The 71,541-nt window shown below is 44.8% G+C and overlaps 4 protein-coding genes and 1 pseudogene across 6 annotated transcripts in view; 3 read left to right on the top strand and 2 right to left on the bottom strand.

Annotated features, from left to right (window-relative positions):
• Positions 1-10,355, bottom strand: part of gtf3c6 (general transcription factor IIIC, polypeptide 6, alpha) — a 12,924-nt gene extending 2,569 nt beyond the window's left edge. For all 3 annotated transcript variants that reach the window (XM_014124939.2, XM_014124937.2, XM_014124938.2), the window contains exon 1: positions 10,224-10,355. In XM_014124939.2, the coding sequence (XP_013980414.1) occupies positions 10,224-10,247 (24 nt within the window). In that variant the 5' untranslated portion in view covers positions 10,248-10,355. The remainder of the gene's footprint in view (positions 1-10,223) is intronic.
• Positions 10,356-20,449: 10,094 nt separating this feature from the next.
• On the top strand, positions 20,450-35,631 carry LOC106561217 (uncharacterized). The gene is made up of 7 exons (XM_082957243.1): positions 20,450-20,776; positions 21,659-23,480; positions 23,732-24,327; positions 24,493-24,724; positions 25,724-25,971; positions 26,890-31,464; positions 31,558-35,631. Exons 2-7 carry the CDS (start codon positions 21,695-21,697, stop codon positions 32,410-32,412), a joined length of 8,292 nt encoding a protein of 2,763 aa, XP_082813369.1. The 5' UTR covers positions 20,450-20,776; positions 21,659-21,694; the 3' UTR covers positions 32,413-35,631.
• Positions 35,632-48,436: 12,805 nt separating this feature from the next.
• LOC145858557 (uncharacterized) lies at positions 48,437-50,101 on the top strand (annotated as a pseudogene).
• Positions 50,102-50,720: 619 nt separating this feature from the next.
• On the bottom strand, positions 50,721-53,749 carry LOC106561216 (glycine cleavage system H protein, mitochondrial). The gene is made up of 5 exons (XM_014124931.3): positions 53,550-53,749; positions 53,268-53,347; positions 52,877-52,940; positions 52,614-52,745; positions 50,721-51,731 (listed from the first exon to the last, which is right to left on the bottom strand). Exons 1-5 carry the CDS (start codon positions 53,698-53,700, stop codon positions 51,634-51,636), a joined length of 525 nt encoding a protein of 174 aa, XP_013980406.2. The 5' UTR covers positions 53,701-53,749; the 3' UTR covers positions 50,721-51,633.
• Positions 53,750-54,401: 652 nt separating this feature from the next.
• On the top strand, positions 54,402-67,778 carry LOC106561215 (inosine-5'-monophosphate dehydrogenase 1a). Its single transcript, XM_014124928.3, has 16 exons — positions 54,402-55,461; positions 61,209-61,307; positions 62,150-62,198; positions 62,961-63,062; positions 63,311-63,385; positions 63,576-63,782; positions 63,931-64,018; positions 64,119-64,318; positions 64,422-64,512; positions 64,729-64,824; positions 64,975-65,118; positions 65,256-65,400; positions 65,530-65,673; positions 65,782-65,865; positions 66,371-66,387; positions 66,612-67,778. The coding sequence occupies exons 1-16, from the start codon at positions 55,214-55,216 to the stop codon at positions 66,710-66,712; spliced, it is 1,890 nt and encodes a 629-aa protein (XP_013980403.1). The 5' UTR covers positions 54,402-55,213; the 3' UTR covers positions 66,713-67,778.
• The last annotated feature ends 3,763 nt before the right edge of the window (positions 67,779-71,541 follow it).

The following is a 71,541-nucleotide window of genomic DNA, read 5'->3' as shown; positions in this document are numbered from 1 at the left end:
GGTTCTGGAAAGAGCCAAGATCTTGAGGGGAACATACATCTTCCTCAACGAGAACTATCCTGAAGCTGTCTGCCAGAAGAGAAAATAACTTATCACGAGCCATGAAAGCTGCCAGAGTGTGTGGGGAGATTGCTTACATCTGTTATGACAGGCAATTTGTCCACCCTCCCTCCCAAAAGCTGTTGGAAAAGCATTCCAGGTGAAGCTGTTTGAGAAAATGCCAAGAGTGTGCAAAGCTGTCATCAAGGCAAATGGTGGCAATTTGAAGAATCTCAAATATATTTTGATTTGTTTTAAAACTTTTTGGGTTACTACATGATTCCATATATGTTATTTCATAGTTTCGAAATCTTCACTATTATTCTACAATGTAGAATATAGTAAAAATAAAATAAAAACCCTGGAATGATTAGGTGTTCAAACCTTTGACTGTTACTGTGTGTATATACACAGTTGAAGTCGGAAGTTTAAATGTATTTGGCTAAAGTGTATGTAAACTCAGTTTTTCACAATTCCTGACATTTAATCCTAGTAAAAATTCCCTGTCCTAGGGCAGTTAAAATAAAGTAGTGATCCTAAGAATGTGAAATGTCAGAATAATAGTAGAGAGAAGGATTTATTTCAGCTTTTATTTCTTTCATCACATTCCCAGTGGGTCAGAAGTTTACATTTTCTCAATTCGTATTTGGTAGCATTGCCTTTAAATTGTTTAACTTGGGTCAAACGTTTCAGGTAGCCTTCTACAAGCTTCCCACAATAAGTTGGGAACATTTTGGCCCATTCCTCCTGACAAAGCTGGTGTAACGGAGTCAGGTTTGTAGGCCTCCTTGCATGCACATGCTTTTTCAGTTCTGCCACATATTTTCTATAAGATTTAGGTCAGGGCTTTGTGATGGCCCCTCCAATACCTTGAACTTTGTTGTCCTTAAGCCATTTTGCCACAACTTTAGAAGTATGCTTGGGGTCATTGGCCATTTGGAAGACCCATTTGCAACCAAGCTTTAACTTCCTGACTGATGTCTTGATGTTGCTTCAATATATCCACATCTTGTTCCATCCTCATGATGCCATCCATTTTGTGAAGTGCACCAGTCCCTCCTGCAGCAAAGCAACCCCCACAACATGATGCTGCCACCCCGGTGCTTCATGGTTGGGATGGTGTTCTTCAGCTAGCAAGCCTCCCCCTTTTTACTCCAAACATAACGATGGTCATTATGACCAAACAGTTCTATTTTTGTTTCATCAGACCAGAGGACATATCTCCAAAAAGAACAATCTTAGTCCCCATGTGCAGTTGCAAACCGTAGTCAGTGGCTTCTTCCTTGCTGAGTGGCCTTTCAGGTTCTGTCGATATAGGACTCGTTTTACTGTGGATATAGATACTGTTGTACCTGTTTCCTCCAGCATCTTCACAAGGTCCTTTGCTCTTGTTCTGGGATTGATTTGCTCTTTTAGCACCAAAGTACGTTAATCTCTAAGAGACAGAACGCGTCTCCTTCCTGAGCGGTATGACGGCTGCGTGGTCCCATGGTGTTTATACTTGCGTACTATTGTTTGTACAGATGAACGTGGTACCTTCAGGCGTTTGGAAATTGCTCCCAAGGATGAACCAGACTTGTGGAGGTCGACAATTGTTTTTCTGAGGTCTTGGCTGATTTCTTTTGATTTTCCCATGATGTCAAGCAAAGAGTCACCGAGTTTGAAGGTAGGCCTTGAAATACATCCACAGGTACACCTCCAATTGACTCAAATGATGTCAATTAGCCTATCAGAAGCTTCTAAAGTCATGTCACAATTTTCTGGAATTTTCCAAGCTGTTTGAAGGCAGTCAACTTAGTGTATGTAAACTTCTGACCCACTGGAATTGTGATACAGTGAATTATAAGTGAAATAATCTATCTGTAAACAATTGTTGGAAAAATTACTTGTGTCATGCACAAAGTAGATGTCCTAACCGACTTGCCAAAACTATAGTTTGTTAACAAGAAATGTGTGGAGTTGTTGAAAAACGGGTTTTAATGACTCCAACCTAAGTGTATGTAAACTTCCAACTTCAACTGTGTGTAATATATATAGACACACAGTGCCTTCGGAAAGTATTCAGACCCCTTGACTTTCTACACATTTTGTTAGGTTACAGCCTTCTTATTATTATTAAAAAACCTCAATCTACACACAATACCCCATAATTACAGAGCAAAAACAGTTTTTTTAGAACAGAAATATCACATTTCCATAAGTATTTAGACCCTTACTCAGTACACTTTTGGCAGCAATTACAGCCTTGACTCTTCTTGGGTATGACGCAACAAGCTTGGCACACTTTTATTTGGGGAGTTTCTCCCATTCTTCTCTGCAGATCCTCTCAAGCTTTGTCAGGTTGGATGGGGAGCATTGCTGCACAGCTATTTTCAGGTCTCTCCAGAGATGTTCGATCGGGTTCAAGTCCGGGCTCTGGCTGGGCCACTGAAAGACACTCAGAGACTTGTCCCGAAGCCACTCCTGCGTTGTCTTAGCTGTGTGCTTAGGGTTGTTGTCCTGTTGGAAAGTGATCCTTTGCACCAGTCTGAGGTCCTGAGCGCTCTGGAGCAGGTTTTCATCAAGGATGTCTCTGTACTTTGCTCCGTTCATCTTTCCCTCGATCCTGACTAGTCTCCCAGTCCCTGCCACAGGGGGAAAAAAACACTGCATGATGCTGCCACCACCATGCTTCACCGTAGGGATGGTGCCATGTTTCCTCCAGACTTGGTGCTCGGCATTCAGGCCAAAGAGTAATCTTGGTTTCATCAGATCAGAGAACCTTGTTTCTCATGGTCTGAGAGTCTTTAGGTGTCTTTCGGCAAACTCCAAGCGGGCTGTGATGTGCCTTTTACTGAGGAGTGGCTTCCGTCTGGCCACTCTACCATAAAGGCGTGATTGGTGGAGTGCTGCAGAGATGGTTGTCCTTCTGGAAGGTTCTCCCATCTCCACAGAGGAACTCTAGTGCTCTGTCAGAGTGATCTTCTGGTTCTTGGTCACCTCCGTGACCAAGGCCCTTCTCCCCCAATTGCTCAGTTTGGCCAGCTCTATGAAGAGTTTTGGTGGTTCCAAACTTCCTCCATTTAAGAATGATGGAGGCCATTGTGTTCTTGGGGACATTCAATGCTGCAAAAATTATTTGGTACCCCTCCCCAGATCTGTGCATTGACACAATCCTGTCTCGGAGCCCTACGGACAATTCCTTCAACCTCATGGTTTGGTTTTTGCTCTGACATGCACTGTCAACTGTGGGACCTTATATAGACAGATGTGTTCCTTTCCAAATCATGTCCAATCAATTAAATTTACCACAGGTGGACTCCAATCAAGTTGTATAAACATCTCAAGGATGATCAACGGAAACAGGACTTACCTGAGCTCAATTTCGAGTTCCATAGCAAAGGGTCTGAATACTTACGTAAATAAAGTATCTGTTTTTTGTTTTCCAAAAACCTATTTTCACTTTGTCATTATTGGGTATTGTGTGTTGATTTCTGAGGATTTTTATTTATTTAATCAATCTTAGAATAAGGCTGTAACGTAACAAAATGTGACAAAAGTCAAGGGCTCTGAATACTTTACGAAGGCACTGAGATATACACACACAGAGCCATATCCCAGTAATGCTTAGAGAAGATCTTATGTCAAGTGTTATTGAAGTGTTGCGCCTGCAGGTTCACCTGCCTCATCTAAAACCTATTATTTTGTGGTATTGCTATAGGCTAAGTGCTAAGAGTCAGTATCTAAATAGTATGTGTGCAATGCTTGATAGTGTATGTGACGTAAACAGAGAGGCCTACTTTCTTGGGGACCTGAATATTGACTGGTTTTCATCAAGCTGTCCACTCAAGAGGAAGCTTCTCACTGTAACCAGTGCCTGTAATCTGGTTCAGGTTATTAATCAACCTACCAGGGTGTTTACAAACACTACAGGAACAAGGTCATCCACGTGTATTGATCACATTTTTACTAATACTGTAGAACTTTGTTCTAGCTGTATCCTTACCCATTGGATGCAGTGATCACAATATAATGGCTGTATCTAGAAGAACCATTGTTCCAAAATCTGGGCCTAAAATTAGAGGCTGACCGATTAATCGGAATGGCCGATTAATTAGGGCCGATTTCAAGTTTTCATAACAATCGGTAATCGGCTCGTATTTCTGTGTGTTATTATGTTATAATTAAGTCAATGATTTGATATTTGATAGAGAAGTCTGAGCGGTGGTAGGCAGCAGCAGGCTCATAAGCATTCATTCAAACAGCACTTTAGTGCGTTTGCCAGCAGCTCTTCGCTGTGCTTCAAGCATTGAGCTGTTTATGACTTCAAGCCTACCAACTCCCGAGATTAGGCTGGTGTAACAGATGTGAAATGGCTAGCTAGTTAGCGAGGTGTGCGCTAATAGCGTTTCAATCGGTAACGTCACTTGCTGAGACCTTGAAGTAGTTGTTCCCCTTGCTCTGCAAGGGCCGCGGCTTTTGTGGAGCGATAGGTAACGATGCTTCGAGGGTGGCTGTTGTCGATGTGTTCCTGGTTCGAGCCCAGGGACGGAAGCTATACTGTTACACTGGCAATACTAAAGTGCCTATAAGAACATCCAATAGTCAAAGGTATATGAAATACAAATCGTATAGAGAGAAATAGTCCTATAATTCCTATAATAACTACAACCTAAAACTTCTTACCTGGGAATATTGAAGACTCATGTTAAAAGGAACCACCAGCTTTCATATGTTCTCATGTTCTGAGCAAGGAACTTAAACGTTAGCTTTTTACATGGCACATATTGCACTTTTACTTTCTTCTCCAACACTTTGTTTTTGCATTATTTAAACCAAATTGAACATGTTTCATTATTTATTTGAAGCTAAATAGATTTTTATCGATGTATTATATTAAGTTAAAATAAAAGTGTTCATTCAGTATTGTTGTAAATGTCATAATTACAACAAAATAATTACAATATATATACACACACATTTATTTTTTTTTAAATATAAAAAAACATATATAATTATAATTTTTTATATTTTTATTGTTTTGTAAAATCGGCCGATTAATTGGTATCGGCATTTTTTAGTCCTCCAATAATCGGTATCGGCATTGAAAAATCATAAAATCGGTCAACCTCTACCTAAAATAGTATATAAAAGAACACAAAAGATTTTGCTGTGACTCTAATGTGGATGACATAAAGAATGTGTTGGTCTGATGTGATTATTAAGGAGCATCTAGACACTGCACTTGATGAATTTATGAAATTGCTTCTTCAAATTATTGATAAACATGCACCTTGTCAGAAACTGACTATTACAACTGTTAAGGCTCAATGGATTGATGAGGAATTTAAAAACTGTATGGTTGAAAGAGATGGGGTAAAAGGAGTGGCTAATAAGTCTGGCTGCACATCTGACTGGCTGACTTATTGCAAATTGAGAAATATGACTAAACTTAACAAAAATAAACTATATTATGAAACCAAGATCAATGATATAAAACTTGAGTACTTTAAATTATGGACAGAAAGACATTCAACTGCATCATTCATAGATTCAGATGAATTATCACAAAACCATTTGATGTTGGCAATTATTCTTATAATTACTTAATTGGCAAAGTGGGTAAACTTAAGCAGGAAATGGCAACAACGAACAGTGAGCCATCGTATTCATGAATAAAACAAATTATGAAAGAAAAGCATTTTAAGTTAGAATTTTGTAAAGTTAGTTTGGGAGAGGTGTAAAAATTGTTATTGATCAATAATGACAAACCTGGCATTGACAATTTAGATGGAAGGCTACTGAGGATGGTAGCTGAGTCTATAAACACTCCTATCCGTCATATATTTCATCGGAGTCTAGAGGAAGGTGTTTGTCCTCAGGCCTGGAGGGAAGCCAAAGTCATTCTGCGTGGTGCATTTCTCTAGACCCTCTACTCTTTTCTATTTTTACCGATGACCTGCCACTGGCATTAAACAAAGCCTGTGTGTCCATGTATGCTGATGATTCATCCATATACGCATCAGCAACCACAGCTAAAGAAGTCACTGAAACCCTTAACAGGAGTTGCAGTCAGTTTTGGAATGGGTGGCCAGTAATAAACTGGTCCTGAACATCTCTAAAACTAAGCGCATTGTATTTGGTACAAATCATTCCTTAAGTTCTAGACCTCAGCTGAATCTGGTATTGAATGGTGTGGCTGTTGAACAAGTTGAGGAGACTAAATTACTTGGCGTTACCTTAGATTGTAAACTGTCATAGTCAAAACATATACAGTGCCTTTCAAAAGTATTCACCCCCCATTGTGTTTTTCCTATTTTGTTGCATTACAACCTGTAATTTAAATAGATTTTTATTTGGATTTCATGTAATGGACATACACAAAATAGTCCAAATTGGTGAAGTTAAATGTTTCTAAAAAAGTATAAAAAATAAAATAAAAATGAAAAGTGGTGTATATGTATTCACCCCCTTTGCGATGAAGACCCTAAATAAGATCTGGTGCAACCAATTACCTTCAGAAGTCACATAATTAGTAAAAAATAAATCTGCCTGTGTGGATCTAAGTGTCACATGATCAGTCACATGATCTCAGTATATACAGTGAGGAGAACAAGTATTTGATACACTGCCGATTTTGCAGGTTTTCCTACTTACAAAGCATGTAGAGGTCTGTAATTTTTTATCATAGGTACACTTCAACTGTGAGAGACGGAATCTAAAGGAGGAGATGAATATTTATGCAAATGAATATTTATATCATTTAAAATGTAGATGTTTCTTGCATTGGATATATTTACCATATCATAGAGACAGAAACATAAACCTTTTACCTTATCACAAGTAGACATAATTGCAAATGATTAAATCCTTCCAAAATAAATAAAATAAAAATTTAAATGAGTTGACGCTTCACATGGGATTTCACTGAACAACAAAAGAAAGGGAACATTGAATGATCCCCAATGATCCATCGCATCTCCCAAAAACATTTAACATAAATCTGTAAAATGATAGTCTAGAAATTAAAGCTTTGGTTGTCTTCCTCTCAGGCTTCCATGCCTTCTCCCTGGACCTCCCCAATGTCCACCTCTAGAACGTCAGACTCTGAGGCCTCATCTTCACTGTCACTTTCCAACCTTGTTGAGGATGGCTTGATGTCAGGCTCAAAAAGCCTCAAATTTGCCAGGATGGCCACAGATTTTTCAACCCTTGTATTGGTCAGCCTGTTACGTACTTTGGTGTGTGTGTTCCCAAACAAGGACCAGTTGCGCTCTGAGGCGGCTGATGTTGGTAGGATTTGGAGGATGATGGAGGCAACAGGGAAAGAGCCTCAGTCCCTTCCACCAGGTGGCTGATGAGATATGTTGGCACAACTGCCATATTGCATCTCCATCCCAAAGCCCTTGCTTGGAAGTGTACTTCACCAGACTGCCAAGAACCTTGCCCTCATCCAGGCCAAGGTGGCGAGACACTGTAGTGATGACACCATAGGCCTTGTTGATCTCTGCACCAGACAGGATGCTCTTGCCAGCATACTTGGGGTCCAACATATACGCTGCGGCGTGTATGGGCTTCAGGCAGAAGTCTTCACGCTTTTTGATGTATTTCAGAACTGCAGTTTCCTCTGCTTGGAGCAACAGTGAAGTGGGCAGGGCAGTACGGATTTATTCACTTACATTTGCAAGCAGAGTCTGAACATCAGACAGGATGGCATTGTCTCCCTCAATCCGTGCAATGGCTACTGCTATAGGTTTCAGTAGTTTTGGGCTGCTTACCTCTCTCTCCAAAAATACATCATCCAGGAGGATCCTCTTGATGGGGCTGTCCATATCGGCAGACTGTGATATGGCAATATTTTGGAGAGACTCCTTCCCCTCTAGGAGACTGTCAAACATGATGACAACACCACCCCAACGGGTGTTGCCGGACAGCTTCAATGTGGTGGTCTTATTCTTCTCACTTTGCTTGATGAGGTAGATTGCTGCTATAACTTGATGACCCTTCACATGCCTAACCATTTCCTTGGCTCTCTTGTATGATGTCCTTGATGAGCAGATTCAATGCATGAGCAGCACAGGCAATGGGTTTGATGTGAGGGTAGGAGTCCTCCACTTTAGACCAAGCAGCCTTCATGTTCACAGCATTGTCCGTCACCAGTGCAAATACCTTCTGTGGTCCAAGTCATTGATGACTGCCTTCAGCTCATCTGCAATGTAGAGACCAGTGTGTCTGTCCCTTGTCTGTGCTCTTGTAGAATACTGGTTGAAGGGTGGAGATGATGTAGTTAATTATTCCTTGCCCACGAACATTCAACCACCCATCAGAGATGATTGCAATCCAGTCTGCTTTCTCTATGATTTGCTTGACCTTCCCTTGAACTCGGCATCCAGCAAATGAGTAGATAAAGCATGTCTGGTTGGAGGGGTGTATGCAGGGACAAGAACATTCTGAAATCTCTTCCAATACACATTGCCAGTGAGCATCAGAGGTGAACCAGTTGCATATACAACTCGAGCAAGACATTCATCAGCATTTCTCTGACTAAGTTCCTCCATTGAGTCAAAAAAACTTCTGATTCCAGGAGGACCATGAGCTGTTGCTATCGATTAGGTGTCTGATTCATCATTTTCACCTTGGATAGAAGTAGGGGGACTTTTGTCAGAGGTTGCTTGTTGTGAGCGCTGAGGGAACTTTATGCACTTGGCCAGATGATTTTGCACTCATTAGTGTGCAAGATCTTGAGAATCAGCTGTACATGTGATGGAAGACTGCAATGTGCATGCAGAGGGTTACAATTCCATTGAATTGGGGATAGTTAAACCTAAATATGCCACAAGACCTAGAATTGCCTTATGTGTATCCCACAAAAAAGGTTCTCTGTTATAAGCTAACCTTTTTGATGAATTTAAGCAAAATTCCCAGGCTTAACTTCCTATGGAAAACTTCCCGGAAAGTTTCTGACCCTTTGCAACCCTAGCTCTGACACACACACTTACCAGACCAGACATGCCATCAGGGGTCTTTTCATAGTCCCCAAATCCAGAACAAATTCAAGAAAGCGTACAGTATTATATAGAGTCATTATTGCATGGAACTCCCTTCCATCTCATATTTCTCTAATGAACAGCAAACCTTGTTTCAAAAAACAGAAAGCAACACTTCACACTTCTCCCCAATTTAACCTAGATATTTTGTTTGTATGCATTGACATGTAGGTTATGCATGCCACTTTTAAATGTATGTAGTTCTATCTTTGGACTGTTCTTGTCTATTAATGTTCTGTATTATGTCATGTTTCATGTTTTGTGTGGACCCCAGGAAGAGTAGCTGCTGCTTTCACAACAGCTAATGGGGAACCTAATAAAATACCAAAATATGTTGCATCACCACCCCCAACTGTACTATAGTATAAATCCATTATACCTTCTGATACAAAATGGGGAAAGGACAAATTTAATAAAAATAATAAAAACCCTTCCAACTAACCCTACACTCATTAAAAACCAACTACCCCATTCCATTTTCTGTGATTTACATTTCATTCTGCAGTACAGTTAATAACTATTGCTATGAATGCTAAGAAGCCAACCTTACTAAAGCATAGATCACTCATTGGCCTATCCCTATGTGCTGGCACACTACTACTCACATGGATCCCTCACCCTTAAACCATCCTCCTCTACTTTCTTCACTGCCTCAGCATACAACACTTTCTGCACTGCTCTGACTGACCACCTCAACCTGCCTCACTCGCACGGGACACTTCCGATCCCCTGCAACATGGGAACCCCTACAGATGCGGCGTGCAAGAAAAAACATTAGGCATTTGTGGGAAGTAGTGAACAAGTGTACACTTCAGGAGGTAGGATAGATTATTGAGAGGCACTCACATGTACCCACGTGAACAGGAAGTGTTGGCTCACAGGTTGAAGGAGAGAGCATATGGTTCTTACCTTCTCACTAGATCAGCTTGTAATACACCTCTCTGCACATTTGTTCGGTAAATCAAATGGATCGCTAATTTTTATTTTATATTCGGCATTAAATGGGAACATCACCCAACCAAAGATTTCCGTCTGGAATGCCAATTCTATGTAGTGCTTCGCAAACTGCTCTCATTCTGTGCCAGTGGCGTTTCATAGGGAATCAGAGACGAATAAGCAAAGTCACTAGCTGTTACGACAACTACTCTTTGGTCTTACCTCCTCCTCCCATTCGTCTTCCATATTCACGATTCTTGATAAGAAACTGCCTTGAATAATAAACAAAAACCCACACCGCTGTAAAACAGGAAATAATAACTAAGTACTTCCGGGTCACGGAGTTTTGGACTCCTTCAGAATACAAGTTCTTTCCTGTTTAATGAATAATTACGTCGAAAATGATGAAAAATGTGCAAAAATATCGATATATGTTATACTAGTTATCATACAAAGAACAATCAAAAGTATTTCTATAGGATGTCTTTTTTTAATCTTAAAAAAAAGAGTCAACAATGTTTTTTGTGTCTATACTCCTATAATTTATTGCACCGGTTCAACATTATCTGTACTTGTGTCGCAGTAAAAGGTGGGTCCATTCTACAGGAGCACTTTTGTATTTCCAAATGCACAGAGTTTACATCAAGTGGAGCTTCGCTGCTCATTTGGCGGCCATTATAGTGGCTAATCAGCTTAAATCCAATAGTTTTTCCATATTGGACATACATATTGCACCATACACTATTTTCTGTACGTTGTGTCGCTGTAAAAGGGAGGTCCATTCTACTCAGGAGCACTTCAGCTTTCCAGAGTTTACACCCACAGCAGTGGCACTGCTCATTTTGCAGCCACATTTCATACACAATATTCTGTACATTACATTTATATTAGCAAAAGTTTGAATTCCATAGATTTATGCCAGTTTTCAATGTAAGACTAGTAATTCTATAAATTGAATTATGTTTATTTCAAATTGTTTGTGCTTTTGTACTTGTCTAATGACTCACCTTTTTATGGGTGTTTCCCAGCAGTTTGTGATTTGTTAGTATTTTGTATCAGGGTTGGCTTCATGTTCAAGCCCCATTCTACCACACCTGATTCTACTAATCAGTTTATTAGTAGAAACACTATAGCAGAACTCACAGGTGGCCGGTGGTACCTTAATTGGGGAGGACGGGCTCTTAGTAATGGCTGGAACGGAATAATGGGAATGGTATCAAACCATTGACTCTATTCCAACTATTATTATGAGCTGTCCTCCCTTCAGCAGCCTCCTGTGGTAGAACTGTGCTTGAACAAAGGCATGCACACCATGTGGGTCCTTAAGAGCAGGTTGGACCTCAGATTTTACTGAGTTACAGTTCATATAAGAAAATCATCAATTTAAATAAATTAGGCCCTAATCTATGGATTTCACATGACTGAGAATACAGATATGCATCCGTTAGTCACAGATACTTAAAAAAAGAAAAAGGTGGTGCGTGGATCAGAAAAACAGTCAGTATCTGGTATGACCACCATTTGCCTCACGCAACGAGACACATCTCTTTCACCGAGAGTTGATCAGGCTGTTGATTGAGGCCCGTGGAATGTTATCCCATTCCTCTTCAATGGCTGTACGAAGTTTCTGGATATTGGCAGGAACTGGAACACACTATCATACACGTCGATCCAGAGCATCCCAAACAACGGGTGACATGTCTGGTGAGTATGCAGGCAATGGAAGAACTGGGCCATTTTCAGCTTCTAGGAATTGTGTACAGTTCCTTGGGATATGGGGCTGTGCATTATCATACTGTAACATGAGGTGACGGCGGCGGATGAATGGCACAATGATGGGCCTCAGGATCTCCTCACAGTATCTCTGTGCATTCAAAATGCCATCGATAAAATGCAATTGTGTTCGTTGTCTGTAGCTTATGCCTGCCCATACCATAACCCCCCGTCAGAAACGTTGACATTAGCAAACTGCTCTGCCATCTGCCTGGTATAAAGTTGAAACTGGGATTAAACTGGGTCCACACTCCGTTAAGAGCACACTTCTCCAGCTTGCCAGTGGCCATCGAAGGTGAGCATTTGCCCACTGAAGTTAGATATGACGCCGAACTGCAGTCAGGTAAAGACCCTGGTGAGGACGAAGAGCACACAGATGATCTTCCCTGAGACGGTCTCTGACAGTTTGTGCAGAAATTCTTCAGTTGTGCAAACCCACAGTTTCTTCAGCTCTCCTGGTGGCTGGTTTCAGATTAACCCGCAGGTGAAGAAGCTGGACATGGAGGTCCTGGGCTGGGGTGGTTACACGTGGTCTGCGGTTGTGAGGCTGGTTGGAGGTACTGCCAAATTCTCTAAAACACCATTGGAGGCGGCTGATGGTAGAGGAATTAACATAAAATTCTCTGGCAACAGCTCTGGTGGACATTCCTGCTCTGAAGCAAGCTTCCAGAAAATTGGAACAGAAATGGCGCTACACCAAACTGGAAGTCTTCCGACTAGCTTGGAAAGACAGTACCGTGCAGTATCGAAGAGCCCTCACTGCTGCTTAATCATCCTATTTTTCCAACTTAATTGAGGAAAATAAGAACAATCCAACATTTAGTTTTGATACTGTTGCAAGCTAACTAAAAAGCAGCATTCCCCAAGAGCGGATTGCTTTCACTTCAGCAGTGATAAATTCATGAACTTCTTTGAGGAAAAGATCATGATCATTAGAACTCAAATTACAGACTCCCCTTTAAATCTGTGTATTCCTCCAAAGCTCAGTTGTCCTGAGTCTGCATAACTCTGCCAGGACTTAGGATCAAGGGAGACACTCAAGTTTTTTTAGTACTATATCTCTTGACACATTGATGAAAATAATCATGGCCTCTAAACCTTCAAGCTGCATACTGGACCCTATTTCAACAAACTACTGAAAGAGCTGCTTCCTGTGCTTGGCCCTCCTATGTTGAACATAATAAATGGCTCTCAATCCACCGGATGTGTACCAAACTCACTAAAAGTGGCAGTAATAACGCCTCTCTTGAAAAAGCCAAACCTTGACCCAGAAAATATTAAAAACTATCGGCCTATATCGAGTCTCCCATTCCTCTAAAAAAAAAATTGAAAAAGCTCATTGCCTTCCTGAAGACAATGTATACAAAACGCTTCAGTCTGGTTTTAGACCCCATCATAGCACTGAGACTGTACTTGTGAAGGTGGTAAATTACCTTATAATGGCATCAGACCGAGGCTCTGCATCTGTCCTCATGCTCCTAGACCTTAGTGCTACTTTTGATACCATCGATCACCACATTCTTTTGGAGAAATTGGTCTACACGGACACGTTCTGTCTTGGTTTAGATTTTATCTGTCGGAAAGATATCCGTTTGTCTCTGTGGATGGCTTGTCCTCTGACAAATCAACTGAATATTTCAGTGTTCCTCAAGGCTCCGTTTTAGGACCACTATTGTTTTCACTATATATTTAACCTTTTGGTGATGTCATTCGGAAACATAATGTTAACTTTCACTGCTATGCAGATGACACACAGCTGTACATTTCGATGGAACATGGTGAAGCCCCAAAATTGCCCTCCCTGGAAGCCTGTGTTTCAGACATAAGGAAGTGGATGGTGGCAAATGTTCAACTTTTAAACTTGGACAAAACAGAGATACTTGTTCTTCTGTTGAATCTGACAATTAATCTTGATGGTTGTATAGTCTTCTCAAATAATACTGTGAAGGACCTCGTCGTTACTCTGGACCCTGATCTCTCTTTTGACAAACATATCAAGACTGTTTCAAGGACAGCTTTTTTCTATCTACGTATCATTGCAAAAATCTGAAACTTTCTGTCCAAATATGATGCAGAAAAATTAATCCATGCTTTTGTTACTTCTAGGTTAGACTATTGCAATGCTCTACTTTCCGGCTACCCGGATAAAGCACTAAATAAACTTCAGTTAGTGCTAAACACGGCTGCTAGAATCCTGACTAGAACCCAAAACATTTGATCATATTACTCCAGTGCTAGCCTCTCTACACTGGCTTCCTGGCAAGGGCTGATTTCAAGGTTTTACTGCTAACCTACAAAGCATTACATGGGCTTGCTCCTACCTATCTTTCTGATTTGGTCCTGCCGTACATACCTACACGTCCGCTACGGTCACAAGACGCAGGCCTCCTTACTATCCCTAGAATTTCTAAGCAAACAGCTGGAGGCAGGGCTTTCTCCTATAGAGCTCCATTTTTATGAAATGGTCTGCCTATCCATGTGAGAGTTGCAGACTCGGTCTCAACTTTTAAGTCTTTATTGAAGACTCATCTCTTCAGTAGGTCCTATGATTGAGTGTAGTCTGGCCCAGGAGTGTGAAAGTGAACGGAAAGGCACTGGAGCAACAAACTGCCCTTGCTGTCTCTGCCTGGCCGGTTCCCCTCTCTCCACTAGGATTCTCTGCCTCTAACCCTATTACAGGGTCTGAGTCACTGGCTTACTGGTGCTCATCCATGCCGTTCCTAGGAGGGGTGTGTCCCTTGAGTGGGTTGAGTCACTGACGTGATCTTCCTGTCTGGGTTGGTGCCCCCCCTTGGGTTGTGCTGTGGCGGAGATCTTTGTGGGCTATACTCGGCCTTGTCTCAGGATGGTAAGTTGGTGGTTGAAGATATCTCTCTAGTGGTGTGGGAGCTGTGCTTTGGCAAAGTGGATGGGGTTATATCCTGCCTGTTTGGCCCTGTCCGGGGGTATATTCAGACGGGGCCACAGTGTCTCCCGACCCCTCCTGTCTCAGCTTCCAGTATTTATGCTGCAGTAGTTTGTGTCGGGGGTTAGGGTCAGTCTGTTATATGTGGAGTATTTCTCCTGTCTTATCCGGTGTCCTGTGTGAATTTAAGTATGTTCTCTCTAATTCTCTCTTTCTTTCTCGCTTTCTTTCTCTCTCTCGGAAGACCTGAGCCCTAGGACCATGCCTCAGGACTACCTGGCATGATGACTCCTTGCTGTCCCCAGTCCACCTGGCCGTGCTGCTGCTCCAGTTTCAACTGTTCTGCCTGCGGCTATGGAACCCTGACCTGTTCACCGGACGTGCTATCTGTCCCAGACCTGCTGTTTTCAACTCTCTAGAGACAGCAGGAGCAGTAGAGATACTTTGAATGATCGGCTATGAAAAGCCAACTGACATTTACTCCTGAGGTGCTGACCTGTTGCACCCTCGACAACCACTGTGATTATTATTTGACCCTGCTGGTCATCTATGAACATTTGAACATCTTGACCATGTTCTGTTATAATCTCCACCTGGCACAGCCAGAAGAGGACTGGCCACCCCTCATAGCCTGGTTCCTCTCTAGGTTTCTTCCTAGGTTCTGGCCTTTCTATGGAGTTTTTCCTAGCCACCGTGCTTCTACACCTGCATTGCTTGCTGTTTGGGGTTTTAGGCTGGGTTTCTGTACAGCACTTTGTGACATCAGCTGACGTAAGAATGGCTTTATAAATACATTTGACTGAAATTTGATTGATTAACTTGACAAAGGATAAAATGTTCACTAACAGGGATGTAAACAACTTGTCTACAACTTTTTTGAGACAATGTGCATTTGGTTTTTAATTTGTATATTTTATTTTAGCTCATGAAACATGGGACCAGCACTTTACATGTTGCATTTATATTTTTGTTCAGAGTATTTCCACCACCACCAAGCTATGGCAAATTGTAATTACATTACTATTTGAATTACATGTAGTTCACTAATCCCCAACACTGACGTCTAGGCTAAATTTCACAAGTTTGAACATTACAGTACGGCAGAGTTCAGTACAGTAGAGCACAGTAGAACAAAGAGTATAGTACAATATGGTACAGTATGATATGGGACAGAACAGAGTTTTATTCAGTAGAGTCCATACAGTATGGTACTGTAGTTTAATTCATTAGAGTAGAGTACAGTAAAGTAGAGTACAGTATAGTTTAATTCAGTAGAGTACAGTACAATAGAGTACACTGTACTTCGGTTCCTAAGTGGAGCAGCGCTCTAAGGCACTGCATCTCACTGCAAGAGGCGTCACTACATACCCTGGTTCGATTCCAGGCTGTATCACAACCCGGCCGTGACTGGGAGTCCCATAGGGCGGTGCACAATTGGCCCAGCGTCGTCCGGGTTTGCCGGGGCAGGCCGTCATTGTAAATAAGAATTTGTTCTTAACTGACATGTCTAGTTAAATAAAGGTTAAATAAAAAGGTGTTTTTAATTTAAATACACTACAGTAAAGTATAGTTTAATTTAGTAGAGTACAATACACTAGAGTTGAATTCAGTAGAGCACAGTAGAGTACAGTAGAGTACAGTACAGCTTAATCCAGTAGAGTTGAGTACAGTTTAGTTCAGTAGAGTTGAGTATATTAGAGTAAACTAAGGTACAATACAGTACACTATACTTTACTTGTCTTTACTGTACTCTAGTGTGCTCTACTGTATCGTACTGTACTCTACTGTATTATACTGTACTTTTCTTTAGTGTACTGTGTACTGTAATGTACTTTGCTATGCTCTACTGTACTGTATGCACTGTGCTGTGCTGTCCAAACTTGTAGATGTCTATGATTGTGGGCTGGGTGGTAGCCTAGCAGTTAGGAGGTTGGGCCAGTAACCAAAAGGTCAGTCGCTCTGGATAAGACTGTCTGCTAAATGACTAAAATGTCAAATGTAATTGGTTCAGATTTGGTCCGGACCGGACCAAATCTGAACCAATTATAGACGTCTATATTTGGTCTGTCCGGACTGGACGTCTGTGAATGTCTATGATTGGTTCAGATTTAAATGAACAAGGTGGTCCTTTCTGTAAGTATTGCCTTGTTTAATAAATCTATCTGGTTACAGTTATCAAGCAGGACCAACAGTTCAAGTAGGCTATTCCTTTAGTCTCCCCTTTTCCCCAACTGCTCTATTCTTCTCCTTCAATAACTTTCTGTTTTGTTGTAGCAAAAAACAGAAACAGGCTATAATGCTTACCATGTTTTTTTCTCACTGAGATGGGTTCTTCAGTATGAGAATGTTTCTGTAGGCTGTAGCTTCTTTGTATTGGTTTCTCAAAGGAGAAAAGGGAGGAAGGAAAGGTGGGTAAGCCAGGGCAGGAACATTATATGGGAATTTGATAGCTAGATTAGCTACGGTTGCCTGGTAGGTTGTTGCTCTGCCTTTCCCCTCTCAAACAGGAAGACATTTATGATAGATGCATGTGCAACTTTGTGGAACAGCCTGTTTTAAAACCTGGACGAAAATAGATTAAAGGTGGATTATCAAGTGACCCAGTGTGGAGTAAAAACAAACAGAGAGCCTCTACTGTGATCCAACAGTTGAACATCAGATGAGGAATGAAATATCTTTGCTGATACATTTAGATACTTTAGCCAACAGGGAAGGTCTATATTATCCACATGACCATCAGACAATGTTTTGTCTGTGCAGCTCCCTGTAACAGTTTCTCTCCACCAGAGAGCACTGTTGTTTAGTGAATGGTGAGGTATGTTGCCCACGCAAATCTTACTACCAACTACCTTTTTACTTGCCCTCTCACTACATTGCTCTTTTTCAATTTCTCTCTTTCTTTCCTTCTCGCTTTCGCTCTCTCTCTGCCTGTCTGTTTGTCTCTCTCTCACTGTGCACCATCTTTGCTGGACCTGAGTGGGGTTGCCAGGTTGACCAGACAGGATGTTACCATAGCAATGGCTCGTTTAGGTAGGATACCATTGGATACCATGGGTTGGAGAGAAGAGAGGGGTGTTGGATGAGTCTCCCTTCCCAATGTATTCCCCCTCTCCTCCCCCTGCTGTACCCACAGACATAGACATGTTATATAGGGTCTGGAGAAGGTGGGGGTTGGAGGTTTGGGTTCATGGGAAGAGGCTGGAGGTGCTGGGGGTCTTGTTATGCCCAGGGGGCAGGACGGGGAGGGAGCGTACCAGTGGTTACTGACCCATTAGCAGGAACAGGGTAAATCTTGCCTGGGGGGCATGGGAGGGGGGACTGGCACCAGGCCAGGAGTGTGTGTATAATGTTGGGTTGGTTGCACTGATGGTTGTTTTATTGATCGAGACTGCACACGTGTGTTTAGCTTCTGACCGTCCACTAGATTGTCTCTGTGTGAATATATAATGGCTGCGTCTGACTCACTCAAAGGATTAGACACGCGCATATTCCCCTGAGAGATCTCTCCACGCGCTGCGCCTGACATAAAATCGTACATAAACACAATGGTAAATTCTGTTTTATTTTTAATTCCTCTGTATAATATATTATTATAAATATTATCTAAATTTGATGAATCTATGTTTTAATAATGTAACAGTAGACTTTAATAAGACCAGAATGCGTTCACATACATGCAGAAGAGTGTCATCAAATGTTGATCATAATATAATGTAGGCCTACAGAAATACACCATCATTTACATTCAAAAGTTGATTAATATAAACGTAAATAAACAACACATTTTCAGATAAGTAACCTATTGTTACGAGTATTTACAATGGCGAACTCATAAACCGTTCCAGCATATCTGGGATGCTCTTTAGGGGTTCTTTAGATCCACTTTCTGCTATGCAAAAATAATCCGATTTATTCAGCATATTGAATTTATATCAAAAACAGCAACAACATCAACTAATACATGTGATAATAGGTCAATAAAAAGTATTTAATTATGCATACATTTTTTAGGTTTATTCTTGAAATGCTATAGGTCATATTGCCTTATAGCCTTTCACCGGATATAAGCAACAACAGTGGTGCAGAGGACAATTTCAATATTTGAATCCCAGTACAACATGCCTTTAAATTCTGTGTCAGAAAAGGTTAAGCTACAGCAGTTTTTATTGAAGATTTTAAATTGGTTTGCAATGAGTAAGTTATAGCCTACTTTACGTTTTCGTTTAATTAAAAATGAAAAATAGAACATTCATAGCAAAGCGTCTTGAAATACACCCCACACACACACGCACGCACGCACACACACACACACACACACACACACACACACACACACGAGGTCATGATGTTGAATAATACATTATGTGTGGAATGGATATAATATAGCAACATGAGACCTGGTTAAGAAGCAGACAAAAAAAGTATTTTCTTTGTGCTATATTTCATTTTTTATTTATTTTTTACAATTTTCTATAATTCTGGAGTGCATACGGAATATAGAAGCAAAGGTGGTGTAATCTTCTAGAGAATTATCTATGCAGATGCTTCTCGTATCATCGTATCACATAGTAAGTAAGCTTACTTTAATACTGTAATGCATTATTTCACAATAACCATCTCTATGTTTAATGCACGATATACAGGGTTTTAGGAAGAGATGCACTGGAAGTGAAAAAGTCCCAACATAGGCCTATGTTAATTAGGCCTATTATTTACACAGATAATACGCATTTCTCTAAAATATAATCATTACAAATCAGTACAAATTAAAATGTTCATGAATCCTGTATTGCAATTGCATATTCTATCAGATATGTAATTATAGCATGTGATTTATTAAAATAATAATTCTGAAATAATTATTATATATAATTAATTGTATTAGGCTGTATTATAATATATTATCCTATATTATATTAGCCTGGATTATTATGAACAATTATAATAAGCCTATCATAACAATAATTCAGATTCTGTTAAACAATTATTTGTTCAAGTTTTTAAGGATGAAAACAAATAAACATTTGAATTATACAATCACGGTAGGTTTATGGAATATTGTCGTGAAGACGCAGGGTTTTTGTACGTTGAGTCTGTTGAGCCTCGAGAGACCGACAGATTGTGAAATCCACAATTACATTATCATGACAATAGAAAGAGAGAAAAAGAGGAAAGAGAGAGAGCTTATGTAAGAAAAAGCTGAACGGATCATAAATACATGTGTAGGCCTTAGCCATTTATGACCAAAAATAGAAGACATTTTACAATTCGTTGTTTCTCCTTTTAGTCATAATATGGCTAGTGTTGGCCTATTTCTCTGAAGCGCGGCAGATATAGCCTAACGCTGATAAAATGTATTATTTAATATTATTTAATAATGTAGCAGTAGTATAGTTTTGTGTGGATTGAAATAATAAATACTTGGCAAATAATGTGTTATATTTCAAGCATGCGACTGATGGTAGGCCTATGATACAAGGTGTATGGGATATAAGCGATATATATATTTGTCATACATCTACATATACAGCTACATGTCACTTTAACCTTTTGTGACAAAATTATTATTCCAATTATTCCAACCCTTTCTTACAATATCAACATTACAATGATAATTCTATTACTTCACTATTTTCTCCGACTATCTGTATCCTCTTTAGTCTTCTACATAGTCCCTCTTCGGTCCCTCTCCCCCTCTCTCCCCTCCCTTTCTCCTCCGCCGCATCCCATTGATGCTGCCTGCGCAATGTTGCACATGCGCAGTGGGGTAGCCTCAGCCATCTGCAGGAAACCAATTAGCAGGAATAAAGAGCTAAGTGTTTTTCTCTCCTCTATGTTCAGACCTCACTCTACCTCTCCCCCTCTCACACCCCTCCGTCCCTCTGTTTACTGTAGATATAGCTTTAAGAAGACGATTTTAGGAACACAGAGAGGAGGACTGTGTTATGCTGCTCTCTTTGCGGCTGTCCTCTCCTGCACGCTCTCTGGTCCAAAGGGAATATGTGGATGTTCAGTAGACCCGCTATTTGACTGGATTACTACAGATACAGATACAGTCCAAGGAGTCCAGAGACGCCGCCGCCACAGCCGCACAGATGTGAGTCTGCGTTTGTTTCTAACTGTCCGTGATATCCCTCAAACTACTGGGGGATATCGCGGATATTGGCTGTGCTGTTGAATGGAAAGAAGAGCTTTGTGCCGTTATAGGCTGTTGCGGTTTTTATCTCTTGAGTAGGCTAAACAAAGACAGAAGTACGCTACAGTAATATAAACATCGTCATAGTCACCATTCCAGTTAAATAATGTCGGTGTCAGCTGGTGTAGCCTATACTGGTTAACATCAGCCGTTGCAGGCTACTGCCAGCGATAGTTCCTCGGTTTGTGAGTTTTTCCCGCGCTGACAATGCACACAAACGTAATCATCTACGTTTCCTGTCGGTTCAATATTTTCAGCTCAGTTGGGGAGGTAGGCCCTATTTTTTTTTATCAGGGTAGGATATCATTCTCTCTCTAAAGCGCGACTCATTCAGTCGAATTCCCGTTAACCAGTATGCCCCCACCTCTCTGTCTCTCTCTCTCACACACACACACACACACACACACACACACACACACACACACACACACACACACACACACACACACACACACACACACACACACACACACACACACCTTTCCCTAAGTAATGGTTTCCCATACTAGATAGACATATAGTAGGGAATAATTGTGTAAATCATTTTAGATTTGTTATCGATAGACTAGGCTATTGATCTGTGTAAATGAAAACCTTTAGAGTCAATGCCAGTGGAGTAGCTATAGTAGAGGTAGAAGTTCACCTGACAAAGACTATTGTTTATTGTGTTGCAGTAATTAACACTCAGTACTATGTACATGTATTTCTTCCTTTAAATTATTTTCTCTCTCTCTCTCTCTCTCTCTCTCTCCCTCCTCCCCCCCCCCCCCATCTCTCTCTCAGGTGGGGTAGTGATGCGTGGCTGCTGTAGGAGCCATTATGGACAGCGGTGAGGGAGGGAGAGGAAGGGATGGAGGGAGAGAGGGAGGAGAACCTGACATCAGCACCAAGCCGTTATCTCATCCTCTCCTGACCCCGGAAGTGATTCCTTGTAAGGGGTCGCCCTCTCGTACCTCAGCCCCGGCCCCTGCCAAAGAGCCTTCCAACCTGACTCAGACAGAGCAGGGGGGAGCAGAGGGGACCGCAGGCAGAGAGGAGACCCCAGAAGGGGAGGGGGGTATATACTCACAGAATAATGGTGTGACACTGAAAGAAGAGCAAGAGAAGGAAGAGAAGCTAAATGAGAAGGAGAAAGAAAGATTGTTACTAGTGGATGACAGAGAGGAAACGGGAAGAAAAAACCTTGCACCAGCCTTCAGCAGCAAAGACAGAGGAGAAGAGGAAAAAGAGAAGGAAGAGGAAGAGGAGGAGAGGGAAGAGGCCATCTCAAACCAAAGCCAAACCAAATCCAAATGTAGTCTATTACCTCGACAGAGCCAGCACAGCTCTGCTTCCAGCACTGTTATGGCCAGTGGCACATTGAACAGCAACATCCACATTACTCCTTCCAATTCTCCAAAGCACTCTACCTCTCCTTCTACCTGTCCAAAGCTCTCATTATCACCTTCCAATTCTCCAAAGCACTCTACCTCTCCTTCCAATTCTCCAAAGCGCTCCAGCTTTTTCCCCTCCTCTCCTTATCGTCAGAACGAGACAGAGGTGAGAGACACAGGAGAAGTGCAGGGCAATAGTCCTAGTTTTCCTCTGAGCTTTAAACCCCAGCAGTCTGCTCTGTCTGAGTCCACCAGCACACCCGCTAAGGATGATGGTAGAGCAGACGCCACTCACACTTCCCTTATTGCCAATGGAGACACCGCCAAAGTTCCCAAACCAAACAACAACCCAGAAGTGAGAGATGGAGATAGAGAGATGGAAATAGAAAGAAATGATGATGAGGGAAATGGAGAGAAAGAAAGAGAGGGAGATGAGAACATAGAGACTGTATCTAAGTACCTCCACTCCTCTCCCTCCTCTTCCTCCTCACCCTCTTCTCCCATCTCACTGAACAGTCACATGGCATTGATGCACTCCCGGAACTCCTGCAAGACGCTTAAATGCCCCAAATGTAACTGGCATTACAAGTCCCAGCAGACACTGCAAGTCCACCTCAGAGAAAAACACCCAGAGTCTGGGGGCTCATGTGTCTGTGGGGGCTTGGGGGAGAATTGTGTTTGTGGAGGGTCAAGGGGTGTGTGTCTGTACTGTAGCACAGGGAAGGCCCATCCTCGTCTGTCCCGGGGGGAGAGTTATGTCTGTGGGTACAAGCCCTACCGCTGTGGTGTGTGTGATTACGCCACGTCCTCTAAAGGAAACCTCAGCATACACATGCAGTCAGACAAACACCTCAGCAACGTACAGGCAGCGGGACAAACACAACATGTGCACAGCACACACACACACTCCACACACAGCGGGGGCTCCTCTGTCAGAGACACAGCAGGCGATCAGGTGTACGGACACACACACCCCGAAGTCACGCAGCCCCCGGAAAACACACCGGCCTACCCCAGCCATCCCTCCTCCCAGGGTAAGAGGTGGCGGTGTGAGGTGTGTGATTATGAGACCAGCATTGCGCGGAACCTGCGCATACACACCACCAGCGAGAAACACACACAAAATGTGTTGCGCCTGAAACACACACACAACGTGCTGCAGCTGCAGAGAAGCTACTACCTGGCCCACTGCAGGAGTCTGCCTCCTCAACTCACACTGCTACACAGCATAGGTGAGAGACCACACACACACTGACACATACTTAATTACTGTAGGTAGATACTTGATTATATCCATGCTTATATGTATGTTTTGTCACGGCCTGTCTGTGTGTGTGTCTGTGTGTCTGTGTGTCTGTGTGTCTGTGTGTGTGTGTGTGTGTGTGTGTGTGTGTGTGTGTGTGTGTGTGTGTGTGTGTGTGTGTGTGTGTGTGTGTGTGTGTGTGTGTGTGTGTGTGTGTGTGTGTGTGTGTGTGTGTTCTAGGTGGGGAGCAGTCTTTGGATATGCATCAACTAACAGCAGAGGAGCCAGTTGCCCCAGAATCAACCCTGACCCCCTCCCCCTCTCCTCCTCCCTCCTCCTCACCATCCCCTTCTCCATCCCCCTCTCCCCTGTCTCTCTCCCCCTCTCCCCCTCCTCCCCTGTCTCTCTCCTCCTCGTCTCCACTCTACCGTGGTGTGTTCCGGTGCCTGGTGTGTTTCAGTTTCTCCTCTGACAGTTTGGAGTCTCTTGGGTCTCACCTGAGTGCCCCCCGCTCCCTGCCCCAGTCTGAGTGGCGCTGTCTGGTGGCCGGAGGCTGCTACTGCAGGCTGTGTGGCTACAGCACCCCCCTCACAGCTAACTTCACCCTGCACTGCCAGACAGACAGACACAGGGCCCGCTACCAGCTGGCTGCCCACCTCTGGGAGAGAGGGGAAAAGGGGGAGGCTGTGGACTGGGAGGAAGTTGGGAAGTTGGTTGCTACAGGCAACCTGGTCCAGCTGAAGTGTAACGTGTGTGACTTCCAGACCAGCAGCTTGGAGAAACTGAGAATACACAGTGTCAACTCCCAACACCAGGACAGCCTCAGAGTCTACAGGGTCAGTACAAACACAATATTTGCTGTTCTTGGGCTTTACAATTGTTTCTAAATATTTGGCATATAGACAGCAAATAAAACACAGAGACCAGATTTATTTTGTACATATTTCTTTCTATCACACCTTGTATAACTCCAACTTCCCCCCCTCTCTCTCTCTCTCTAGTTCTTAGAGCAGTATGACAGTGCAGTAGCTGGAGGCTCCTTGTCGTTCCACTGTGTCTTGTGTAATTACTCCTCCCGCTCTAAACTCCACCTACTGAGACACACCCACTCCACGGGTCATCATAAGAGGGAGGAGCTTCACCGCTTGCAGATTGTGAAAAGGAGGAGCCTGAATAAAGGAGAGGAGCTAGCTGCCATCTTCAGCATCAGGAAGTGTACCAGTCCTGAGATGGGTAAGAAATTCAGCTCGTCTTTTCCCATTCCCTTCTCTCTGAAGTGTGCACTTGTTCATTCCTCCTGAGGAATTTAAAAGTATGGGATTATTGTAGACATTGGCAAGAGGGAATTTCAACCATATTTTGTACATCAGTCCAGAACAAATGTATAAATAGGATAGAGAAAATGAACTGCAGGCCTAGGATAAGTCAACGGCGAGAAGAAATTAGAAGAAAGGTGATGGAGCAAGGTGAAGAGAGAGTGATTGAGAGAAAAGGAATGATTGATTATGGTCAGGGGTCAATTGGGTTAATTGATTTGTCGATGCACATGCTCGTTACATCCCCTATCACCCCGACAACGCTAACAAGCACCTACCGACTCACTGCTATTGAACTGTAGGGTGGCAGGTAGCCTAGCGGTTAAGCGCTTTGGACCAGTAACCGAAAAGTTGCTGGTTGGAATTCCAGAACTGACTAGGTGAACAGAAATCTGACGTTGTGCCCTTGTGCAAGGCATTTAACCCTAATTGCTCCTGTAAGTCACTCTAGATAAGAGCATCTGTTAAATGACTAAAATGTCTGTAATATTCCAGAATAGAACTTTAAGGGCCAGTTACCCAGACACTGTCAATAGAGATTCTCCATTGAGCATGCATTTTAGTCCATGACTAGGCTTAGTGAGGGTCAGAAACTAGACTTCCGAGTACCGTTCTAATGACTCCACCTGTACTTTGTTCTATCTCTGTCCGGTCTAAATCTGGTCTAACTCTGTCTGCTACTCTGTATTAAACAGTCAATAGCAGGTATTTGGTCTGAATGAACTGGTCTGAATCTCAGGAGGCTCTTTAATAGAAAATCAATAATGGATCAATCTGTGTGTGTGTGTGTGTGTGTGTGTGTGTGTGTGTGTGTGTGTGTGTGTGTGTGTGTGTGTGTGTGTGTGTGTGTGTGTGTGTGTGTGTGTGTGTGTGTGTGGTGTGGGGGGGGGGATTAACATATGTGTTATTTTTCTAGATGAAAGCAGTGAGGAGGGGGAGAGGAGAGATTCCTTATCCCCAGCCAAGCGATCATTCTCTTGGCTGGAGGAGACACAGAGCCCCCTCTCTCCCAAACGCCCCAGAACAGACAAGCACACCACTGACCAACAGACTACTGCCAAGTGCCCACTGTGCCAGGACACACTGGTACACACACACCTGAGACGTCACCTCACACTCACTCATAGTGTGGCCCAGGACTGTGTGGACAAGCTCATGAGCACTGTAAGTGTGTGTGTTCTAGCTACCTTTCATAAGCAGAAGTACAATCAAGCTGAAGGAGTTTGCTTTTAGTGTCTCTAGCAAACAAAGAGTGCTCATCTCTCCACATCACCAACCTCCATTACTTTACCCAGGATGCTAAGTGCTCTTTGTCTCCCTCTCTGACTTCACTTGACTGCCTTCTTCCTTTTAGTCTTCCTGTTTTTCCCCTCATCCCTCTCTCACCCCTCCTCTCATCTCTCTTACCCTCTCCTCTCTCCCTTTTTTCTCTCACTCCCTTTTCATACCTCTCATTCTTCTCTCCACCCGTCCTCTCTCTCTTCATCTTTTTCTCTGCACCCCTTGTTCTCTCTCGTCCCCCCTCTCCACCCCCTCTTTCTCCATCTTTCTCTCTGCGCCTCCTCTTTCTCTCTCTCGCCCCCTCTCAACCCCCCCCCTCGCTTTCTCTCTCCATCTCTCTGCTACCACAGCCCCCATTTTCCACCCCTCTCCCGCTCTCTCTGATAGTAGTGTAGGTTCATTAATTCAGTCTGGGGTGATGATGGCCATTATGTTCCTCGCTTTCCAATTACTCTCTCAAGATTAAGCCTGACCTTCACTCTCTCACTGCTGCACCCGCATATGTGTATGCTCTCTTCTGTCTCTGCCATGCCATGTGTGTGTGTCTTCTTTCTGTGTGTGGTTGATTTAAAACACTCTTGATTCTATTTCCCTCCATCTCGTATTATTATTCATTGATTTAGAAGTAAAGTGTGTAATGGGAGAATGAGGTGATGTAGACAATAAAGGAGCATCACAATTATTATTCCATCTGCACTATCAAACAGGAAAGACACTGTTTTGACTGACTATAAAGGCAATCAGTCATCTGGATAGGTTCAGACTGACATTGAAAACCTTTGTTGTTGGATTCTTTTCCAGGTGGCAGTGGAGCTGCCAGAGATTCTACAGAAAGAGACACTGCAGAGGGATTCCCATTCAAACGACTCCAACACAAACGAATATCAAACAAACGATTCCAACACAATGGACTTTTACGCAAAGGAGTCCCTCAGAAATGAGTCTCAATCAAACGACTCCCATATAAATGAAGAAGAAGTGATACCAGCCAAAGATGTCCCTGCTCTGCCCACCCGTCCTTGTGAGGACCAGCATCTAGCAGAGGACAACACCTCTCACCTCCCAGAGTCCCCCAGCTCATCCCCTCCCCCCCCCACTCCTCCCTCTCCCTCCCTCAGCCACCTCCCTTCATCTGCCTTACCCCCCTCTCCTCTCAGCGATGCCCCTCCCTCCTCTGATCGTCATGGTTACAGGTTCCGCTGTGGCAGGTGCAGTCTAGCATTCCGGACACAGGAGAAGCTGAAGCTGCACTGGCAGTACCATGCCATGAGGGCGGCGACAGAGTGCCACCTCTGCCCCAGACGCTGCCGCAGCCAAGAGGCCCTGCAGAGACACCTGCTCAACACACACCTACAGGACCTACACCTACAGGGTACACACCCTGACCAGAGTGGAGCACACGTCCAACGACCAACCAGCCTGGAGGGGGAGGAAGAGGAGGGGGAGAGTATGGAGGAGGAAGATGAGGAGGAGGGAAATGAAGGAGAGGAGGATGAAAAGGATGACCCAGATGAGGAGGAGAGGCCCAGTCCAGGGGTTAGTAATAGTGACAAGGGTTCAGGGCAGCAGGGGGAGGAGACAGGGTCAGAATCCAGCCCCCTCATCAAGGGCTCAAAACCGACTCTGGAGCGGTTCCTGGACCCGGCTCGGCCCTACAAGTGTTCAGTCTGCTGTGAGTCCTTCACTCAGAGAACCATCCTGCTGGTCCACTATAACTCTGTGTCCCACCTCCACCGAGCCAAAGCCAGACGGGCCCTGCATGACTGCAGCCCCAGTTATGCTGACACCCCCCAGGGCCTGGAACCAAGCCCCTACCGGTGCAGCCTGGCCTCTGACCCCAGGCCCTACCGCTGCAGAATGTGTGGGGTGGCCTACAGCCAGAGCTCCACCCTGGACATCCACCTCCGTTCTGTACTGCACCAGACACGAGCCCGTGCAGCTCGGACCCAGCTACCACTGAACCCCCACACTCACCAAACTCTAGCTCCAGCCTCAGCCTCAACCCAGCCTCCCCACACCCCAGTCCCATCCTTGGTCCAAACCCAGACCCCTGCCTCCAGCCCTTCGCCTGGAGGAGAAGAGGCATCTACCAGGGGAACCCCCCCAGCAGTCACCAGACCAGCCCCTGCCTCCCCAAGTCCCTGTTCCTCCCTGAGTGAAGCCCAGCTGAGTGTGGGTGTCTCCGGCCAGGTTAAGGGTCAACAGGCTAAGAGGAGGAGAGTAGAGGACCTGACCGCTTCCGCAGGACAGCAGGACCTGACGTTACTCCAACAGCAATTAGCCCAGGCCCAGATACAGCAACACACAGCCCTCCTCCAGCCCCAGATCTTTAGTCCAACACTGCTCCCACACCTCCCCTTACTGCAACATAACCTCCTAAAGCAGCACCTCCCTTCAGCAGCAGAGATTCTCCAACACGGGAACCTCTTCCCTCCCCTCCCCTTATCGCCAGACAGCCTATTCTCTCTACAGCAGCAGCTGCTACTGTCCTTCTACCTTTCTGGAGGGCTGCTACTCAACCCCAACACAACCCTTATGAACCAGACCAGCTCAGCTGTCTCCCCTCAGACCACCTCAGCTGTCTCCCCTCAGACCACCTCAGCTGTCTCCCCTCAGACCACCTCAGCTGTCTCCCCTCAGACCAGCTCAGCTGTCTCCCCTCAGACCACCTCAACTGTCTCCCCTCAGACCACCTCGGACCAACGCCCCCAGATAGAGAGGCTTGGACCTCCCTCTCCACAGCCAGAGACGAATAGAATCCAGTTTCCAGCCCATGCTCCGAAATGTGAAACCCAGGCTGAGACCGCTGACAGTGACTCCCCCCTCCACCAGACAGAGAAAGAATACAACCCATCCTCCCCTCCTGATGGAGATGGAGAGAAGAACGGAGAGATGCAGGAGAGTGAGAAGAAGGAGAGAGCAGAGAAGGCCCTCAGAGTTCTGTTGGAAAGATACGGCTGGGAACTGGCCCTACAAAGCACTCAGAGCAGACAGAGACAGCAGAACAGAGAGATGGAGGGATGCCTGGAGGAGGAGGAGAAGCAGTGTGGAGAATGTGGGAAGCTGTTCTCTGACTCTCTGATCCTGAAGAGCCACCAGGAGTTTGTTCACCGCCAGATGATCCCTCCTGTAGTGTTGGAGATGTTCTCCAGACAGTACAGGCTGCAGTACGACCGCCTCTACCCCCTCAGACCCTTCACACCGGGGGACACTGAGACAACTATTGTTGCACCCCTAACCCCAGCTTCAGCACCTGCACTTGCACCTTTACCCTCAGCACCAGCCTCAGATTCAACCCTCGACCAAGCCCAATTCCTCTCCATCTCCCAAACCTCAGTCCCAGCCCTTACCCCAGCTGCAACCCTAACAGCCATAGACCCAGCTGTGCCCCCACCACCAGCATCCGTATCTGTAACCCTGTCCCCAGACCAAGCCCCAGTTAATTTCCTCTCCCCAGTCCAAGCCAGAGCCTCACCAACACCCTCTCCTCCTCCACCCCCCCGCCAACCACAACCACTTTCAGAGCAGGACGGTACCACAACGACAACCACCCCTTGCCCTGACCCCTCTCAAACTATCATACACAAGCCCAAACTCTCCATACCCCCTCTCCCCTTACCCCAACTCCCCCTCCCCCGTCTTCCTTTATCCAACCTCTCCTCTCTTCCCTTCCCCATAGACCCCTCTCTCCTCCCCCTTGGTCTAATGCAGCCCATAGCCCTCCAGTCAATGCTTCAGTACCAGTCCCTGTTATCATCCTGCCACCAACCACCCTTATCCCTATACACCAACACCCATTCTGTTCCTAGCCCAGCCCTGCCCCCATACACTACCACCCACTCTGCTCCTAGCCCAGCTCTACCCACATACACTACCACCCACTCTGCTCCTAGCCCAGCCCTGCCCCCATACACTACCACCCACTCTGCTCCTAGCCCAGCTCTACCCCCATACACTACCACCCACTCTGCTCCTAGCCCAGCTCTACCCACATACACTACCACCCACTCTGCTCCTAGCCCAGCCCTGCCCCCATACACTACCACCCACTCTGCTCCTAGCCCAGCTCTACCCCCATACACTACCACCCACTCTGCTCCTAGCCCAGCTCTACCCCCATACACTACCACCCACTCTGCTCCTAGCCCAGCTCTACCCCCATACACTACCACCCACTCTGCTCCTAGCCCAGCCCTGCCCCCATACACTACCACCCACTCTGCTCCTAGCCCAGCTCTGCCCCCATACACTACCACCCACTCTGCTCCTAGCCCAGCTCTACCCCCATACACTACCACCCACTCTGCTCCTAGCCCAGCTCTACCCCCATACACTACCACCCACTCTGCTCCTAGCCCAGCTCTACCCCCATACACTACTACCCACTCTGCTCCTAGCCCAGCCCTACCCCCATACACTACCACCCACTCTGCTCCTAGCCCAGCCCTACCCCCATACACTACCACCCACTCTGCTCCTAGCCCAGCTCTGCCCCCATACACTACCACCCACTCTGCTCCTAGCCCAGCCCTACCCCCATACACTACCACCCACTCTGCTCCTAGCCCAGCCCTACCCCCATACACTACTACCCACTCTGCTCCTAGCCCAGCCCTACCCCCATACACTACCACCCACTCTGCTCCTAGCCCAGCTCTGCCCCCATACACTACCACCCACTCTGCTCCTAGCCCAGCTCTACCCCCATACACTACCACCCACTCTGCTCCTAGCCCAGCTCTACCCCCATACACTACCACCCACTCTGCTCCTAGCCCAGCTCTACCCCCATACACTACTACCCACTCTGCTCCTAGCCCAGCCCTACCCCCATACACTACCACCCACTCTGCTCCTAGCCCAGCCCTACCCCCATACACTACCACCCACTCTGCTCCTAGCCCAGCCTTGCCCCCATACACTACCACCCACTCTGCTCCTAGCCCAGCTCTACCCCCATACACTACCACCCACTCTGCTCCTAGCCCAGCCCTGCCCCCATACACTACCACCCACTCTGCTCCTAGCCCAGCCCTGCCCCCATACACTACCACCCACTCTGCTCCTAGCCCAGCTCTGCCCCCATACACTACCACCCACTCTGCTCCTAGCCCAGCCCTGCCCTCTCTGAAGCGTAGGCTGGAGGAAGGGACAGAGGTTAGGCCTATGAGTGATGTGATGGCCGGTGATGGAGAGGAAGGGGGAGAGAGGGAGGGAGAGGGGGATGAGCAGAGGCGGGATAGGCGCCAGAGGACCACCATCAGTGCGGAGCAGCTAGAGGTTCTGTACCAGCGCTACAGTCTGAACTCCAACCCAACCCGCTCTGTACTGGAGGGCATCACCAGGGACACAGGCCTGAAGAAACGTGTGGTGCAGGTACTTTATCATTCTCATAGTAACATTTCTATAATTCTGTAATGCTGAATCATCTTTTGTGTAATAATGCTGTGGTTGTCTGTCCTTCCTCAGGTATGGTTCCAGAACACTAGGGCTCGTCAGAGGAAGGGCCAGCTCCAGACCCTGGGGAGAGGAGGTTTAGGTGTGGGTCTGGGTGACAACCACAGGCGCTGTCCATTCTGTAGGGCTTTGTTCAAGGCTCAAAGTGCCCTGGATGCCCATGTTAGGGCCCGCCACTGGTCCCAGACTGACAGACCTGCCTATGGTCTGTCTCATCAGATAGGTTCCGCTGATGACTTCAGCTTTTCTCACAACCATGGATCCTACAGAGACAGGGAGGGTCCCCCACTGCCCCTCCAGCATTCTCCCTCTCTCTCCCACCATCCTTCTCTCCCTTCCCCCCTCCATCCCTCCCCGAACCCCTTTCATCCCTCCCCAAGCCCCGGGGCCATCCCCACTGAGAGAAAATACATTTCTGGGAAAACAGATTTGACCTTTGACCTGAACGAACCCGACATGGAAGAGGAGGAAGAGGAAGAAGGTCTGTCAGTAAAAATATTCCCTTCGTCTGACCAGGCTCATGTGGGTAACCATAGCAATCTGTTGTCTCTGGGATACAAATATGGGATGGCAAGCTTCAACGTTCAAGACTGTGACCAGAACTCCAGTCCAAGTCTGTCTGAGAGTGTGGATAGGCATGGACCGAGACAGCAGCAGCAGCAGAGGCAGCGTACACAGATGACCCCCCAGCAGGTGATCAAGCTCAGAGCCTGTTACAGGGAGCACCCCACCCCCAGTCCCCTGCAGTGTGAGGGCCTGGGACGGCAGCTGGGGCTCCCACGCAGGGTGGTGCAGGTGTGGTTTCAGAATGGCCGGGCCAAGGAGAAGAGGGCAAGGAGCCTCAGAGTTGACCCCACCACAGGATAGAGGGAAAGGCAGCAGAGGACAGGGGAGAGAACGCACACAGCCATGAACTAAGTGCACGTCACTCACAACAATAAACCAACCGGATGCCACAGAAGCCAAAGAGCATTCTACCAGTGTACCTCACCCCTTAATCAGCCCCAAAACATCACAGGGCAGACCTCCTCTAGAGCTTTAAGACACCACTCCTGTGTTCCTCTCTCTCCTTTCCCCTCCTCTCCTGTCCTCCAACCGATACCTCAGGAGTTAACCCCTCCATGCCAACAGATGTCCCTGTTCTGACAATAGAATCTGGAGAACCAGGACACAGTAGGTGCCCGTCTCACTTGTGTTTAAAGACTACTAGTGCAAGTATCAAACTGTTCGATGTTTTAGTGTATAGAACGTTCTTTCAAAGTATAAGAAAACTGAAAGAAACAAAAGCAGCTACGGAAAACAAAAAATTCAAATATTCTTTACAAAGAGCATCTGCAAAGACTGGCTTGGATTCCAAAGCTCGTAACCAAAACCTTACATGTCCGTGGATTGTGTTGTCAACATGGTGTTTTTCATTTCCAAACCACAGTACAGCCCATACAGTGAAGAGTAGATCTGAGACTGGTGCGTATCAATAGACTGACTGGTCTATGTGGTGCTGAAGCAGACCTCAACCTTCTCAAGCCAATGATGACTCTACTGCACATGTACTGAACGCTCCTTATGTGGAAAATAGGCCAAATAGCACTGAGCTAAGTCCACTTTGTCCTTTATGTGAGAGGTCGTATAAGAAGCTATTTTGATAACGTTCGACCAATATATGTCACAACTTTAACCAAACACTACACAACATTGTCTGTGTTTAGTAAATGTTAATGAATATGAATACAATGGATTAACGGTCGTTATTATGCTTTGATATGACAAGTGTTATTTTGTGGTGTATGAGAACATAATGTAGGCGTTATGATGTGGAGTTGCCTTTTCTTCTTATTTGAGTAAATACCAGTATGTTGTGTAATATAATCCCATGTATACTATACTCAGGCCAACTGAACTGTTTTTTATTTGGTCCTAGTAATGTACTAGTTTCTCTTCTGTTCCTAATGCCAGACACAAAGTCTGTTTTGAAACCTTATGATGTAAATATTGACTGTTGATATGAAGTTCCTATAATGGTAGTTCTAAAGAAACCTCTCTGGATTTCAGATATCTGAGCTTTCTGACCGATAATTGATAGTTCCATTATTACAATGTTAAATGGTGTGAGGAGTAAATTAATGTACAGTATGTAGCTTTTATATGGTCGACTCAGTCTCCCCTGAGACTGCCTCTGTTCTGACGGACCATACTCACTGAGAGTTACTGACGTAATACTGATGAAAACTTTGGATGTTGTGTGCACTTAACTCTCTCACACACTCTAACCGTCTTTCTTTCTCTCTCTCTTTTTCTCTCTCATCTCTCCTCTTTTTGTTCTCTAAATGTAATAATATTACTGTAGTAATAGTAACAGTAATAACTATGATAATATTGAATGCTTTAAAACACAACCCAAAGACAATAACACTGTAACCATCGATGCATAAATGCCACAGAAAACAACTTAAAAAGTTTACTTGATAATGTAATATTGATTGTTGGGAAGAAAGAGTGACTGTATCAGAACTGCTGTATCTGCCTCTTCACCAGGCCACTGGTGAGTGTACACTGTAACCTCCAGAAAAACCAAAACCTGTTATTATACTAGGATGGAGGAGCAACCCCCCCCCCCCCCCCCCCCCCCAGCTATTAGTGCACTCAGTAGGAGTGTACTCAGTAGGGAACCAAACCCCAGCCCCTAGTGTACCATACTCAGTAGGGAACCAAACCCCAGCCCCTAGTGTACCATACTCAGTAGGGAACCAAACCCCAGCCCCTAGTGTACCATACTCAGTAGGGAACCAAACCCCAGCCCCTAGTGTACCATACTCAGTAGGGAACCAAGCCCCAGCCCCTAGTGTACCATACTCAGTAGGGAACCAAACCCCAGCCCCTAGTGTACCATACTCAGTAGGGAACCAAACCCCAGCCCCTAGTGTACCATACTCAGTAGGGAACCAAACCCCAGCCCCTAGTGTACCATACTCAGTAGGGAACCAAACCCCAGCCCCTAGTGTACCATACTCAGTAGGGAACCAAACCCCAGCCCCTAGTGTACCATACTCAGTAGGGAACCAAACCCCAGCCCCTAGTGTACCATACTCAGTAGGGAACTACTTCAGAGCCATTGCAGTGTGTAGAGTGGTTGAAATGTTTTCCTCCTCAATGTCTTTCTGACCAGATAGATTCTTCCATCTCAGTCTTTGAGGATGTCCAGTTGGCTGCTAACGTATTTTGTAATACTTTAATAACAACAAACTGTTATAACACACATGACGCTGTTCATAACCTGACCTTTTATTCTGATGTTAACAAAGAGATACTTGGGGCGCCAGTATTTACTCAGTAATGTATTACTATGTGGACAGTGGTTTCTAAACAAAGATACAAAGAAGTTACAATGATACTATAAAGATAAGATACTTCTATACTTAAGATCCTGCATAGCTATTCTATGGCAGGTTGGATTGTATCTAGCCCAAACCTTCCACAGGTCTGTGTACCGGTATGTTTCTGATCTTGTGTCGCTGGCTTGTTTAGCCATGTTTGTTTCTGCTTTAGGCCAACAATGTAGCCTTATAGCCACGTAGCTATGTAGCCATGCTTGTCTCTGCTATAGGCCAGGCAACAATGTAGCCATGAAGTGACATAGACACGTATCCCATGTACCTGGGTAGCCACGTAGTCATGTAGCCACACAGATTGTAGCCATGTAGCTATGTAGCCATGCAGTGATACTGAACACAGAAACAGTCTGTCATCCAGGCTAACCTTCCAAAGGATTCTAACTCTGTTTACCCTTAGCTCTATATCTGACCAATGTTTACCACAATACCAATGATCTTTCTTCTGTACTGAAATTCCAAATACTGTACCACTTGGCAGTTGTTATGTACATATTGTTGTTTTATTCCTTTTGCTTATTTTCTGAATAACTGTAAGATGTAAATATTGTGTCGTTCCTGGAAGCTGTTGCCGTAGTGATAACCAAAAGATACCTGTGTTGTGCACCTGTCCCAGTCTCTTGCCCCAGTGGTTAACTGTGTTCCCTCTCCCCCTCCCCTTTCCATAGCCACTGAGGTAAATAAAGTCTGGTTTGGTGGACACATTTGCCCAATGTCTTGTGTGTGTGTGTGTGTGTGTGTGTGTGTGTGTGTTGGGTAGATCCCTGGACCCAGAGGTCAGTTCATTAATTACGTCAGTGACATCCAGCCAGATTACTTTCCTTTGTGACAAAATGATATGATGAATATTAATGACCTCGCATGAATTATACTGCTGCTGCTGTTGATGATGCTGGAAGTGGGGCTGGGGGAGGGGGGTTGAAGGAAGGGGAGGGTCTATGTGTGTGTAGGGGATATAATGCTATTGCCTACTCGTGTACGTATTTTGAATGCTGTTGGGGGGACAGGGGAGGTTACTTTAAGGAGGGATAGTGGGTTGTAATGTCATACACTAGAGCATCAGTGATCCGGGGGGGGGGGGGGGGGGGGGGGGGGGGGGTTAACCCAGAAGGGTTATAATGTCATTGGTGTTGGTGTGTATGTAGGCTCATTTAGATTTAGATTGGTTCTGTGTGAGCAGAGGAAAAAGTTCATGTTTATTCATGAGTCCTTCAGCTCAGCCACCAGTTAAAGAGACAGGACTCTGTTTTCACTGATAACACCCCTACCCCAGCCTCAACCCCTCCCCTGGCAGATGCTTTTCCATGATTTCTCTCAGTGTGTGTGTGTGTTTCACATTATCAATGTATCATGTTTTTATTCAGTACTAGAAATCCCAGTACAGACACAGTCCTGATGGTAAACTGATTGCTGGAATACTATACTGCAATAGCCATATCACTAATGGAGTACAGTATTAATAGTACACACACACACACACACACACACACACTGTTGGGCAGTAATCAGTGAATGTCATTGAGGAAGAGTTTGTTCAGTGCTTCATCAGGTATAGAGCGGTTTTTATTAGAAGATGTGCTCTCTATCCATCTTCTTAATGATTTTATAATGGTCGCCAGGCTGTTCTAATCAGTCATATGGGAGAGATAGCCTGGTAAAAGTCTATTTACAATGCGAATGTTCTGGAACACATTCTCTCCGCAGTATCTGAAGGCTCTATATTGTAAGAGGGCCAGAATTGTCTGCTTTTAGGAGCATCTTAAATGGGTTAGTTCACTCAAATAGTTCACACAAATATGTAATTTTGTTATTTTATACTTTTTTCTTATGTCTACATTTGATCTATCTATGCCTTTTTTCATTGTTATGCCCCACCCCCAACACGCATACCCCTCTCCTGGGTAGCTAGCTTCTTTACATCCATTAGGTGATTTGAATGCTCAACAGCAGGACAGTGAGTTCAGCACGCGTCACCGTGGCTGTTACATAGACTCACCCCGCATTATGCTAATCCTAATACACTCTGCCCACAGACAACACCACATGCTGCCCATGATAGGGGGTGGGTCATGGGGGTGTGTGTGTGTGTGTCAGGTTTGAGCAATTGTCATGCTGTCCAACTGATCTGCATGCAAAAAGATCAGCAGTCTAATTATATCCCTTATGGTAAAAAGTGTTTTATGCATAAACATACACGCACACACTCACGCACGCATGCACACAAACACACACAGACACACACACACACACAGTGCTAAGGTCATTGTGGCATCATTGAGATATGACATCTGACTCCATCTGACTCTTTATGTGTGTTTCACTTCTTTCCACAGTAACACAGAGTTCAGAGAAGGGAAACTGGAAAGGCAAGCGTAATGTAAACCACATACCACAGGAGGCTGCTGAGGGGAGGACTGCTCATGTTAATGGCTGGAACGGCCCTAATGGAATGGTATTTGATACCATTCCACCTATTCCGCTCCACTCATTAATACGAGCCTGTTCTCCCCAATTAAGGTGCCACCAACTTCCTGTGCCACATACAGTATACTGGATGTGTTATGGGGGAATATACCTTTAAGCTCCATACACAGGTTCCTTTCCAGTATCAAGTGTTCTTCCAGATTGAGATGCTGGTAATATCCTTGTTAGAATGATTGATTGTCTCTGACACATTTTAATTACGGCCAAGTTAAATGGATTGGCTGGCGGACTATAAAACATTGCTGTTTAATAACGAGATGCTTTTTTTCATTTTTTCTTCATCCAATCCCATTCCTGCTGGCCGCACCAAATGAGTCTCACCGTTTAATGATATGCAAATGAAATTCGCATGAACCCTATGATCCTGTGTGATGATTAAACTAAGATGGCGTTGGCTGCTGAGCTTCTGCAAGTATTACATATATTCCTTGTGTGCTTGAAGCAGAAAAGGCCACCAGTCTGGGGAGAGCAGGTGCTTGATGGAGAAATGACACTATAGTCTTGTGTTCTGCTATAAACATGTACCAATCCTTTATCAGAACATGTTCAATGGTATTGGTGAGATCATACTGTAGGTAAAACCAGATTTGCATCCCCTCTCCATCTCTCCCTCCCCCACCTCTCCCTCCATTAGACTGTGTCTAGCTCCTCCTCTCCTGTCGTTTATTGCACTGTATTTGCATAATGAAGGCTGCGATTAATTAAGATCCCACAGGAGTCTGGAGGGAGGGAGAGATGGCGGGAGTAAAATGAGTGGTAGGGAGGGGATAGAAGGAGGGAGGGGATGAAGAGAGGGAAGAGGTTGATCCACTGCTCGTTAGTCTCCAGATAATCTCTGCACCCATAAATAAAATCTCAGGTAATTGGGTCAGCTGCAATGCGATTCACTTCTGTGCACATACATGTTAGAAATTGAGTTCTGGCAAAAATGAAGTCCCCCCCCCCCCCCCACACACACACACACAAACACACACACGCAAACCAGCCAAGGTGAAGCAGTTTAAGCCCGTCTTCAACCAGTCATGATAAATCCAAATAACCAGTGAAGAAAAAACAAAAAACGGAACTACTGCTGCGTGATCTCACACTGTCACACATCCCTTTTAGTCCTGGCAGATTCTCTCTGTCTACACGCACAATCTCCAGACATTAGCATATCCAGTCACGTCCAACCATGTGGCACGGTTTAGGGGTGTGAGTTGGGGTGAGGTGGTGGGGAGCAGGGTGAGGAAAATGTTGCAGAGCGATTAAATCACTAATTATGATTGGCTGTTGAAATTAGTCCGTCACTGTTCATTATCAACAGAGGAGATAACCAGACACATACAGCAGCGCCTACTGCCTGGTTCTGCTTGTGTCTGTGATCTGGCCTTTGGACTGCAGCAATCTGGCTGGTACGGAAATAACACACATGGTGAATCCCAAAAGTTTCAAATCCATCTTCTCATTGATTCCTCCATCCTTGTTTTCTCTGTGAACTTGAAATCCATCTTCTCATTGATTCCTTCATCCTTGTTTTCTCTGTGAACTTGAAATCCATCTTCTCATTGATTCCTCCATCCTTGTTTTCTCTGTGAACTTGAAATCCATCTTCTCATTGATTCCTCCATCCTTGTTTTCTCTGTGAACTTGAAATCCATAACAAGTCAACATATTTAAGATCTCATTATTCTTCTGTTGTAAATGTTCCCTCAGTCTGATACACCATACACTCTTAGAACCTAAAAGGAAACCTAGAACCTAAAAGGTGTCTTTGGCTGTCCCCATAGGAGAACCCTTTGAAGAACCTTATTGGTTCCAGGTAGAACCCTTTTGGTTGCAGGTGTAACCCTTTTGGGTTTCATGTAGAACCCTCTGTAGAAAGGAATCAAAAAGGATTCTCCGATGGAGACAGCCGAAGAACCCTTTTGGAACCCTTTTTTCTAAGAGTGTAGGAGATTTCCAACACAGGGGTTCAGTGTTCGCTGCTTAGCGGTTCAGATACTGAGAGAAGAGAGGGAGGTACTAGTATAGAGGAAGTAGCAGTCTCATCCCTCTCCTTATTGCTGTACTCCTGGGTTCATGAGGATATTGTGCCGCCCCCCCCCCATGCCTTTGCCACTCACTGGTTGTTGGTTGTTGTTGACATTTCGATCCCGTCTGAAGAGTTGTATTGACTTAGCGGACTAAAACGTTTTGATCCCGTCTGAAGAGTTGCATTGACTTAGCGGACTAAAACGTTTTGATCCCGTCTGAAGAGTTGCATTGACTTAGCGGACTAAAACGTTTTGATCCCGTCTGAAGAGTTGCATTGACTTAGCGGACTAAAACGTTTTGATCCCGTCTGAAGAGTTGCATTGACTTAGCGGACTAAAACGTTTTGATCCCGTCTGAAGAGTTGCATTGACTTAGCGGACTAAAACGTTTTGATCCCGTCTGAAGAGTTGCATTGACTTAGCGGACTAAAACGTTTTGATCCCGTCTGAAGAGTTGCATTGACTTAGCGGACTAAAACGTTTTGATCCCGTCTGAAGAGTTGCATTGACTTAGCGGACTAAAACGTTTTGATCCCGTCTGAAGAGTTGCATTGACTTAGCGGACTAAAACGTTTTGATCCCGTCTGAAGAGTTGCATTGACTTAGCGGACTAAAACGTTTTGATCCCCAGGTTCGAACCTGTCAGTCACATAAGCATGTGAAAGCTATTTCTTTAGTGTTTAACCAGCCTGTTAGCGGCCGTAAGCATCTGTTGTGTTGTGTTGTGTTTGGTGCAGTGCCAACTCTGTCTTTCTCCCCTGGTGTAGTGCCAACTCTTGGTCTGCCACCCCCCCCCCCCCCCCCCTCCCCCCCGCTGAAAGATGCCATCGCTGGGAAGCTGGCAACCGTTGCCCTGGCACTCCTGGCCAGATTTGTCCAAACAATCCAACAAACAAACAAACATTGAATAGCGATGAATCCTCTCTAGTGAATCTCCTCTCTCCAAATGAGACATTTCTCTGCTGCTAGCTCCGTTGTTTTTGAGCGTGTCACGGCAGCTGGATGGAATGTCATCCACTAGCTGGCACAGGGAGGAGAGAGCGATGGGAGCAGAGAAAGAGAGGAGGATGGAGGGAGTGGACACTTTGTTGATGGTATGGTGCCTGTCCTCCGAACGCCAGCTGCCATTGATGTGACTCTCAAATCGCCCGGCAGAGTCCATGTTCTTCATCGTCCTCCTTTTCATCCCTCCATCCTCACCCTAATTTCTCTACTTCCTCTCTTCATCCTCCTGGATCTAGTCGTCTTGTTTCGGCTACCCTCCAGGGGTCTCAAGGGCTCTTCCTTATGTCCTCCTCCATCCTCTGCATCTCCTCTTTATCTTTTTTTAACCTTCATTTACCCAGGTATGTCAATTGCGAACATTTTTTGTTGTTGCAATGACGACCTCTAAATCTGAGTATCTTGTCTGTCTTTGGGCATTGGTGTAGCAATGTGAAAGAGTCTCTCTGTTCCTTATCCTGGCCCCTCTACACCACCCTCCCCATGCCAGTGTGTGGGAACCAGCCCTGAGTGGATGGCACCGTGCCAACCTCATTCGCAGCTCCTCTATCCACCGCCCTCTTTCCCCCGTCTGTCTCCCTCCCTCTATATCTCCCTGCCTCTTTCTCTGTCTCTCCCTCTATATATCTCTCTGTCTCTCTGTGTCTGTCTCTCTGTCTGCCTTTGTCTCTCTGTTTTTCTGTCTCTGTCTGTCCCTGTCTCTGTCTGTCTCTATGTCTCTCTCTTCCCAGCTCCTTGTGTGTTGAGTTCAGCTGAAGCCCTGAAGGTAGTTTGATTACCCCCTCCCTCTGGGGTATATATAACATACAGCACACAATAAACACATGCACCAGGAATCCAGGAAAGGAATCCCAGATCACACACACACACACACACACACACACACACACACACAAACATGCGTAAGCGCACACACATACCCACACACACACGCATGCACACACACACACTTCCTTGTGTTGTTCCCTTCCTCATATTGTTTTTCCTTTAAACTCTCCTTTATCCTCAAACAAAGCTTACTATAATAGATGGTTATTATGCTAATGAATATCATGTATGTAGTCATGTAGTGAAAGTAGTGAATATGCAAATGAAGTGTGAAATTTATGCAAGGCTGGAGGGGGAGGAACTCTACTTCTGTTCTATGCTCCAGTATTGCACACCTACATTCTCTCTCTCCTTTCCTTCAGCCTCCATTCTCTCTCTCTTTTCCTTCATCCACCATCCTCTCTCTCCTTTCCTTCATCCTCCATCCTCTCTCTCCTTTCCTTCAGCCTCCATCCTCTCTCGCCTTTCCTTCAGCCTCCATCTCCTTTCCTTCATCCTCCATCCTCTCTCTCCTTTCCTTCAGCCTCCATCCTCTCTCTCCTTTCCTTCAGCCTCCATCCTCTCTCGCCTTTCCTTCAGCCTCCATCTCCTTTCCTTCATCCTCCATCCTCTCTCTCCTTTCCTTCATCCTCCATCCTCTCTCTCCTTTCCTTCATCCCCTCTCTCTTCTAATTTATCTCCTTTTCTCTACCCTCCATTTTATCACACACATCTCCTTTTCCATTCTTCTTTTGTCAAGCCTCTGTATTATCTTCATAGCCACGGGATGTAATGGTGCTGAGGGTGCTGCAGCACCCCCTGACAAATTGAAAATAATAATAACAATAATAATAATGAAAAAAAAGATGAGTCTTGTGTGAAATAGGGCTTTATTAATCCTGTTTGAGTGGCCAAATTCCCCCCCCCCCCCACCCCCCCTAAAATACTTCCTGCAGCTATGACTATCTTCCTTCATTCTCTCTTTCTCTACTGTCCTCTTTCTCTTCCTGTCCCCTCCACCCCTTCCTTCTCTCAAAGCATTCAGAAAGGGATGGTCTCTCATATCCAACCTCTGTTCTCCTCTCCTCACCTCTCCTCTATTTTCATTTCCTCTCCCTCCTCTCTTCCTCACTCTATTTCTGCTCTCTAAACATCCCTACAGTGATCCACAAAACCAACAGCTGAGTGTTTGATCAGGAATATGAACCCAACCTCCACTGTGTGTGTTTCTGTGTGTGTACAGTATGTTAATGTTTCTGCTTCTGACGGTGTGTGTGTATGTTAATGTTTCTGCTCCTAACGGTGTGTGTGTATGTTAATATTTCTGCTTCTGATGGTGTGTGTGTATGTTAATGTTTCTGCTTCTGCTTCTGACGGTGTGTGTGTATGTTAATGTTTCTGCTTCTGACGGTGTGTGTGTATTCCTGTAATCTTATTATGCTGTTCACGTAGATGGCAGAGTGTGTTGCTATGGCGGTTGCTATAGGGCTAGGTGGTCCCGTCGAGCATACATCACAGCTAGACTTCTTCTCTGATACCTGGCAATGAAGATATGTGTTCTCCCCGTTTTATAGCTAGACTTCAGCTCTGATACCTGGCAATGAAGATATGTGTTCTCCCCATTTTATAGCTAGACTTCAGCTCTGATACCTGGCAATGAGTGATGTGTTCTCCCTGTTTTATAGCTAGACTTCAGCTCTGATACCTGGCAATGAAGATATGTGTTCTCCCTGTTTTATAGCTAGACTTCAGCTCTGATACCTGGCAATGAAGATATGTGTTCTCCCCATTTTATAGCTAGACTTCAGCTCTGATACCTGGCAATGAGTGATGTGTTCTCCCTGTTTTATAGCTAGACTTCAGCTCTGATACCTGGCAATGAAGATATGTGTTCTCCCTGTTTTATAGCTAGACTTCTTCTCTGATACCTGGCAATGAAGATATGTGTTCTCCCTGTTTTATAGCTAGACTTCTTCTCTGATACCTGGCAATGAAGATATGTGTTCTCCCTGTTTTATAGCTAGACTTCAGCTCTGATACCTGGCAATGAAGATATGTGTTCTCCCCGTTTTATAGCTAGACTTCAGCTCTGATACCTGGCAATGAGTGATGTGTTCTCCCTGTTTTATAGCTAGACTTCAGCTCTGATACCTGGCAATGAAGATATGTGTTCTCCCTGTTTTATAGCTAGACTTCTTCTCTGATACCTGGCAATGAAGATATGTGTTCTCCCCGTTTTATAGCTAGACTTCAGCTCTGATACCTGGCAATGAAGATATGTGTTCTCCCCATTTTATAGCTAGACTTCAGCTCTGATAAATGTCAATGAAGATATGTGTTCTCCCTGTTTTATAGCTAGACTTCAGCTCTGATACCTGGCAATGAGTGATGTGTTCTCCCCATTTTATAGCTAGACTTCAGCTCTGATAAATGTCAATGAAGATATGTGTTCTCCCTGTTTTATAGCTAGACTTCAGCTCTGATACCTGGCAATGAAGATATGTGTTCTCCCTGTTTTATAGCTAGACTTCAGCTCTGATACCTGGCAATGAAGATATGTGTTCTCCCCATTTTATAGCTAGACTTCAGCTCTGATACCTGGCAATGAAGATATGTGTTCTCCCTGTTTTATAGCTAGACTTCAGCTCTGATACCTGGCAATGAAGTGATGTGTTCTCCCCATTTTATAGCTAGACTTCAGCTCTGATACCTGGCAATGAAGATATGTGTTCTCCCTGTTTTATAGCTAGACTTCAGCTCTGATACCTGGCAATGAGTGATGTGTTCTCCCTGTTTTATAGCTAGACTTCAGCTCTGATACCTGGCAATGAGTGATGTGTTCTCCCTGTTTTATAGCTAGACTTCAGCTCTGATAAATGTCAATGAAGATATGTGTTCTCCCTGTTTTATAGCTAGACTTCAGCTCTGATACCTGGCAATGAAGATATGTGTTCTCCCTGTTTTATAGCTAGACTTCAGCTCTGATACCTGGCAATGAGTGATGTGTTCTCCCTGTTTTATAGCTAGACTTCAGCTCTGATACCTGGCAATGAAGTGATGTGTTCTCCCTGTTTTATAGCTAGACTTCAGCTCTGATACCTGGCAATGAAGATATGTGTTCTCCCTGTTTTATAGCTAGACTTCAGCTCTGATACCTGGCAATGAAGATATGTGTTCTCCATGTGTCTCTTCACCTCCATTAACCCCTCAGCCTCTCTCTGTCCTCCTGCTTACCTACATTAACCCCTCAGCCTCTCTCTGTCCTCCTGCTTACCTCCATTAACCCCTCAGCCTCTCTCTGTCCTCCTGCTTACCTACATTAACCCCTCAGCCTCTCTCTGTCCTCCTGCTTACCTACATTAACCCCTCAGCCTCTCTCTGTCCTCCTGCTTACCTACATTAACCTCTCAGCCTCTCTCTGTCCTCCTGCTTACCTACATTAACCCCTCAGCCTCTCTCTGTCCTCCTGCTTACCTACATTAACCCCTCAGCCTCTCTCTGTCCTCCTGCTTACCTACATTAACCTCTCAGCCTCTCTCTGTCCTCCTGCTTACCTACATTAACCCCTCAGCCTCTCTCTGTCCTCCTGCTTACCTACATTAACCCCTCAGCCTCTCTCTGTCCTCCTGCTTACCTACATTAACCCCACAGCCTCTCTCTGTCCTCCTGCTTACCTATATTAACCCCTCAGCCTCTCTCTGTCCTCCTGCTTCCCTACCTTAACCCCTCAGCTTCTCTCTGTCCTCCTGCTTACCTACATTAACCCCTCAGCCTCTCTCTGTCCTCCTGCTTACCTACATTAACCCCACAGCCTCTCTCTGTCCTCCTGCTTACCTCCATTAACCCCTCAGCCTCTCTCTGTCCTCCTGCTTACCTATATTAACCCCTCAGCCTCTCTCTGTCCTCCTGCTTACCTACATTAACCCCTCAGCCTCTCTCTGTCCTCCTGCTTACCTACATTAACCCCTCAGCTTCTCTCTGTCCTCCTGCTTACCTACATTAACCCCTCAGCCTCTCTCTGTCCTCCTGCTTACCTACATTAACCCCACAGCCTCTCTCTGTCCTCCTGCTTACCTACATTAACCCCTCAGCCTCTCTCTGTCCTCCTGTTCTCCACCAGCTGATTCACTCAATGCTTCTAAAGAGCTATCGACCACTGTGGGAAAACAGAGGAGAGACGGAGAGGTAGAGGGAGAAGTAAAGAGAGAGGAGAAAGGGTGAGAGAGAACAAGAGAGAGGATAGGTGAATGGGAAAGTCTTTGCTATCATGGACCAAGTGCCGAATTGGGATATTATGGTTCAGGTTATGTATTTATGTACCGTAACCATGGTTATGGTGAAGAAATAAAAATATTCCTCCTGCTGTGGGAGGAGGATGCAATCGTGTGTATTTGGTCCCTCCCCTCTCCCTCGTGTTTCTACATGGCAGACCTCCCTAATGTGATAACTGTGTCTGCATGTCTGATTTACACCAAGAGAGAGTACATAGCCAGTGTTTAATTACTGTGTGTGTGTGTGTGTGTGTGTGTGTGTGTGTGTGTGTGTGTGTGTGTGTGTGTGTGTGTGTGTGTGTGTGTGTGTGTGTGTGTGTGTGTGTGTGTGTGTGTGTACGCACGCACGCGCGGGCCTGTGTGTCGGAATGATTTATGAGTTGCAAATAGCTATTCCAGTGGCCCGTTTCTCCTCACTTAGTTTTTAATCTGTCTTTACATGAATTCTCCTGGAGATGTTATGGTGATTTTATAGGGGCGTGCACGTGTGTACCTGTGTGTTAAAGAGACAGAGCTGTGGACATGTGTCCTGTTGGCAGGACAAAGACTTGGAGGTACAGCGCAACACTATTGTCTGCTCATTTACTCGTAATCTCTCTCCCTTCTCTCTCTCTTGCTCTCCTCTCATCTCCCGTCCTCACCTCCTCTCTTCTTTTTTCACCTTTCTCTCTGTCTCTCTCTTTGATCTCTTAGGTATGTATTCAAAACAGATATTTATTGATAGCACAAGACAGAAGACTGAAACAGCAGGTCAATGTGTTTAGCCTGAGGGCAGATTGGTCCATTCACTGATCTGTCTGTTAGTGGGAAACTGAGAGAAGCCAGCTAATCTCCCCCTGTTCTCTATTGATCACACACTTAGAGACTACATACCCTGTCTAAACACTATTGATCTCTCTCTCCCTCTCCCTCTCCCTCTCCCGCATCCTTTCAGTATAGTACGAGGATCAAGAGAATAAATGAAGGTTATGAAAGTTGGTGGGAGAGGTTGTAGGATGGCTAGACTGGATGATGATGATAATTATGATGATTTGATTTGTCTTTAGTGTGGAGAGGGGAGCTGAGGGGTACTCTGGAGCACCATGAGCGTAGAAAATGACTCATGGCTGTCATATTTTAGACTTGTGTGCACTCTACTGGTCAAAATGTTGCATTGCATAGCATCAGATTACAAAACAGTGTTGGACTGTGTTTGTTTACCCTCCTGTTGTGTTTGTTTCATGTTCATTAATTCTGTGTTCCCGGTTCAAAATGACCACCCCATTATGGCTGATTATAAATCCATAATAATACATATATTATCACCTAATGTTGTGTTAGATCTTTATATCAACTTAAGTTTTTGTGAACATTACACGTTTTGAACTTCATTTGCGATTTATCTTTGCTATTTATGGCCTGTAGGCGTCATTGACCTGAGCGCATACAACTAGTTTTTGAGTAAAAAAAGCATAATGTATGGATTATTTTGACTATAACAAATACTCAGATGAAACATATTGTGCTATTTATCACAGACTACTGTCACATCCTGACCAGTAAAGAGGTTATTTGTTACTGTAGTTTGGTCAGGACGTGGCAGGGGGTGTTTGTTTAATGTGTTTCGGGGTTTGTTGGGCAATGTTCTATGTTAGTCTATTTCTGTGTCTAGTTTATCTATTTCTATAATTAGTTTATTGGTTTGACCTTCAATTGGAGGCAGCTGTTTCTCATTGCCTCTAATTGAAGGTCCTATTTAGTAGGGGTGTTTTTTCATGGGTTTTTGTGGGTAGTTGTTCCTTGTGTAGTTGTGTTCCTTACAGGACTGTTTCTCATTGTTGTATTAAGTGTTTTGTTGCGTTTTCTTCTTCATTAATAAAAGAAGATGAGCATTCACATTCCCGCTGCGCCTTGGTACCATCTTTACGACGAACGTGACAACTACTTTGTGTCAAAGTTTAAAGACTCTCTCCTCCTCACCAGTGTCATGATCAAAGATATGATCAAGAGCCTCACATACAGTATACCGTTTGGTCATTGTGCTGCCACAGAATGAATTGTGAGCAAGGCCTCAAAAAAGCTTTATATACCAGAGCTGCAAGAAAACTTCTATATATTAGTTGAAACAATGTTGCGATTGTTTGTGAGAATGCCAACAGGTGTGGTTCCCGTGGGGGAAAGATTCTATTGGGGAAAGGTTCCCGTGGGGGTTGCGATGGAAGCCAAGAAGGGGAATGAGGTGTGTGTGTGTGTGTGTGTGTGTGTGTGTGTGTGTGTGTGTGTGTGTGTGTGTGTGTGTGTGTGTGTGTGTGTGTGTGCTCGCTCAAACACACATTTATACACTAATTGTAGTCTCACCCATTCATTTCTAATGACCAAAAGTTAAATAAAACAACCAACATTTTATGAAAATCATCCAAATGTATTTTGTATGTTCAGATGCCCTGTGTGGGCAAAGTCATGGAACCTTATGACAATCAGATTAAATTTACTACATTTTCTTTCAGAGAGAAAACTTGTAAATTGGTCCAATTCGACCAGAACACAGCAGGAGGGTTAACTAGCGATCAGCTGTTGAGTAAATCGTTCATGTTTCACTAGATAGCACAGCCACAAAGTAAAAATTGTCTATATCGTAAAGATTAATTAAAACAAAAATAGCTTTTAGGTCATAATTTAAGGTTAGACATAAGGTTAGCAGTGTGGTTAAGGTTAGGGTTAGGTTTAAAATCAAATTTTAAGAAAATAAATGTAGAAATAGGCGGGGTTTATGTCTTTGTGGCTGTGGTAACTACTGACGACCCAGCCTACTCGCTTCTCTCCTACTATCACCAGAATTGATAATCGAAAAACTCATGAAAAATTCAAAGAAATGTACATTTAACAATGTCTTTTCATGGATGATTATGACTCATTCTAGATATACACTTTGGATATTCAAAATATTATGGCAGTGTCAGTTACAGTAGTTTTTTCGCTGTGGGACGTGAAAGGGGCACGCTGCCGACCCCCCCAAGTTCATACAAAAACTTTCCTGGAAGGACCTGGCCTACTGGCAGCTAACACTGTTCCCTGACCTGCCTTGGGAACCACTGAGACAAGGTAAGGACAGTGTTAACACTGATCCTTTTCCTGGGTTGTATCCAATGAAAGCAGAACACTCACTCGCTTCCTGGTTTCTGTCCAATCAGGCCCTTCGGTGGAGCAGCGAGCAGGATCATCTGAAGGCACGGCAGAGAGGCAGGACAGGTTGGGGTGGGCAACTCCAGTACTCGAGGGCCTGATTGGTCACACCTTTTCTCCATCCCTCGCAAACACAGCTGATTAATCAAATTGCATTCTAAACTGAAGATCATGATTAGGTGATTATTGGAGTCAGGTGTGTTATTTGGGTCTGGGGAAAAACTGTGACACCAATCAGGCCCTTGACGACTGGAACTGCCCAACCCTGCGTATAGTAGACAGCTGTGGCTGACTGAATGGATGAACAACTATCTTTCCTCATAGTTTACCTCCATCTACCATGGCAGGAGGGATACTGCTGGTTCCAGGTGAAACACACACACCAGAATATAGAGGTTTGTCTGTTTAATTAATTCACATTTTACTGTGTGTGTAAGACACCCTGGTAGATGCTGATGTGGCCATAGATGCCGTGATGTGGCAGAATGGAGGCATGTGTGGTCTGGACCACTGAAACTTTGTCATGCATCTTGTTGACGCGGCCATGACCTGTGACCCTAACGGAAGTTACGCCAGGACGTGGTGCCCTGAGCTGGCTGCTGTGCCTGATGACTTCATGCACAAACCCTGTAAGTGTCCAGCCTCCATGCTGCACTGCGCCACACCGGTGAGACAAGAGCACCAGCCTTATCCTAACCTATACCCTTACCATAGAGTTACCCTTATCTTACCAGATTTACTCTAACCTCATTGTAATAACCGTACCCTAGCCTTAACCTAACCTTACCGTAGTTACCATAACCCTACCATAGCCTTGCTCCTAAGTTAACTCAACTCTCATGTTTTCTCTGTATAGAATTGTGAGTGTTACATTTCCCTTATTGCTCTACACTGACAGATCTGGAGGAAAGGAGCCACTCTCTGCAGGACGTGAAGTTGGTGTGGAGGCATTTTGAGGAGCACGTGGACCCCCGTTCGGGGTGCGACCTGGTCCCCCCCCCGCCTGGTCTCGGAGGCCCAGGGTGTGCATCAACTCACTGCTTCTATTGTATCGTGACTCATGAGTGGTCCTCAATACTGTTTTTCCTGTTTGATTTCTTTCCTTGCCTAAATGTTTTTTTTTAATGCCTTGAGCCATTTTATAATGGTGTATTTTATGTACAAATGTCACGCTGTGAATTTTGCTAAATTGAGTGAGTGACAACTTCTCTCTCAGGGAGGTGTGGTCAACACAGATAGGCAGTTCCTCCTGCCTGTCATCACCCGCATGGAGTTCAAACACCAATCAGATGATCCAGACGCTGCCTCTAACCCCCATGTGAGTCGCAGGTGGGATGAGACCATCGCCTTCCTGAACCAGACAGACTTCATGGCCAGTGTGATGAATGAGGGGAGGGAGAGACAGGAGAGAGACCAGAGAAAGATATAGACTGGCACACCTCCATATGGCCCGGGGAAGGGTTAGGAGGACCCCTGCTGCTAAGGCCAGGTTATCCTCTGTGCCTAGGGGAGTGGCTACGTTTCACAGATGACCAAGAGGGCAGGGGTTAAAGATCAGCCAAAGACTACACTGATAGAACTATTACAAAACTGGGTACCACATCATGGGTTAGAGGTTAAGGGTACACCTAGTCAGTTGTACAACTGAATGCATTCAACTGCAATGTGTCTTCCACATCTAACACAAACTCCTCTGAATCAGAGGTGGGGGGGGGGGGCTGCCTTAATCGACATCCATTTTATTTGTGCGGGAACAGTGTGGTTAGTCTGTAACAAGGACAAACTGCTGTTTAAATGTATTGGTTTACATTTTAGTCCTTTACCAGTCATTTAAGATAATTCAGTAATGCAGGCTGAATCAACTGCAAGCACTGCTACTAGTTGTGTTAAAGTGCAATATTTGTACTAAGGAATTCAAGCAAATATAAACATCAATGAGATACAATCTTTAAGTACTGTCTTTCCAAACTAGTATCAGAGGCTACACAGACATCTCAGGGGGGGGGATGAAGTGGACAGGACTTGCACTAAGTAAACACACAAGGAAGTGCAAGTCAAGAGTTTTATTTGTTCGTAATCTTCAGTGCCAGTACATGCTGTGCATACAGACGCACAACAACATACAGTAGAAACCAGCCTGCTCCAGATCCAAAGTGCTTTATTATTAGCCCTTCCCCTACCAGATGGACTGATCCAGACAGCTGTATTTGATAGTCCTCAGAATTGCACTATTTTTCCCAGTACTGTTCAGTCTTGACACTGTATTCATAACCAAGTGGGAAGGTGGTATTTACCACATACAACTGGGAAAGAAATCCACTTAAACCCCCCTACACAATGTAATTGCAAGTGAGAAACTCATCTATCATCCCATTTCTAAACGAGTTAAAAGGATGTAATACATCCAACTGGTATTTACGATTTCACAACTGGTATAATTAACCTCACTTAATTATGAATGCAGCATAAGTTTCTCATCCCCTGTGCTTGGGGAAGGCTTTGAGTGGAAGACTGAGGATTAATCTTAAGTCTTTTCCTCAATTCTTTGTGTCCTTAACTCCTCAAAACATCAAAATGAAACCCTCTAATGTTTTAAGGAGGTGGAGAAAGGACACAAGGAATCAAGGATAAGACTTGATTCAGCCAGGGAATGCTTCAGGACTCGTACAGTATCACTCTACATCAGCCACATACAGTACGTCATGCCACGTGTGTAAGACATTTGCTCCCAGCATCCCCATTAGGTCATAGTCATTACCAGTACACTAAAGACTTAACATTCAGACCACAATAACACTGGCAAGTCAATATGGATGAGCTCTGCTGCTCCTCTGGCATTTCTGGTGGTTTCCCGGTGTAGTGTCACATCTGACTCCCGGCACAACTGGTGCACTTCCTCTCTAGTAGGGATTGCTAGGCAGGCGAGGGGGTGGGGGTGATAAGGGTTGCGTCTAGGCCGCGCTAGTCTTCTATGGATCTGATGTATCTCTCATAAGCCTTCTCATCCATCAGAGCATCCAGCTCCTTAGGGTTAGCAATGGTCATCTTCATCAGCCATCCTGTCCCAGCAAGGATTAGAAGTCAGAGGTGAGCCTAGTCACAGGCCTTGTTTGAATATTATTTCTAAAATAATCACTGATGTGTGTTTGTGTGCGTGTCAAGAATGCGTGTAGACTAGTGTATGCATATACAGTGAGCTTAAAGTATTGGTACGGTGACAATTTTGTTTTGGCTCTGTACTCCAGCAATTTGGATTTGAAATGATACAACGACTATGAGGTTAAACTGCAGACTATCAGCTTTAATTTGAGGGTATTTTTATTCATATTGGTAGACCGTTTGGAAATTACTTAACTTTTGGTACAGTCTTCCCCCCATTTTAGGGGACCAAAGGTATTGGGACAAATTCACTTATGTGTATTAAAGTAGTCAAAAGTTAAGTATTTGGTCCCATAATCATAACATGCAATGCCACATCAAGCTTGTGACTACAAATTTGTTGGATGGATTTGTTGTCCGTTTTGGTTGGGTTTCAGATTATTTTGTGTCCAATAGAAATGAATGGTGAATAACAGTCATTTTAGAGTGACTTATTGTAAATAAGAATACATGTTTCTAAACTCTCCTACATTAATGTGGATGCTACCATGATTACGGATAATCCTGAATGAATCGTGAATAATAAGTGAGAAAGCTACAGAAGCACAAATCTCTTGTATATTTGTGCGTCTAACAAATGCTGTCATTTGTAAACGGTTCACCCGATATGGATGAAAATACCCTCAAATTAAAACAGACAGTCTGCACTCTAACCTCAGTCATTGTATCACTTCAAATACAAAGTTATGGAGTTCAGAGCCAAAACAGCAAAAAATGTGTCACTGTCCCAATACTTTTGGAGCTCACTATGTCTGCGGGCGGGTGTGTGTATGTGTGCTCACCGTCTTTGTAGCAGGACTTGTTGACGAGGCTGGGGTTGTCTGCCAGGAGTGTGTTGACCTCTGTGACTTCCCCGGTTAGAGGAGAGTACAGCTCACTGGCTGCCTTCACACTCTCCAATGCTCCAAATTCATCTAAAAAGAGGACAGCGATAGGCCAGGTCATGAACAGGTCTTGAGGAAGGCAAGATTTACTAGTATAACCCAAGATGACCAGTATCATGTTACCATCCACACAAGTCTGTAGGGTAGTAACTGCTGCTTACCAGTCTGTGCCAGCTGTGTGCCAACCTCTGGTAGTCCACAGTACACCACATCTCCTAGAGCCTCCTGCAGGACACACAGATTTATATTTGACCAATTAAATGAGCTGTGTCCACCCAGCAAACTCATTGGATAACACAGGGCAGGCATTTTGTTAGTCGTCACTCAAATGGGAGGGGCTGAAGCTCATTGGCTACAACTCTAATTGCTAGGGGATGTAGTGAAAATGGCATTGCACAGATTCAAGAAAAGTCACTTTCATGGCTAATTTTGCATGTATGAACTACACATTGACACATCCAGCCCAAAACAGGTTTAAATAATTTCTTTGTCACTCAAGTACCGAAACATGTCTTTAAGAACCAGTGGTAGCATGCCTCGAGAACAACCCACCTGAGCAAATTTGCTGATGCCAACCGTCCCTACTTCTCCCTCTACTCGTATCCATTCGTGTTTGTCTGTGAATTTAAGAGCTGTGGAATTCAGGCGAAAATTGCAATTAGTTCGAGTAGTTACACAGAAGTTGACAAACCTAAAAACAGTTATTAGTCTACACGCTTAGCTAACTAGCTACGTTATGTCCGTGCTATGCAAAACAAGAACGTCCTTGTTATGAACTAGCTAACGATAGCGTGTTAGCTAGCCACCTGTGTTGCGAGGTCCACAACCAAGTACCTGATGAGAGTCGGGTGGTAGTGAACAGAGTCCGTAGTACATATGCCCTGGATACCAGCCGTGAGGGAGTTAGCTGTGCCGAACTGTAGAGAAAGGGCATGGCAGAGGTAAAGTTGGAAGACAAGCAACGTAGCATTACCCACGTAGCCATTTTCGTCGCGTCTTTACAACTGCAATGGCAGTCACGTTTATTATACGTCATCATCACGGATGCCACTTGGGGCATGGCACAAAGTGGTGGAAGTTCGGATACAAATATACTTGTTGCGTTCCAATGTGTTATGTAAAAAAAAAAGCATGATTGTATTACATGTATAATACAGATCGGCCTACGTCCACAGAGTAAAATATGAATACTTTTTTTTTCAATATGGTCAATGGGATTAGAGGAGAGAGGCTTCAGGGGCTACCAGTAGAGGGCAGATAGAGAGTATACTGGAGAAAGAAAGAGAATGGGAGAGAAAGAGACTGTAAGTGAGTATTAAATAGGCTTTGCTGGTCCAATCCCTCAGCAACTGTCACAAGCACTAATCATCTGCAGATGATGTTCATGAAAATGGCCCTAGCAACCCAGTCACTCTCCCCTCAGTCAATGGTTTCAGCAGAGTACAGAGTTACATTTATGTAACCTGCCTACAAAATACAGTCTGAGACTAATAACACACACCCCTCACCATGGAGATACTGGGAAAGTGTGTTTTACAGCTCCCCACCCCCAACCCTTCTCTCCACCCCTTCTCTATCACTGAACTCTCACTCCCTCTCTCATCTCTCTCTCCAGCCAGTTGCCCCTCCTGCTTTAATTCCTCCAATCCTCTTTGTAGAACTGACGTCTACTACTGTCACAAACAGAGCTAAGCCAGGAGAGGAGGAAAAATAGGCTGGTAGTCTCAGGAACAAACTGCTCTCACATTTCCACTAGCTCAGCTCCCAAAGCTCTCCAGGCCTTAGGGGGGCTGATCTACCCTCCCAGCTCCCTCTCCCTTTTGGGACTCACCACCCTGCCTGAGACCGGAGGACATCCAGGGGACACTCACTCAGCCTCACCCAGGACCTAGGACTTCAGCTCACTGCAACTGTATCCTCCTCAGAGGACTCCTGAGCCTGCAGCGTGACCCACCCTCCCTACTTCTGTCTAACGAAGAGAGAGGTAGTTCTCCATCTTTCTGTACATCAGTCTCAGGAACACCAGAGCTCCCACTTTTAGGCCTTATCTCCCATAGACTGTATCTGCAGAGAGACAGGAGAACACCCCAAAGACAGAGACAGGAGGATTTAGAGGAGGGCTATTTGATTGACACACAGTTGTGAGACAGTGTGTCTGTGTATTTCTGATATCGACTGTGGCAGTGAATGGACACAGACCACTCGTGTCAGCAGTGTGTTGGAGAAAGAACACACTCTGGGGAAGTCTGTTCTAGTGGCGTTGGGTGTGCAGGTGTCCTTGATATGCCAGGTGTGTGTGAATGAGGCATTGTAATTGTAAGGCATTGAATGTGCATGTGAGACTTGATAGAGGCCTCAAGTGTGTCAGAAGAATTGGTTGTGTATGTGTGTGAGAGGTCAGTCAGGTTGTGTGTGTGTGTGTGTGTGTGAAAGGGGTCAGTCAGGTCTGTGTGTGTGAGACGACGACCGTGGAGGCCTTAGCCCTGGATTTCTCAGAGATGGAGGGTCAAGGCTACGACCGGTTTGGTGAGCTTGAGCAAGACACCTACCAGATCGACTACCGCCGTATAGTTGGTGACACTGAGCCTGCCAGGCCGCGCCTCTCGCCCCGTGAAGGGGAACACACACACCCCAACTCCAACCTCCGTGGAACCTACACGCACACCAACCCTCACGGCCACGGGCACGAGACGGCCGCGCAGAGATATAGTGCCACACGCATCCAAGCCGGATACGAACCTGAAAGGTGAGCCAGACACACGCACACAGGTAACAAACACATTTGGTCAACCTATACCATTCGTCATCATCTAAACTACAATTGCTCTAACCACCAGTCAACAACTAGGCCCTAGCTCGGTCCCAGGTGCCAGACCCCACTGACCTAGTGAATTACTGGCTTTCATCTATATGAATGAACTACCAAACATCCATCTGCCAGTCAAGGTGTTTTCATTGACGTTGTCAGTGAGCTTTATAAATCCCAGTTAGCTGCTATCAGGAGACAGTGATGTAACTAAAGCCTCTTACCTGCTGCTTGACCGTCACACAGAGTGAAAGACTTTCCGTTGACAGGGTTATAGAGTCTGTAGGTTCATCAACATTTCCAGATTACAGAGCCAAGCTATTTATCTAATCGAAAGGTAAACAACCACACTGAAAGTAAATTAGTGTTGTTTTGATGTTATCCCCTATCCATTCATATCATTAGGTGCTGTAGAAAGACAACTACGTACAGTACAGTCTTGGCCAAAAGTTTTGAGAATGACACAAATATACATTTTCACAAAGTCTGCTGCCTCAGTTTGTGTGATGGCAATTGGCATATACTCCAGAATGTTATAAAGAGTGATCAGATGAATTGCAATTAATTGCAAAGTCCCTCTTTGCCATGCAAATTAACTGAATCCCCCAAAAACATTTCCATTGCATTTCAGCCCTGCCACAAAAGGACCAGCTGACATCATGTCAGTGATTCTCTCGTTAACACAAGTGTGAGTGTTGACGAGGACAAGGCTGGAGATCACTCTGTCATGCAGATTGAGTTCGAACAACAGACTGGAAGCTTCAAAAGGAGGGTGGTGCTTGGAATCATTGTTCTTCCTCTGTCAACCATGGTTACCTGCAAGGAAACACGTGCCGTCATCATTGCTTTGCACAAAAAGGGCTTCACTGGCAAGGATATTGCTGCCAGTATGATTGCACCTAAATCAACCATTTATCGGATCATCAAGAACTTCAAGGAGAGTGGTTCAATTGTTGTGAAGAAGGCTTCAGGGTGCCCAAGAAAGTCCAGCAAGCGCCAGGACCGTCTCCTAAAGTTGATTCAGCTGCAGGATCGGGGCACCACCAGTTCAGAGCTTGCTCAGGAATGGCAACAGGCAGGTGTGAGTGCATCTTCACGCACAGTGAGGTGAAGACTTTTGGAGGATGACCTGGTGTCAAGAAGGGCAGCAAAGAAGCCACTTCTCTCCAGGAAAAATATCAGGGAGACTGATATTCTGCAAAAGGTACAGGGATTGGACTGCTGAGGACTGGGGTAAAGTAATTTTCTCTGATGAATCCCCTTTCCGATTGTTTGGGGCATCTGGAAAAAGGCTTGTCCAGAGAAGACAAGGTGAGTGCTACCATCAGTCCTGTGTCATACCAACAGTAAAGCATCCTGAGGCCATTCATGTGTGGGGTTGCTTCTCAGCCAAGGGAGTGGGCTCACTCACAATTTTGCCTAAGAACACAGCCATTAATAAAGAATGGTACCAACACATCCTCCGAGAGCAACTTCTCCCAACCATACAGGAACAGTTTGGTGACAAACAATGCCTTTTCCAGCATGATGGAGCACCTTGCCATAAGGCAAAAGTGATAACTAAGTGGCTCGGGGAACAAAACATTGATATTTTGGGTCCATAGCCAGGAAACTCCCCAGACCTTAATCCCATTGAGAACTTGTGGTCAATCCTCAAGAGATGGGTGGACAAACAAAACCCCACAAATTCTGACAAGCTCCAAGCATTGATTATGCAAGAATGGGCTGCCATCAGTCAGGATGTGGCCCAGAAGTTAATTGACAGCATGCCAGGGCAGATTGCAGAGGTCTTGAAAAAGAAGGGTCAACACTGCAAATATTGACTTTTTGCATCAACTTCATGTAATTGTTAATAAAAGCCTTTGACACTTATGAAATGCTTGTAATTATACTTCAGTATTCCATAGTAACATCTGACAAAAATTTCTGAAGACACTGAAGCAGAAAACTTTGTGGAAATTAATATTTGTGTCATTCTCAAAACTTTTGGCCACAACTGTATATTCCCTTATATTATGTAAAAACAACAAACTGTGGGTTACAGAAATATGTTCTCTCTGGATAACACTTTCTTAGGAGCATGTATTGTACCCAGGAGGTCTTTTGAATTTTCACTGACAGCCTTGCAGGTGCAACATGGAGATACAGTATTATGCATCATTAAATTTGTCTATATATTTAAAGCTGCAATATGAAGCTTTTTGGGCGACCCTACCAAATTCACCTAGAAATGTTAGTTATAGATCTGTCATTCGCATTGAAAGAAAGTCTAAGAAGTGGTGGATCTGTTCTATGTGCGCTATTTCTATACTTCCCGTTAAATTTCTATTTTGCGTCTTTTGCTTTCGGTTTTGTACACCAGCTACAAACAACTGAAAATACAATATTTGGGGTTATGGAAAATATATTTCACAGTGGTTAAAATAGTACAATGATTCTCTACAGTTGCTTGTTTTGTCACATAAGCTGAAATTAGGTAAACTTTTAGAATTTTAGCAACCAGGAAATGGCAGAGCGATTTCTGCATAGTGCACCTTTAATCTGCAGGGTTAAAACTACACATCCTGTATTAGAGTCTAGAAGAACTTTGCCCCTATATATTGTCAGCTGGGTTCTGTCTATATATAGTACATTCGGAAAGTATTCAGACCCCTTGACTTTTCCCACATTTTGTTACGTTACAGCCTTATTCTAAAATTGATGAAGTAAATGTTTTTCCTCAATATACACACAGTACCTCATAATGACAAAGCGAACAGGTTTTTAGACATTTTTTCAAATGTATTAAAAATAAAAAACAGGTACCTTACTTACATAGGTATTCAGACCCTTTGCTATGATACTCGAAATTGAGCTCAGGTGCATCCTGTTTCCATTGATCATCCTTGAGATGTTTCTACAACTTGATTGGAGCCCACTTGTGGTAAATTCAATTGATTGAACATGATTTGGATATGCACACATCTGTCTAAATAAGGTCCCACAGTTGACAGTGCATGTCTGAGCAAAAATCAAGCCATGCGGTCAAAGGAATTGTCCGTAGAGCTCCGAGACAGGATTGTGTCGATGCACAGATCTGGGAAGGGGTACCAAAATATCTCTGCAGCATTGATGGTCCCCAAGAACACAGTGACCTCCATCATTCTTAAATGGAAGAAGTTTGGAACCACCAAGACTCTTTATAAAGCTGGTCGCCCGGCCAACCTGAGCAAACGGGAGGTCAGGGAGGTGACCAAGAACCCGATGGTCACTCTGACAGAGCTCCAGAGGTCTTCTGTGGAGATGGGAGAACCTTCCAGAAGCTCAACCCTCTCTGCAGCACTCCACCAATCAGGACATTATGGTAGAGTGGCCAGACGGAAGCCACTCCTCAGTAAAAGGCACATGACAGCCCACTTGGAGTTTGCCAAAAGGCACCTAAAGGACTCTCAGACCATGAGAAACAAAGTTCTCTGGTCTGATGAAACCAAGATTGAACTCTTTGGTCTGAATGCCAAGCGTCACGTCTGAAGGAAACCTGGCACCATCCCTACAGTGAAGCATGGTGGTGGCAGCATCATGCTGTGGTTTTTCAGTGGCAGGAACTGGGAGACTAGTCAGTATCGAGGGAAAGATGAAAGGAGCAAAGTGGTGAAAAACCTGCTCCAGAGTGCTCAGGACCTCAGACTGGGGTGAAGGTTTACCTTCCAACAGGACAACGACCCAAAGCACACAGCCAAGACAATGCAGGAGTGGCTTCGGGACAAGTCTCTGAATGTCCTTGAGTAGCCCAGCCAGAGCCCGGACTTGAACCCGATCAAACATCTGGAGAGACCTGAAAATAGTTGTGCAACGGCAATCCTCATCCAAACTTACAGAGCTTGAGTGGATCTGCAGAGAAAAATAGGAGAAACTCCCCAAATACAGGTGTGCCAAACTTGTAGCGCCATACCCAAGAAGACTTGAGGCTGTAATTGCTGCCAAAGGTGCTTCAACAAAGTACTGAGTAAATGTGATTTCATTTTTACATTTTTGGGGGGCAATCATTTCTGAAAACATTTTTGCTTTGTCATTATGGGGTATTGTGTGTAGATTGAGGTGAATACGGAAAAAGTCAAGGTGTCTGAATACTTTCCGAATTCACTGTGTGTGATATATATAAACTCAGCAAAAAAAAGAAACGTCCCTTTTTCAGGACCCTGTCTTTCAAAGATAATTCATAAAAATACAAATAACTAAACAGATCTTCATTGTAAAGGGTTTAAACACGGTTTCCCATGCTTGTTCAATGAACCATAAATAATTAATGAACATGCATCTGTGGAACGGTTGTTAAGACACTAACAGCTTAGAGACGGCAGGCAATTAAGGTCACAGTTATGAAAACTTAGGACACTAAAGAGGCCTTTCTACTGACTCTACTGAAAAACACCAAAAGAAAGATGCCCAGGGTCCCTGCTCATCTGCATGAATGTGTCTTAGGCATGCTGCAAGGAGGCATGAGGACTGCAGATGTGGCCAGGGCAATAAATTGCAATGTCAGTACTGTGAGACGCATAAGACAGCGCTACAGGGAGACAGGACGGACAGCTGATCGTCCTTGCAGTGGCAGGCCACATGTAACAACACCTGCACAGGATCGGTACATCCGAACATCACACCTGCGGGACAGGTACAGGATGGCAACAACAACTGCCCGAGTTACACCAGGAACGCACAATCCCTCCATCAGTGCTCAGACTGTCCGCAATAGGCTGAGAAAGGCTGAACTGAGGGCTTGTAGGCCTGTTGTAAGGCAGGTCCTCACCAGACATCACCGGCAACAATGTCGCCTATGGACACAAACCCAACGTCGCTGGACCAGACAGGACTGGCAAAAAGTGCTCTTCACTGACGAGTCACGGTTTTGTCTCACCAGGGGTGATGGTCAGATCGTTTATCGTCGAAGGAATGAGCGTTACACCGAGGCCTGTACTCTGGAGAAAAATCGATTTGGAGGTGGAGGGTCTGTCATGGTCTGGGGCAGTGTGTCACAGCATCATCGGTCTGAGCTTGTTGTCATTGCAGGCAATCTCAACACTGTGCGTTAGAGGGAAGACATCCTCCTCCCTCATGTGGTACCCTTCCTGCAGGCTCATCCTGACATGACCCTCCAGCATGACAATGCCACCAGCCATACTGCTCGTTCTGTGCGTGATTTCCTGCAAGACAGGAATGTCAGTGTTCTGCCATGGCCAGCGAAGAGCCGGGATCTCAATCCCATTGAGCACGTCTCGGACCTGTTGGATTGGAGGATGAGGGCTAGGGCCATTCTCCTCAGAAATGTCAGCGAACTTGCAGGTGCCTTGGTGGAAGAGTGGGGTAACATCTCACAGCAAGAACTGGCAAATCTGGTGCAGTCCATGAGGAGGAGATGCACTGCAGTACTTAATGCAGCTGGTGGCCACACCAGATACTGACTGTTACTTTTGATTTTGACCCCCCCCCCCCCTTTGTTCAGGGACACATTATTCAATTTATGTTAGTCACATGTCTGTGGAACTTCTTCAGTTTATGTCTCAGTTGTTGAATCTTATGTTCATACAAATATTTACACATGTTAAGTTTGCAGAAAAGAAACGCAGTTGACAGTGAGAGGATGTTTCTTTTTTTGCTGAGTTTATATATACACACATGTACAGTATATATACTGTGTGTGTGTGTTCCAGCATGGCTGACTACCTGATCAGTGGAGGGACAGGGTACGTGCCTGAAGATGGACTGACGGCTCAGCAGCTCTTCTCTATCGGGGATGGACTCACATACAAGTAAGATTTATTTTTCATACATTCTACCAGACTTACAGAGGAGCATTTCCAATGATCTTGATTGAAATTCCTGAAATGTTTCCAATTGAAAGTGTATGACAGAGAGTGACTCAGCCTGGTCTCATAGATCAGCATAGTAAACATACAGTACATCCGGGACACTCAAATGAGTATGATATGTAGTAGGCCTAGTTCTGATACTAGTAGACATGTGCTCCTCCACCTCAATATGAAACATCTCATAGATGGCTGAATATGTGCGGATATGGCTGGTGTATTATCTTAATGTCCACACTAATGTATCATAGATATAACAAATCCTCTCTCAGCAGAGACCCACTTCGACCTTTCGTTCAGTAAGACCTTATAAGTGTTAGTGTGATACTGACAGAGTAAAAACACTCATTGACTGCTGTGATGATATGGTGAGACCAGACCAGTAGAATAATCATCATTATGCCTTACATAAGAGGAATTTGTTTATTTTCAAATTAGAATGAGTATATTAGGCTTGTGTTATCAGTCCTAATGGAGATTTACACAGAGAGAACATCATATCCTCACATCTAGTACAGTGGGAGGATTAGAAAGAGGCTTTATTTCCAGTCTGTGTGAGGGTGTGTGATATGCAAAGTGGTTGAGGGTGTAGGGATGTGACTCTGTGCTGGCCAGGGGTCAGGGGACTGGTGCTGGGACGCAAGAGGTGGGAAGTGTTCACACAACAGTTCCCTCACTGTTTGGCAGAATGATGTGTATCCACCTTTCAGGACAACATGATATGTCAGTGATCGTAGACCACACAATATTCTCTCTCTGTTCATTTTTTTGTCTCCCCCCTACAGTGATTTCCTGATTCTGCCTGGTTTCATAGACTTTATTTCTGATGAAGTGGTGAGTATCCAGTGTGTTTGGTTAACCTTTTATTTGCTAATTAACAACAGAAGCTACATTATCATAGCCATGCTACTGCTTTAGTCAACTCCATTGCTGTTTTCTGGCATATGATGTCATACCCATACATACACAGTCCAGTATAGCCCTGTGTGTGTGTGCAGCCTCTCCTCTCCTGTGGTCCTCTCTGCCTCCCTGAAGAGGATAGGAGGCTGCTTTATGTTCCTCTCAATTGAATAACACACACACACACACACACACACACACACACACACACACACACACACACACACACACACACACACACACACACACACACACACACACACACACACACACACACACACACACACACACACACACACACACACCTCTCTGCTGGTAACACAGTCAGCCAGACCACTTCACTCGACAACAACACTGAGAATAGCAACACCAGTCCCTCATGGCTGAGAGTCAGAGTCATGCCCGGTGTAATTGCTTTAGTAGGCTACAGGTGCTGGTGTTTTTAGCTTGTTTGTTCTCTACTGGCAGAAAGGTATGCCTCCTGTTGTATATGGCTGTACATACAGGACTGAGCAGGGACAGCTGATGTCCATGGTGCCACCTAATGGCAATGAGGAGGTATTGCATGTTCAGATGGGTCTTGCCTTACAGTCACAGGTATTTGGTGACAGGGTGTCATTATTTATGTAGTTAAGTTTTTCTTCTCAGATCACTGCAATGTGATAATTATCTATTTCCTCCTCTACCTGTTTCTAGGACCTGACCTCAGCTCTGACCAGGAAGATCACCCTGAAGACTCCTATCATCTCATCTCCCATGGATACAGTCACTGAGTCCTCCATGGCCATTGCTATGGCTGTGAGTATAGAGCCACTCCTCACCTCCTCAGCCAGCCAACAGCAATAAGACAAGACCACAAATCTGTTATAAAACTTAATTTACTAGTGGTATTTTTGGTTGTGGTAATGAGTTTTTATGTATTTCCATAAATAAAAATAAAATATATGTCTTGTAATACATGGACTCTGTTTGACGCATATTGAAGTCTGATTGGACAAATGTCTTGTTCGGCTAACCCTGATTGGTCAGTGCTCTGTGTGTTATAGCTCATGGGTGGGATCGGGATCATGCACCATAACTGTACTCCAGAGTTCCAGGCCAATGAGGTCCGCTTGGTTAAGGTAAGATGGTGGCTAGCGGTTAGACAACATGATGATATACAGTATATTGATAGACCGTTATATCAACAGTATAAAGTCTCATGTCACAACGTCATTTGACAATGTAACAGTACATGAATACACTTAAACTAGCTGGTTTAATAAATACAAAAGTACATTCGCTGAATGATGTTTATTTATTTGTGGTCAGAAATTTGAGCAGGGTTTCATCACAGACCCAGTGGTGATGAGTCCTCGCCACACTGTGGGAGACGTATTCGAAGCAAAGGTCCGCCACGGCTTCTCTGGCATCCCTGTCACCGAGACGGGCAAGATGGGCAGCAAGCTGGTGGGCATCGTCACCTCCCGAGACATTGACTTCCTCTCAGAGAAAGACCATGACAGACCCCTGGAAGAGGTGTGTGTGTGGATGACATGCTTGTTTGTACACGTCCAATATATTGACAATTTATTATCAAAACATATATTGTAAACTGGATGAGTCTATTTCTTGTATAATTGAATACTATTCCTGTGAGGTTTACATGAATGGATGATTCTTGCAGGCTATGACAAAGAGAGAAGATTTAGTGGTTGCACCAGCTGGCGTCACACTGAAAGAGGCCAACGACATCCTGCAGCGCAGCAAGAAAGGTACTGTATGGTAGTGACACAAAATGTCCTGTAGTGACACTTTAGTTAGATAGGATATGACAAAAGATTAGTCTTTGTTTGGAACTTCTGTCTCTCCTAGGTAAACTGCCCATAGTGAATGACAGTGATGAGCTAGTTGCCATCATCGCCAGGACAGACCTGAAGAAGAACCGAGACTACCCACTTGCCTCTAAAGACTCCAGGAAACAGCTGCTGTGTGGAGCGGCCATCGGAACCAGAGAGGAGGACAAATGCAGACTGGACCTGCTGATGCAGGCTGGGGTTGACGTGGTAGTGCTGGTGGGTCTGGGGAAGAGGCTGAGTTGTTTATATTGTATTTTTGGTTACTTGTCTTATCTTTGGGTTCCACTCCTCTCTAACCCCTGTCTGTTTACTGCTGTAGGACTCCTCCCAGGGGAACTCTGTCTATCAGATCAACATGATCAACTACATTAAACAGAAATACCCTGAACTACAGGTGGTGGGAGGAAACGGTGAGTCTCCTCTACCTTCTCTAGCAATGTCTCTTTCACGTTAATCTCACTTTCTTTCTTTCTTTCTTTCTTTCTTTCTTTCTTTCTTTCTTTCTTTCTTTCTTTCTTTCTTTCTTTCTTTCTTTCTTTCTTTCTTTCTTTCTTTCTTTCTTTCTTCCCCATTCTCAATTTACATTCTCTCTCTGTATCTCTGTCTCTCTCTCTGTGTGTGTGTAGTGGTGACTGCAGCCCAGGCTAAGAATCTGATCGATGCGGGTGTGGACGCTCTGAGGGTGGGGATGGGCTGCGGCTCCATCTGCATCACCCAGGAAGGTAACGAGAGACAGGGGAGGAACAGCAAATGAGGAGGGAGGAGAGTGTACAGTTTGCCAAATGTTTAGTTAAAAAGACAAACTATTTGTTGTCAAATTGCTGACACGTTGCTGACATGATGCTTTGTGTTATGTTTGTGTTGTGTGCCAGTGATGGCGTGTGGGCGTCCCCAGGGCACATCAGTGTACAAGGTTGCAGAGTATGCCAGGCGCTTCGGTGTGCCCGTCATCGCAGACGGAGGCATCCAGACCGTTGGACATGTGGTAAAAGCTCTCGCTCTTGGGGCATCCACAGGTGTGTATTTGTGTGTGTGTGTGTGTTGAACCCACCAAGCATTATTATTAGCCTTTTCCCACAAACAGGAAAATCTACACCATACTATCGATGGTCTGACTTTTACCTCCTTCCACCTCTGACTTCTGTGCCCTCAGTGATGATGGGGTCATTGCTCGCAGCAACCACAGAGGCCCCGGGGGAGTATTTCTTCTCAGATGGCGTGCGGCTGAAGAAGTACCGTGGGATGGGCTCCCTGGACGCCATGGAGAAGAACAGCAGCAGTCAGAAACGCTACTTCAGGTAGAAAGAGAGACACGGTGTGTCTTGTGTATTTCCAGTAATAGGGCAAAGGCCAGAGGTGTGAGGGGGAGAAGGTGTGTGTGTGTTGTCTATTTGCAGTGATTTGTGATTGTGTGTTTATCTCGACAGTGAGGGGGACAAGGTGAAGGTGGCTCAGGGTGTGTCAGGGTCGGTTCAGGATAAAGGTTCTATCCATAAGTTTGCCCCCTACCTCATCGCTGGCATACAACATGGCTGCCAAGACATCGGAGCCAAGAGCCTCTGCATACTGCGGTAAGTCAGAACAGATGTTAGATTGTGTTATTGTATTCCACTTTGATATGATCTGTGTCTCTTTGTTCCATTGTTGTGATAAAATTGTATTGTTGTATGTTATTTCAGGTCCATGATGTACTCTGGGGAGCTGAAGTTTGAGAAGAGGACTATGTCAGCTCAGGTTGAGGGGGGAGTACACGGGCTCCACTCGTAAGTTTGCCCCTGCCTGGCTCTGGCATCGTTACACATCCTGGTATTCGTTGTAGATCCTGTGCTCCTCTCCTCTGTGATCGACTAACCTGTCCTGTTGTGTCCCATGTTCTGTGTCCGATGTCCTTTATCTCTAGCCTGGGTGGTAGTGTGAGTGAGTGTGTTTGTTCTCACCAGTGGCGTCCATATCTCCTTTACTATATGTTGTTTAGGAGTTGCTACTTAAACCGGGGATTGGCAGTCATACCATACGAGGTCCATTGTGGGTGCAGGCTTTCACTCCAGCCAAAGCAGTAACAGCAGATGCAAGTAATTCACTTTTGACTATGATTGGTTGATTTATTGTTTTGGATGTGTCATGGCTTTAGCTGGGGCAGAATCCTGCACCCACTCTGACCATTTGTGGATAGAATTGCCTACCCCTGAGCTAAACAGTAACACTGAAGCAAGCTAAACATCACAATGTCTGTCTTCTCTCTTTCTCTGACTCATGCTCTCATCATAGATATTCTTTTGTGCCATGTAAGTACATTCTCCCTGTGCTCACAACTCTAACTCTTTTCCTACTGCAATTTTCTCTGTTGGTCTCTTTTTGTTTTCAGGAAGACCCAAAAGTCGAGGTCGTGAATTTTTAAAGCTCTACCAATTTCTTAAACCCTCAATCTAGTTTATGTAGTGTAATATGAGTTTCAATTAAGCTTGACTTGTATTCCTGACAGTTGTCTCTGTGTGTTGTCTTCCTGTAGTTATGAGAAGCGGCTATACTGAGGGAGGAGGAAGAGTGAGCTCACGAGCAGCACCCAGTGTACCCTCACCAGCAGCCACCAGGCACAACGGATACATGTGACTTACCTACAACCACTACTCAACCTCCACCCAAGTTACCACATCTGACCTACCTACAACCATTACTCAACCTCCACCCAAGTTACCACATCTGACCTACCTACAACCATTACTCAACCTCCACCCAAGTTACCACATCTGACCTACCTACAACCACTACTCAACCTCCACCCAAGTTACCACATCTGACCTACCTACAACCATTACTCAACCTCCACCCAAGTTACCACATCTGACCTACCTACAACCACTACTCAACCTCCACCCAAGTTACCACATCTGACCTACCTACAACCACTACTCAACCTCCACCCAAGTTACCACATCTGACCTACCTACCTCCACCCAAGTTACCACATCTGACCTACCTACAACCACTACTCAACCTTCACCCAAGTTACCACATCTGACCTACCTACAACCATTACTCAACCTCCACCCAAGTTACCACATCTGACCTACCTACAACCACTACTCAACCTCCACCCAAGTAACCACATCTGACCTACCTACAACCACTACTCAACCTCCACCCAAGTAACCACATCTGACCTAACCATAGCTACTACTCAGTTCAACCATTACATAACCTTTTGGCTATACAAGGGAAGACCGCTGGACTCCTCTCCTCTCGTCTCCCTTCACCTACTCTTTCTCTGTGTTGTGTAAGATGCTTTTGAGAGACCAAGAGTCACCTCTGACCTATGACTTAATTGATGTTATGACATAAACCACAGGGACTAGGGACTAAGCGTCAATGGTCAGATGTATTGGGTTATGGCACAGAGCCATCGGGCTGTATAAATCAATTTTTATTAGTCACATGCGCCAAATACAACAGGTGTAGACCTTACAGTAAAATGCTTACATACGAGCCCCAAACCAACAGTGCAGTTTCAAAAAATACAGATAAGAGATAAAAGTAACAAGTAATTAAAGAGCAGCAGTAAAAAATAACAATATATGTACAGGGGGGTGCCGGTACAGAGTCAATGTGGTTAGTTGAGGTAGTATGTACATGTAGGTAGAGTTAATTAAAGTGACTATGCATAGATGACAACAGAGAGTGGCAGTTGTGTGTGTGTGGGGGGGGGGGGGGGGGTGTGCAAATAGTCTGGGCTGCCATTTGACTAGATGTTCAGGAGTCTTCTGGCTTGGGGTAGAAGCTGTTTAGAAGCCTCTTAGACCTAGACTTGGAGCTCCGGTACCGTGTGGTAGCAGAGAGAACAGTCTATGACTAGGGTGGCTGGAGTCTTTGACAATTTTTATAATGTACGTAGCTAATGTAGAACTGTGACTACTGTGTCCTGGGAGAGACTATTTGAACATAATAATCCTTGTTTTATGTACCCTGGAACTCTTTAAACCTGTTCTGGTTGATCATGGTCCTTGGTCTCAGATGTGTTTGGAGCACAGGAGGCAGTTGGCACCTTGATTGGGGAGGACGGCCTCTTGGTAATGGCTGGAGTGAAATGGTATCAAATACATCAAACATGGTTTCCATGTGTTTGATTCCATTCGCTCTGTTCCAGTCATTATTATGAGCAGTCCTCCCCTCAGCAGCCTCCACTGGTTTGGAGGTTCAGTAGTGTTTTTTACTGTATGAAATAGCATAGAGGTCTGTCTGTGTGGCTCTACTGTAGAGAGGACCAAAGCTAGGATAAGCTATAAGGTAAGCGTTAGCCTTAAATCAGGGATAACCACAGCGCCTTAAGACTGCACATGAAGGCTATACCAGTGTTGTAGTACTAGAGTCCGGGGGCCTCATTTTATCAAATTTGTGGGTAAACCATGTGTGGGATCATTTCCATGCAAAGTGTAAGATTTATCACTATGAACTTTGCTTGAGAGTGTGCAGACATTTATGCACAGCCATAACGATGCATAGGCACAGTGTAAAGTGGCGGAATAAGGGAACTGCTTGTCAAGCATAGAATGGGGGAATTATTCTGTATGTTGAAAATGTGTGAAATTGTGAGAGTAATAATTAAATAATTTTTCGATTTAATTGTATTCTATTGTGAATCTTTATTTTTACTATTTTCTACATTGTAAAATAACAGTAAAGACATCAAAACTATGAAATAACACATATGGAATCATGTAGTAAGCAAAAAAGTGTTAAACAAATCAAAATATATTTGAGATTCTTGAAAGTAGCCACACTTTGCCTTGATGACAGCTTTGCACACACTTGGTATTCTCTCAACCAGCTTCATGAGGTAGTCACCTGGAATGAATTTCAATTAACAGATGGGCCTTGTTAATTTGTGTAATTTCTTTCCTTAATGCGTTTGAGCCAATCAGTTGTGTTGTGACAAGGTAGGGGTGGTATACAGAAGATAGCCCTATTTGGTAAAAGACCAAGTACATATTAGGGCAAGAACAGCTAAAATAACAAAGGGAAACAGCCTATCATTACTTTAAGACATGATGGTCTGTCAATACGGAAAATTGGGCAGTCGCAAAAACCATCAAGCACTATGATGAAACTGGCTTTCATGAGGACCGCCACAGGAAAAGAGGACCTCTGCTGCAGTTACCTCTGCTACAGAGGGCAAGTTCATTAGAGTTAACTGCAACTCAGATTGCAGCCCAAATCAATGCTTCACAGAGTTCAAGTAACAGACAGATCTCAACATCAACTGTTCAGAGGAAACTGCGTGAATCAGGACATCATGGTCGAATTGCTGCAAAGAAACTACTACTAAAGGACACAAATAAGAAGAAGAGACTTGCTTGGGCCAAGAAACACGAGCAATGCACATTAGCCCGGTGGAAATCTGTCCTTTGGTCTGATGTGTCCAAATGTGAGATGTTTGGTTCCAACCGCTGTGTCTTTGTGAGACACAGAGTAGGTGAACGGATGATCTCCACATGTGTGGTTCCCACCGTGAAGCATGGAGGAGGAGGTGTGGGGGTGGTTTCACAGATTTTTTTACCAATATGGCTACCACATTCTGCAATGATACGCCATCCCATCTGGTTTGGACTTAGTGGGACTATAATTTGTTTTTCAACAGGACAATGACCCAAAGCACACCTCCAGGCTGTGTACAGGCTATTAGACCAAGGAGAGTGATGGAGTGCTGCATCAGATGACCTGGCCTCCACAATCACCAACCTCAAACAAATTGAGATGGTTTGGGATGAGTTGGAGAGCAAAGTGAAGGAAAAGCAGCCAACAAGTGCTCAGCATATGTAACAGTGTAGGTTCCGTCCCTCTCTTCACCCCAACCCGGGCTCGAACCAGGGACCCTTGCACACATCAACAACTGACACCCACCAAAGCATCGTTACCCATTGCGCCACAAAAGCCGCGGCCCTTGCAACGCAAGGGGAAACCCTACTTCAAGTCTCAGAGCGAGTGATGTCACTGATTGAAACGCTATTAGCGCGCACCACCGCTAACTAACTAGCCATTTCACATCGGTTACACTCACCCCCCCTTTGACCTCCTCCTGTTCCGCAGCAACCAATGATCCGGGTCACGGCACCAATGTAACAGTGTAGGTTCCGTCCCTCTCTTCGCCCCAACCCGGGCTCGAACCAGGGACCCTTGCACACATCAACAACTGACACCCACCGAAGCATCGTTACCCATCGCGCCACAAAAGCCACGGCCCTTGCAACGCAAGGGGAAACCCTACTTCAAGTCTCAGAGCGAGTGACGTCACTGATTGAAACGCTATTAGCGCGCACCACCGCTAACTAACTAGCCATTTCACATCGGTTACACATATGTGGGAACTCCTTCAAGAGTGGTGGAAAAGCATTCCTCATGATGCTGGTTGAGAGAATGCCAAGAGTGTGCAAAGCTGTCATCAGTGCAAAGGGTGGCTACTTTGAAGAATATAAAATATAAAATGTATTTTGATTTGTTTAACACTTTTTGGGTTGCTATGTGATTCCATATGTGTTATTTCATAGTTTTGATGTCTTCACTATTATTCTACAATGTAGAAAATAGTCAAAATAAAGAAAAACCCTTGAATGAGTAGGTGTGTCCAAACTTTTGACTGGTACTGTATAATTGGACCATGTCAGAGCATCTGTTATGATAATAATTCATATAAAGTAGGCTACAGTCATTTGTTAAATTAGAGGCGCAGGTGAAATACTGTAAAAGACAGATGGGAAATCGAACGAGAGACAGCTGAGCTTGCTCTTTCGGCACGCTGCATTTCGCAGAGAGTGTGTTTTTAGAGATCGGTGGGACTTTTTTGCAGAAAGTACAGATTGGCTCATCAGATATCGTTTCCCAAAACCAATCTTATTGGATTTTTATTTAAGACCTGCTTTAGAAAGGCACACACACATGCTATTCCGGTGCACATGCAAGTGCTATCCACCCTCTGGTTTTTGCCAACGGGAACTTTTCAGTGTGAGCTTGCCGATCAGCATCTCACAGCCCTTGATAAGCCTATGTTTTGGATGCAGTCATCAGCAAAACGACCAGTTACATAAAATGTCCATACACCATCGCACAACAGGTTGAAGTCAATAGGGGTTTCTTTGTCCATCAGCATTCCCAACAATGAACGGAGCAATGGATGGCACCCACATCGCCATAAAAGAACCATCCCAAAACGAGTTAAACTATGCCGCCTCAGCCAGCGTGTGAACAGAAAAGGCTTCCACTCATCTGCGGGTGATAGGCAAAATAATGCGCAAAATAAGTTGTTGAATGTGGTGGCAGGGTGGCCATGTGGAAAGCACGACACGTTCATTCTGCAGAACGGCAATGGCACAGTTGCTTGCGAAAGTATTCACCCCCCTTGGCATTTAATCTATTGTGTTGCCTTACAAGCTGGAATTAAAATGGATTTT

This window comes from Salmo salar, chromosome 10, assembly GCF_965601325.2.
Source record: "Salmo salar chromosome 10, fSalSal1, whole genome shotgun sequence".
Lineage (NCBI taxonomy): Eukaryota > Metazoa > Chordata > Actinopteri > Salmoniformes > Salmonidae > Salmo > Salmo salar.
The sequence above is the reverse complement of the archived record's forward strand: the minus strand, read 5'-3'. Positions and strand labels throughout refer to the sequence as shown.

Coding starts and splice junctions, on each gene's coding strand:
- LOC106561215 (XM_014124928.3), top strand. CDS start 55,214: ATGGAGGGTCAAGGCTACGACCGGTTTGGTGAGCTTGAGCAAGACACC. Junction 55,462..61,208: donor GCCGGATACGAACCTGAAAG/GTGAGCCAGACA, acceptor TGTGTGTTCCAG/CATGGCTGACTACCTGATCA. Junction 65,674..65,781: donor AAGAGCCTCTGCATACTGCG/GTAAGTCAGAAC, acceptor ATGTTATTTCAG/GTCCATGATGTACTCTGGGG.
- LOC106561216 (XM_014124931.3), bottom strand. CDS start 53,700: ATGGCTACGTGGGTAATGCTACGTTGCTTGTCTTCCAACTTTACCTCT. Junction 52,746..52,876: donor CACACAGCTGGCACAGACTG/GTAAGCAGCAGT, acceptor TCCTCTTTTTAG/ATGAATTTGGAGCATTGGAG. Junction 51,732..52,613: donor CAAGTCCTGCTACAAAGACG/GTGAGCACACAT, acceptor TTGCTGGGACAG/GATGGCTGATGAAGATGACC.
- LOC106561217 (XM_082957243.1), top strand. CDS start 21,695: ATGGACAGCGGTGAGGGAGGGAGAGGAAGGGATGGAGGGAGAGAGGGA. Junction 24,328..24,492: donor ACAGCCTCAGAGTCTACAGG/GTCAGTACAAAC, acceptor CTCTCTCTCTAG/TTCTTAGAGCAGTATGACAG. Junction 31,465..31,557: donor TGAAGAAACGTGTGGTGCAG/GTACTTTATCAT, acceptor GTCCTTCCTCAG/GTATGGTTCCAGAACACTAG.